The 62,823-nt window shown below is 42.6% G+C and overlaps 1 protein-coding gene across 1 annotated transcript; it reads right to left on the reverse strand.

Moving 5' to 3' along the window:
• Positions 1-32,319: 32,319 nt before the first annotated feature.
• Positions 32,320-59,937, reverse strand: LOC140718527 (uncharacterized). The gene is made up of 8 exons (XM_073032489.1): positions 59,765-59,937; positions 53,374-54,502; positions 43,389-43,523; positions 41,931-42,105; positions 40,501-40,599; positions 39,773-39,864; positions 34,137-34,274; positions 32,320-32,679 (listed from the first exon to the last, which is right to left on the reverse strand). The coding sequence occupies exons 1-8, from the start codon at positions 59,935-59,937 to the stop codon at positions 32,320-32,322; spliced, it is 2,301 nt and encodes a 766-aa protein (XP_072888590.1).
• Between the last annotated feature and the right edge of the window lie 2,886 nt (positions 59,938-62,823).

The raw sequence follows: 62,823 nt of genomic DNA on the forward strand, positions 1-62,823 counted from the left end.
TTAATTGCTTAGCTGAGTGTTGCAAAGGAGTTCCTCCAAAATTGTAGATGGTTTATTTTAAATAGAGTTAGTTAGCTTAATTGGTGTTTCAGCAACCCCTTGTTCTTTCCATGACTATGTGAACTTTCCCACCTCATAGCTATTTGGTAGTTTAATTGCCTACTGTAAATTACCCCCTGTGTGGATCGATGGGAGGAGAGGGAGTAGTTGATGTGCAAATAAGAGAGATCAGCTTACTTGGAAACAAATAGCAGAATGAAATTAATGAGGAATAGCATAAACTAAAACTCTCTTCCATCTTGTATGAAAATATAGAAAACAAAACAGATATTTTAATTTGAGTAACTAAATCAAATATAGCATTGGCAAAGTAGTCATTTAATAGAACTAGCAACTCTCTGGGAATTATTTCAACACACAAGGTAATTTCATCTATAATCTTTGGAAGAGCTTTCTAAGAATGGCAGAGGTTAATCCTCTGGTTAATTGAAACTGACATGCTCAGAGACCATAAAAGTCCTTGAGCTTTTTTTTCAATTTTCTCTGAAGGAAGCTTTTACTCAGTTTTACTTATTTTTGATTTGTTACCCAGGCGAAAAATTGGATATGTAGCTTGAGAGAGTGGCAATAGTATCATAAGAAATGGTAAAAAGGGAGACATTGAAGGGCTGACTAAGGAGATAATGGATCGATAAGCTGACTGACACTGTAGAGAATAGATTATCCACATTGCAAAGTCTCAAGGTTGTTGATGAAATGGCAATGCAACTATTCTTCCAGTAGTTGTATTCTGAGTGGATCTGTACAGAGGGTATAACATTTATTTGTGGAAAGCAGCGATACAGAAAGCCAAATGCAAAAGAACCAGAATATAGATTTTATAATGAAAAATACCAAATAGGTCACTCCTCAATAAAAGCCACAAGCACAATTCATCCACTTGAATGTGCTGAGGGGCTCCATATAGAAACATAGGAACAGACATAGTACTTTTCATCCCTCAAGTCTGTTATGACATTTGAGTAGACTATGGTCGGTCTGGGACAGAATGCTGTACCTAGCTTTGTCTCATACACTTAACAAAATTACTGTCAATTTCGGATGTAAAATTGTTGATTGATCTGGTGACATTTGTGTTTTGCAAAAAAGAATTCAAATATTTTTGTCTGTAGAAATTTATCCTGAAAGACCTGGCTCTAATTTTAAGATGTTATCCTTTACTCCAAGACCAATGGAAATAATTTTACTGTATTTATCCAAACTGTTCCTCTGACTTTCTGTAATATTTCAGTCAAGTCATCCTTTAACCTCACAGACTCCAGGCAATATGGTTCTGGTTGTATAATCTCTCCTTTTAGAACATTGAAGAAGACATATTATTCTGGAAAATCTATGCTGCAAACTCCTCTAAGGCCTTTGGTGAGGTGTCAAAAATGTCCATTGTGCGATCTAACCAGGATTTCATATAGATGTAACATAACATCTCCCCTCTTGATTTCTGGTTACCTAAGTGTAAAGGACAGCAATCTATTATCTCTGTGATCTATTGTCCATAACATTTCAATAAGCTATTTACCCAAGTCTATTTGTGGCTAAACACAAAGTACACTGCAAATGCTGTGATCAAATCAACACGTGCAAACAAGCTGGATGAACTCAGCAGGTCGGGCAGCATCCGTTGAAATGAGCAGTTGAGCTGCTGAGTTCATCCAGCTTGTTTGTATGTGTCTGTTTGTGGCTGCAGTGTGTCTAGCTTTTAGGAGAGATTCTATTCTGCCCTTTCTAAGCACAAATCCAAACATGCATATACATTGACACCCATATGCATAACTTGTTAATTTCACTTTGTAAGTTAATGCTGCTGTTCCACATTACACACAAAGTCAGCTTTCATTCTGTCACTGGCAAACTTGAAAATGGGGCTTTATGTTACATCTTCTTAGTTATGTATAAATATGATAAATAGTAGAGGCCTCAACACATATTTCTGTAGGACAGCACAAGTTACATTCACAAATCCTCTATATTCTCTGCCACACAGCCAACTTGTAACCACATGAATAGTACTGTATGGTTTTAATTCCATAGGTTCCAAAGATGAAACGTTGATGACTTCTTTCACTATTCAAATGCCTCCATAAAATAATATACATTATGCTTCCCACACCCAATTAGCTCTTCAAAGAATTTGTTCAGGTTCTTCATGCATGACCATAAGACCACAAGAGATAGGAGCAGAGTTAGGCCATTCAGCCCATCGAGTCTGCTCTATCATTCCATCATGGCTGATCCTGATCCTACTCAACCCCAGACACCTGCCTTCTTGCCATATCCTTTGATGCCCTGACCAATCAGGAAGTGATCAACTTCCACCTTAAATATAAGCACAGATTTGGCCTCCACAGCTGTCTGTGGCAGAGTATTCCACAGATTCACTACTTTCTGGCTAAAAAAATTCCTCCTTACCTCTGTCCTAAAGGGTCACCCCTCAATTTTGAGGCTGTGCCCTCTAGTTCTGGATAACCCCACTGTAGGAAACATCCTCTCCACATCTACCCTATCTAGTCCTTTCAACATTTGGTAGGTTTCAATGAGTGCCCTCTTGTATTCTTCTAAACTTTCAGTGAATACAGTGACTTAACCCTTTATGAAACTATGCTGACTTCTTGAACAGTTGAGGTGTTTACTCACTGTACTTAGTTAATTAATCCTGACAAATAATTCTACACTAGATATTTTGTGTTATTTTGATTATCCTCTGTAAATATTCATCAATGGGAGCGAAGCATGCACTGTCCAAAGGGATAGTTGCTGAATCATGAGCACTTTTAGAAGAGTATAGTTAGAATGCAATGTTCTTAACCAGCCATTTTAAAATTCTCGGACAAAACTGTTTGATTTAGGGATTTGTTACTCTGTCGAACAACTATTTGCCTCATTGGTGTTACTTTAGTTTGTTGTTATTTTAATTTGTTGAATCCCTGAATCCAGAATACTTGTCTCTTCTGTTGTCAGTAATGTTTCAAATAATTTGTAATTCCCTCACTTCCATTTACAATAGTCCTTCTGGGTGATGCAACACTTCACCTGCGAGTCTGTCAGGGTTGTATGTTATACCTGGCGCTCCCAGTGCTGCTTCCTCTACATTGGTGAGATCCATCATAAATTGGGAGACTGCTTCATCGAGCATCTCCGCTCCATCCACCAGAAGTGTAACTTCCCACTGGCCAAGTGTTTCAATTTTAATTTAAGGAGCAATATCTTATATTCTGCCTGGGTAGCCTCCAGTTTGACGGTATGAATATCAATTTCTCCTACTAGTAAAAAAACATTTTCCTCACCCCTCCCCCTTCCTCTATTCCCCACTCTGGCCTTTTACCTCTTCTCACCTACCTATCACTTCCCCTGGGTCCCCTCCTCCTTCCCTTTCTCCTATTTTCCACTCTCCTATCAGATTCCTTCTTCTCCAGCCCTTTACCTTTCCCACATACCCAGCTTCACCTGCCACCTTCTAGCTATCCCCCTTCCCCCTACCCCCACCGTTTTTTATTCTGGCATCTCCCCCCCCCCTCCTTTCCAGTCCTGAGGAAGGTTCTCAGCCCAAAATGTCAACTGTTTATTCATTTCCATAGATGCATCCTGCCCTGCTGATCTCCCCCAGCATTCTGTGTGTGTTGCTGCATCTTAAAACAGTTCCCAGTACCAAAACAGCTGTGATACAGCCACTGCATGATGTCCTGAGTGAAAGGTTAGACCGCAAGCTGGCTTGTTACTAAAACTGCTTATACTGTTCTTCAACTTCATTCATATAAGAAGATATTAAGTTAGTAAAAAGGGGGGGGGGGGGGGTGAAGTCAAGTGGAAAAGATGAAAGGGAAGAAAATAGAAAAGAACATGTCGGAAGTTGTGCCTCGAGTCATGGGAAAACTGAAATTAAAATGTAATAAATTTGATAAATATATGAATGAAACTTTAGAGCAGATAATAGTGTAGAGCAAATAATTGTTCTAGGTGCAGTTACAAAGAGTATTGGGAACAAATTGGAAGGAACTACAGTTATAAATACAATTCAGACCAGATGAAATAGTATCAACTGGGGCATTTCTGCAAGACTGTTGGATTTGGGAATTTAATATGCCAGATTATCAAGTCCATGAAACAAAAAAAAAAGAAGAGATATAGAGGTGTTCTGATGAATAATTCTTGACCAAGAACTGCCACATCACATACAATGTCATTGGTGAACTTAAAAACCTGGCATTCTACTTTATCACCTCTATGTTTCTATCAACTGCCTTACCTTCCGAATGTCTCCTACATGATTTTCCATGTCTGTAGCGTTTTTGCTCCAGTTAAGATGTTAGATCTCCATAAATAAAGTGATGGTCACTGTCCGTAATAAAGTGAGCACATTTTACTTTGCCAAAAGAAAGTGTTCAGTTAAAAACAATCTCAAATGATATTGGATCAGTTTGTGCATCTTAAAGGCAACAGAAAAGAAATCCCAGCTAATAATACATGGCAACATAAAACAAAAAAGAAAAAGCAGGAACTTGTAGAGATTTTGGCCTCTGGAAGAGAGACAAGAACCCAGAAAAGAGGGACGAAAAGTGAATATGTGAAGAGACCCACACAGGATTTCAAAACCACACAACGTTTTCACCACTATGTTACGATAAAGCCAGTTGTCAGGAGCAAAGTGATGATAAGTAAGCAGAGCACCACACACACAAATGCTGGAAGAACTCAGCAGGTCAGGCAGCATCTACGGAAATGAATAAACAGTTGATGTTTCGGCCTGAATCGTTGACTGTTTCTAAAGATGCTGCCTGACCTGCCGAGTCCCTCCAGCATTTTGTGTGGGTTGCTTTAGGTTTTCAGCATTGCAGGCTTTTCTCGTGTTTATGTTTTAAGGCATAATCTGCCCCATTGCTTTTACCTGCCATTTCCATGGGGCTCGCTGAAAATTGTACAGAAGCACTTCTATGTAAATCACAACAGTAAATCGTGCATATGTTGCCTAGCAACAGTGTACCATGAAATTGACTGATAAGCGGTACCCTTTTGCAGTTTTTCTGTGCTCTGCTGTCTTCTTTAGCACCTGCTGCCAGGTTAGGTAGGAAACTTGCTGCTCTCTGTCAGGGATGCGTACCTCAGAGAGCAGTGTGCCCTCACCAACCCAGCGCTTTTCCATCTTCCATCTCCCGTCTCAATGGTTACTGTTGACAACATTCTTTTTCTCCCCCCTAAAGATTTATTGAAATACATTTGCCATCAATTCACAAGCATCCTGAGTCAGGCAAAATATTAGTCAAGGGTCCACCATAAATACCTGGGTAGCCCTGCTTCTGGACGTTTATGCAGAAGTACAGATAGCATGCAATGTTGGAATAGATCGTTTGGTCCAACCAAGCTACGTCTATTTTCAACACGTCCATCACAGAATACAGTCCATTTGCAGTGGAGAAGAGGAAGAACTTCTTTAGCCAGAGAGTGGTCAATCTGTGGAATTTGTTACCACAGATGGCTGTAGAAGCCAAGTCATTGGGTATACGAGGGGTGATTGATAAGTTTGTGGCCTAAGGCAGAAGGAGTCAATTTTAGAAAACCTAGCACATTTATTTTCCAACATAGTCCCCTCCTACATGTACACACTTAGTCCAGCGGTGGTGGGGCATACGGGTCCCTTCTTTGTAGAAGTGGTCCACAGCATTGGATAATTGATAAGTTCGTGGCCTAAGGCAGAAGGAGATGAGTTATACAGTTCTCGTTACATGCACGTGGAGTTCAACTCTTTGAATGATTATGCAGAAAGTTTAAAATTAATAACTCATCTCTTTCTACCTTCGGCCACAAACTTATCAATCACCCAATGCTGTGGACCACTTCTGGAGGTCCAAGATGCTGACTTCTACAAAGAAGGGATCCGTATGCTCCACGACCGCTGGACTAAGAGTGTAAACGTAGGAAAAATAAATGTGCTAAGTTTTCTAAAATTGACTCCTTCTACCTTAGGTCACAAACTTATCAATCACCCCTCGTATTTAAGGCAGGGGTTGATAGATTCTTGATTAGTCTGGGTTTGAAGGGATGGGGGAGAAAGCAAGAGATTGGGGCTGAGTGGGAAAATGGATCAGCCATGATGAAATGGCAGAGCAGACTCGATGGGCCAAATGGCCTTATTCTGCTTCTACATATTTTGGTCGTATACAGCTTAATCCCATTTGCCCACCTTGCTTCCATTTCCTTTCAATTTTTCAACAGTCTAGTGCTAAAGGCTGATAGGTTTAGCCTCTGCTGCCACCACTAGGTGTGAGTACCGCAGCCTTACAAACTCCCTGCATGAAGAAGTTTCTCTCTGTTCTAAATTTCAGATTTGTATCTTGGTCCTTCTTTTCTAAACCTTCAACTTTTGGAAACAGCCTCTTTCATCTGCTCTACAGCCCAACATTGTTCAATTCCCAGGCTCCAAATATAACAATATATTTTCCAATCAGTTTTTGGCTGAGTTCTATGTGTATTCTGCATGAAATAAGCTTTACAAAAGGACACAATCTCCAGCAGTGAGCTCATCTCATCACTTGCAAAAGAGTAGGGTCAGAGAGACTGCCACAAATCAAAAGTAGACTGACATTAACACCGCAGTGAGAGGATTGAGATTGCAATACCGGGGGAGAAATAAACATTAGAGACACTAATCAGCTTGGATTAGTGACAGTTTTATTATCTAACGGAATGTTAGAAATGTAACTTCCATTAATGATGCAGTCAGTGATGATGGTGTGGGAGAGAAGAGGAGAGTGAAAGACACTTAACAGCACGATGACTGAAAGACACTCAGGAAAATAACACTGTGCACCTCGTTGCTGTGTTTTCTATTATTAGTATTCATAGGAAAATGCTACTGAAAGTCAATCTACATCATAACCTGCAAGTTTAGGATTGATAATGGAGAACTCTTTGCTATCGTTATAATGACTCATTTCAGTGTTTGTGGAGTTGTGCAAGTAGAGGTTGCTGCAAGCAGTGGTTGGTATGGTGACAGAGGAGTAATTAAATTACTAGAACAGTAATTCAAAGGCTCAGATTAATAACCCAAAGACCTGTGTTCAAATATCTCCACAGCAGCTGTCGAATTTCAATTTGGTTAAACAGCTGGAATTTAAAACAAAAACGTTTTTACTAATGATGACTAGAAAAATTACAGGATTATTTTAGAACATTAGAATTTTTTAAAAAAATTATTCATTTACAGGATGTGAGTGTTGCCAGCTAAGCCAGCATTTATTGCCCATCCCTAGTTGCCCTTGAGAAGGTGGTGATGAGCTGCCTTCTTGAACCACTGCGGTCCCTGAGGTGTAGGTACACCCACAGTGCTGCTAGGGAGAGAATTCCATGATTTTGACCCAGCAACAGCGAAGGGACAGCGATATGCTTCCAAGACAGACTGGTGAGTGACTTGGAGGTGGAAGACTTACAGGATTGTTGTAGAAACATTAATGCCCTTCAGGGGAGGAAATCTGCTATCCTTACCCAGTCTAGACTAAGTGTCAGTGTAGTTGGTCCCTAAAGTCACTTAGAAGTTTCTTAAGAAGCCACCCAGTTTGGTCATTAGGGATGGGTGGTAACCACAGGCCTTGCCACTCATGCCCAGACCTGACAAATAAATACTTAACTTAGTGGGGCTACTGCAACTTTTTTAAAAAAGTGGACCTTATATTTATATAATGTTAACATGTTTAAAATTTTATAAAAATTGTCAGAAATAAACTGAGCAACATTAATAAGTGTTCTTTAAAATATAACTTTCTTTAAAGGTCTTTTATATCACTATCACTTCTGTACAATGCAGAAAGAAGAATACTTTCACTTAATTACACTTTATTACATTTTCTGCAAATCCCAAACTGCTCTACACAACAATTGATTTTGAAATATTTCATTATTTTGGCACTTATTATTTAGGGGTTATGATTCCACCCCCTTCAATGCCAGTGGCCATCACCCACAGAACTCATTACTGCAGACCAGCAAAGTTCCCTCAACATTATCTCTGCCGCTTTGATTATTATATGAGCAATATTACAGGGACATATAAGTGGTCTACAAACTACCAAGTAACTTTTTAGGAGCATCTTCACCACCTGGCATCTTCATCAACTGCCAGGGACATTGCCCGCTAAGCATAGACAATTAAATGTGTTTTATCCAGTATCAGACGTCCTGAAGACAAATGGAAACAGAAAAAGAGAATAATTAAATGTTTGCTATGCAGCATTCAAGACCTGTGTTCAGAGCAACTCTGAACGCACAACGTCGAACCTTGAAGTGGATGGCTGCACCAGCAGGTAGCAGGTTATGTGAATCCACTCAGTAGCTACTTTATTTGACACCTTGTACTTCTTCCTCCCCTCCCCCCACCATCTTACTTTGAATTCTCCCCTCCCTTTCCAGTCCTAAAGAAGGGTCCCGGCCCGAAATGCCGACTGCTTACGCTTTTCCATAGGTGCTGCCAGGCCTGCTGAGCTCCTCCAGCATTTTGTGTGTGTGTTACTTTGGATCTCCAGCATCGGCAGAATTTCTTGTGTTCGTTATTTAATATCTCGTGTACTTAAAGTGGCCACCGAGCGTATGTTCATGGTCTTCTGCTTCTGTAGCCCATCCACTTCAAGGTTTGACGTGTTGTGCGTTCAGAGATGTTCTTCCCGGCACCACTGTTGTAACTTGTGGTTATTTACTGTCGGTTTCCTGTCAGCTTGAACCAGTCTGGTCATTCTCCTCTGACCTCTCCCATTAACGAGGTGTTTTGCCCCACAGAACTGCTGCTCTCTTTATGTTTTTATTTAGTTTTTGCGTGTTGTGTGTGAAAATCCCAGGAGATCAGTAGTTTCTGAGATACTCAAACCACCCCATCTGGCGCCAACAATCATTCCGTTGTCAAAGTCACTTAGATCACTTTTCTTCCCCATTCTGTTTGGCTGATTAGATCTCTGCATTAACAAGCAGGTGTACCTAATAAAGTGGCCATTGGGTATATATATTTCAGGGATTATTACATTGTTTTTTCTGGGCAATCTGTTGATTGAGTCCGTTCCAGCTTGCTGCTGAGCCTGCGGCAATAATAGTCACTGTGCAGTCAGATACCATCCAGAGTGAAAAAAATTTAAACGAGGAAAGAATGGAGGCCTTGTCTCCCCAAAATGGTCCATCTTTCTGAAGTAGTATCTGAAATATCTGGCACACCGATCAGCCTGACACGTGCATGCTTTCCCATTACATACGTAGCAACAACTACTGGTGAACAGCACCTCTCTGTCCGTGGAAAAACTCCAGTTCAGCACGTGGAGCTCAGAGAGCTATAGCTGCGGACTTTTGCACCCTATGTCTGTAGTCCTGCCGTATTCATGTGTCCATGGTTACTGTTACATTCCAGCTTGGAAAGGACATGAATCTCCTTGGAAGCTTTAATGTGCCTGGTCTGAAACTTGGGATGTGCCAGACTCAGCATTACATTTATTAATTTCAGACAATCAGTGTTTGAAAAACCTGCTGATGCTTATCTCCGTTTCTCTTCCCTCAGGTGTGGCCTCACCTGCTGAGCATTTGCAGCACCTCCTGTTTTAATTTCAGATAATAACTCAGTCTCATCAATTTGTTCTTTCATCTTTCATTCTGTTACTCGTCCCCTTGTCATCCCCATCTTCCTTGTATCATTACCCCAATGCCATTTACCCTCTCTTGAATTCCATCCACTCCCTCTTCTCTGCATCTTATATTTTCTATCTACATCTCCTTCCAATCCTGGTAAAATTTAATTGATCTAACATTCTAACATCATCTATTTGTCTGCAAATGCTGAACATTTCCAGTATTTCTATTGTTATTTCAGATTCTCAGACTGCAGAAATTTGCTGATGCATTTATGTTTTTGAGTGATTGTGGCTGAGTTAGACCGGACACCAGAAACTCTCGGCTCTTCTTCGAATAACACCACGGCATCTTTTGTATCCGCCTGAGCAAACATCTCTTTGAAGTAATCCGTCTGCAACGAAGTAGAATTCACTAAAGCACTGCAGTAAAGCATCCGTTTTAGCTAAACAGACGTATCTACGATTTTCAGACACAGAGGAAAGTATTAACAACAGGGCATTCTAACAGAGGAAGTTCTGTTAAGGAGACTGTGACTTGTATATATTGTTCATTGGTGGCATCGAATGCATCAGATAAGGAGGTTTAACAAAGGTCTAGAAATCTCCTGGATTAGCAGATGTGGAAAACAGGCCCGCCAGTCTATTTTGCAATTCTAGTGTACAGGTTTTACAAAAGATAAGGCTTACTGTTTCCCCCCCCAATTTATAATAGTAGCATTTCAGGAAAGCAAAACTGAATACCCTGAGCATTCTCGAAGGCCAGTGTGTTACAACGGAGATGTTTCCAAGACATGATATGAATGCACAACAAGATGGTTAGAATATGGTTAGGCCTCCCTGGCTATTTGTGGATTGGATCCAGAACCGGAGGCCACAGTTTAAGTTTAAGAATAAGGGGTAGGCCATTTAGAACAGAGTTGAGGAAAAACTTTTTCACCCAGAGAGTTGTGGATCTGTGAAATGCTCTGCCTGAGAAGGCAGTGGAGGTCAATTCTCTGGATGCTTTCAAGAAAGAGTTAGATAGAGCTCTTAAAGATAGCGGAGTCAAGGGATATGGGGAGAAGGCAGGAACGGGGTACTGATTGTGGATGATCAGCCATGATCACAGTGAATGGCGGTGCTGGCTCAAAGGGCCGAATGGCCTACTCCTGCACCTATTGTCTACAGTCTATTGATTGCTAGGAGCACAGAGGAGTATGTCTCTATGCTTCCTCTTTAGGTTGTGTAGAGGCAGGAAGCCATGACTCCATTCTGGAGATAATTTCAACTCCTTTACAAGATCTTGGTGAAAATATTGTTCCATTTAATAGGTGATGTGGAAATGCAGACGTGCTTTCGTATACAGCCCCCTGGGTGCAGGGGGTGTCTAGGCAAGGGGAGCACCTCGGGAGCAGGAGCTTGTTGTGTTCTGTCTGGGGCAGCTCACTCACCTTCGGTCCCCACTGAACCCTCTGCTCTCACCTTGGCTCCAAGTAGCCGATAGAGACTCTCAGCCCTTCTCTGAGTGATACCACACCACTTTTTGTATCCATCTCATTGAAGCGGTCCGACCTCGGCCAACAGCAGCCACACCCCAGTTACGGCACTTCAACAGGGAGTTCAGCCAGGGTGCCTCATACCCCCGTGAGTTAGGAACGTGTCTGTCCTAGTGTGCAAAGTCACCTCTGGCGGACTGGATGGACGCGATCGAAAATGAAATTCCATGCCCAGGTGGGGGATAATGGAGACTGAAGGACATGACAAGGCACCAAAGACGTCGTGGTCATCCACTGCAGCCAAGGAAGATGTCAGTTGTGACGATTACTTGTACCACTGGACCCAAATTTCTGAGGTCAACTGAGTGGAACTGCCCCAGTGGAACATCTTTTCCACTTTAAAAACTCATCCGCACAGGTTTCCTCATGCAGTTCACACCATAACAGAACGGCACACATGTAGATACATAGGGAGAGTGCAGAGGAGATTTACAAGGATGTTGCCTGGATTGGGGATCATGCCTTATGAGTGGTTGAGTGAACTCGGCCTTTCCTCCTGGGAGAGATAGAGGATGAGAGGTGACCTAATAGAGGTGTATAAGATGATGAGAGGCATTGATCATGTGGATAACCAGAGGCCTTTTCCCGGGGCTGAAAAGGCTAACATAAGGAGGCATAGTTTTAAGATCTTGGAAGTAGGTACAAGGGGGATGTCAGAGGTAGGTTTTTCACACAGAGAGTGATGGGTGTGTGCAGTGCACTGCCAGCAACAGTGGTGGAAGTGGATACAATAGGGTCTTTTAAGAGACTCTTAGATAGGTACATGGAGCTTAGAATAATAAAGGGCTATGCGGTAGGGAAATTCTAGGCAGCCTCTAGAGTAGGTTACATGGTCGGCACAACATTGTGGGCTGAATGGCCTGCAATGTGCTGTAGATTTCTTTTGCTCTGTCATTGTTGGATGCAATGGACAACCAATTACAATCGCCAGCATCTGCAGATTTCCTCGTGTTAACCAATTACAACTACTATGTTTTACATTTCCCACCACTACCTGTTAGGAGTTTGTACTTTCTCCCCGTGACTGCACGGGTTTCCTCCGGGTGCTCTGGTTTCTTCCCACAATCCAGAGACGTATCAGTTGGTAGGTTACTTGTTGATTGTAAATTGTGCTGTGGTTAGGCTAGGGTTGTATCGGGGGTGGCTGAGTGGTGCGGCTTGAAGGGTCAGAAGGGCCTGTTCTGAGTTGTATATCAATAAATAAATGTTCACTCTGATATAACTGGTGGTCTTGACTCGGTCACACAGCCGGGGGCCCTCATACCCCAGCGAGATAGGAACAACAGGTCATAGCATGCAAAGTCAGCTCCGACATGCTGGGTGGATGAGATCAACAAAGGGATTCAACAGGCAGGAAGGAGTTCTCCACTGCACACCAGGCTGCCCCTTGACATCTTCATTGAACATTGAGATGTCACTTGCGAGCAGGTTATTGTCCTCACTGCCACGTGTGACCAGGCTGCCGGTGACAATGAAACTGGGCCCGCTGTTCGTCCAGCCGTGTTGTTCAGGAGTGAAGGGATACTGTGCGTTGCTGCTGTCTGTTCTCCCCGAACAGGAGGTTGCACACGTGTGTGCATGTGCAGAGGGATATCAGGAGTGATCTGGTTGCTGTTGGAGCAAGGCAATGATGTTCATCAATTTAGCAGTTTTCCGTAAGAACAGAAATACACTCGGCGGCTACTTCATTAGATAGACCTAATGCTAGTATCTAATCAGCCAATCTTGTGGCAGGAACTCAATGCATAAAAGCAAGCCGACATGGTCAAGAGGTTCAGATGTCGTTCTGACCAAATGTGATTTAAGTGACTTTGACCATGGAGTAATTTTTGGTGCCAGACAGGGTGGTTTTCAAACACAACAATCCTGGGATTCTTGAAACTCCTGGGATTTTCAAACACAACAATCTGCTGTGATAAAGAAAACCATCCTGTGAGCAGCAGTTCTGTGGTGAATATACCTTGTTAATGAGAGAGGAGAGGTCGGAAGAGAATGGTCAGACTGGTTCAAGCTGACAGGAGGGTAACACTTCCTCAAGTAACCGCACATTCCAACAGTGGTGTGCAGAAGAACATCTCTGATTGCACAACGCTTCGAACCTTGAAGCGGATGGGCTACAGAAGCAGAAGACCATGAAAGTACACTCAGTGGCCACTTTATTACAAGAGGTACCTAATAAAGTGGCCGCTGTGTTTATACGCCCCGTTCATCATCGTCATGGGCAAAGAGCTGTTCAGATTTTTCAGAAAACTGATGGCGGAGATGTGTGCAAACTGCAGGGCTGAGTTGCTGTGTGATGCAGAGATTGCAACAGTGGTTGTGCATTCTGGATGTCAGCATCCAATGTACTGTTGTATACCCAGTCTCCCAATGGGTCACCTTCTTTACAGGTTCAAAACACTGATGTCCCCCTCATAGCGTCTGTAGTTCACCGCCCACCAAGGCCTCGCTAGTAATGCTTCCAGCTGTGCCTCACAACCTTTCGTCTCAAAGTGCTCCTCCATTTGGCCAGAGCCAACAGTTTTAATCAGTTTCAATCCATCTAGGACAATAGTTTGAGATGGGCCATCAAATACAGCTACGTGGAGTCAAAAAGGAAAGGAAACAGCTTTGTAGGCATAGAGGACACCACAATGTAGCTCAGGATCTCCAAATTCCACAAAGCGGTCAAAAGGAAACTACACCTGGTTACTTGACTGGAGGTAGACAAGTGAACGTAGTTGCATAATTGGAAGAAACATTAGCCCAGTGCTGCCTATTCCCTAAGTCCAATAGGACCCTTCATTTTGTGCATGAGATGGAAGCAGCTAGAGTAGATGAGAGAGCAACAGTCAAAGGTGAGTATGCAGGATTGTGTGACACTACCGTAATCATATCATATTGGGAACAGACTGAGACATAATGATTCTTCTGCAGGGACACGTCACTTCTTGTTCATAGTCGGTACAGTGCTTTAACTTAACCACATTTGGAGTTACTTGAGATTTTTTTCATTGCTAAGTGAGTGTGAAGCTTATTGGCTTAGGAACCAGAGAATTACTGAGAAGCAATGGAACCGAGGAGTCTGCAAAGCATTCACCCAATCTGCCTTTGGTTTCTCCAGTTTCCCCTCCGCAGTAGCAAATGAAGTGCCGGCTGGGAGACTGTCTTGCAGAATTCAGGGTGTCTCTGTTCTGTGACCTGTCCCTTGTTGCCTGTCGCTCTAGTTCTCAGCCCCCCCCCAACACCCCCTCACCCCCGACTCTCCTTCTGAGATATTTTACATTGTTCCAGTGAAGCTGAAGGCAATGTTCTGTTCTGTTGCCGAAACAGACATTTTCATTTTTTCCACAAGCTCAATTTGCTCACTCCCCGAAGACATCCGTAATGGCTTCGTCCTCTCCACAATTACTTCTCTATCTATCTTTGCGCACAAGATTAATTTCTTATATTTAGGGAGTTGCCCAAATGACCCATTGTATTTCAACAATTAACAGCCCGGGGACATGGTGATCTGAAATGGATACCCATATCTCTCAACCAAATGTCTCTCCACATGTTTTAATGACAAATAAAGAAAAAGGTCTGGAAAGATGAGATCAGGAATGAATCACTGAGCTGCCTTTTTTTCATAGACAATGATCATACAAGAGAATAGTTATAATTTGACACTCCCAATCAGAGTTCTGTAACTGGCTCTTATATAACAGTACAACATAATAATGTCTTTATACTTCTATGCATCAGTGTGTTCAATTGTTTTAATTTGAAAGGCATTTACCGGTAAGTAATACCTTTCAAAATGAGATATGATAGGTTTGACAAAATGAGTAAGAAGCTAGTGGGTGGGAGATTGCTGTTCTGGGACGGAGACAAGGTGAAAGAGCAAAAGTGCACAGCCAGAGTTTTCCTTCCACCATGAAGGACAGGGCTTTCAGTGGGGTCTGCACATCTCCTCTTGTTCCTCGTTCTTAACTTACACCTACCGGGCTCCAGATTCACTGGACCATCCTCTGTAACTTCCAATGTGATACCCCCACCACTACCAGCTATGATGTCCCCCCTCCTTTGGTCTCAGCATATGAAGATGCAGTTTCTTCTGCCAATCTCTGATCCCCTCTCCCCCTCTTATAACATCTTCCTTTGAAATCACAGGACCTGCCCTTTCCCCTCTTTCTGGCTGAATTACTTATACACTGCAATCTGTACTCCGAGGTTCAAGTTCAAAGTCAATCTATTATCAAGGTACATATATGTCACTATATACTACCTTGAAATTCATTTTTTCTTGCAGGCATTCACGGTATTCCTGATACGTCTCCTTCAATGTTCAGGAAATGAAGCCTAAATTTGTTCACCATGTTGAGAGCTTGTTTCCGTTCAGACTTGAGTTTCCAGTTCCCTGTCACCCCAACCCACTCCCACCCCTATCTGGCTTCAGATAACACTGGACTACAAAGATTTTGCTTCCTGGAGACTTTGGGGTGTGTCTTATGGATTCTGTGCTTCTGATCATGAAATTTCCCTATCACGCATCATTTTTTGAATGATGATATGGTGAGAGCAGAAGGATCACGTGACAGTCTGCTACTTCTGTCTGACCAGTGTGGCTGGTTTTTCTGCTAAAAACGAGAACTCTGTTGAGTACCCCAATCTCCCTTTAGCCATGAGACCTGTGCTGTATGACGATAGTCTTCTAGTACTAGAACCTAGAGGATGCAGACCAAGATGCCATAACACATGAACCAGGAATGGAAAATGACGCTGATTCTGATACAGATTTTGTCGAGTGAGCTTCATCTGATAACTCAGTCTGAGTTAAATGACCTGGTCAGGGATTTGGGTCTGCCAAAGGCAAAAGCAGAATTGCTGGGTTCAAGACTGCAGGGATGGAATCTGCTGACACCAGGCACAAAAGTTTCTGTGAAGGATTTTGATATTTGAGATGTTTCCCAGAATAACTTATGGCAAGATTAAGGAAGATGTTTTTGTAGGTCCACAAATCAAACGGATCATACTGAAAGGCAATTTGTAGAACTTCTAGTGGGACCGGAGAAAATTGCATGGAAAGCGTTCTAAGATGTTGCTGAAAACATTCTTGGCAACTACAGAGCACCAAACTACATGCAGCCAGTTGACAACATGCTTCGAGCATACAAAACTATGAAATGCAACATCTCACTAAAGATCCACTTTCTACATTCCCATTTAGACTCTTCCCTGCAAATCTTGGCGCTGTCAGTGACGAGCACGGTGAAAGGTTTCACCAGGACACTGCAGTCATGGAGAAACAGTATCAGGGCAAAAGGAATCCATCAATGCTGGCCAATTATTGTTGGACACTTAAGTGAGAAGCCTCAGACATTGAGTACAAATGAAAATCTTCAACAAAACTTCTTCAGCTTAGTTGAACTATTGCAAAGCATCAGCACCCTTATGCAATTAAACACATTATATTCAATAAAAGTTAATTTCCTGTTTCTCCAAATTCCTACATGATACAAGTAGTCTGAAATTATATGTGTGTTTAGCTTCAAACGGCCTTTCATGACCACAGAACACACTCTCCTTTCTCTTATTTCTGGCTTCCAGTTTTCTTCTCACCTCTTTTCATATTTCAAATTTCATTAGACTCTTAGTTATACCCCCTCCAAATATACCTCTTGGTATTCACTAGCTTTAACTACCCTTTCAGCTGGCACCACCACAACTTGTGTCACAGGATCTCTCCTGGACTCCACCCCATCACGGACCTCTGCATTTGCTGACCCCTCCACCCCTAGTTCTCTCAGATTTTAAATTCCCACTTCTAACTCTAACCAGTTGTGCTGAAAGGTCATCAACATGAAATGCTAACTGTTCCTTCCTCCACAGTTACCACATGGCTTGTTAAATATTTGCAACATTTTCTGTATTTTTTTTTAACCTCTATCTTGCTCTTAACCAAATTTGTACTGTGGAGTTTTTTTCTCAAAGCCGCATTGACTTTACAGATTTTGGTGGGCTGAGAGTTAGTTTCCTTTGTCTGTACTTTGTGTTCATTAGCAAGGAAGGTTGATTGACAAGCAAAATAAGGGGAGAGTTCCTGCATTCTGCATTGGATATGTTGGTTCGGGAATTCTATGCAGGGTAATGGATTTTGGATTTTCAGATACATACTGTAGTTACATGTAAAGTATCTATTAACTGTAAATGTTGCCTCATTTTAAATGCATTTGCAGTCACACACACAAAATGCAGGGGAAGCTCAGAAGGTCAGGCAGCCTCTATGGAGAATGATAAAGAGCTGACATTTTGGGCCAAGACCCTTCACCAGACTGCAGTCAGTCTGATTCTAACCCTAGATCGTACTCCTTTCTCTGCTTGGATTTTCAGTGTAGTTTTAGAGATTTGAGACGTTCTAGAATTCCTTTCGGCCAACCAATCCATTAAAATATTTCTGATTTCCCCAGTCCAAAGCAACAGATACAGAATGCTGGAGGAACTCAGCAGAGACAAGAGAAAATCTGCAGATGCTGGAAATCCAAGCAAAACACACAAAATGCTGGAGGAACTCAGCAGGTCAGGCAGCATCTATGGAAATGAACAAACAGTTGAAGTTTCAGGCTGAGACCCTTCTTCAGGACTGAGAGGGAAGGGGGGAAAATGCCAGAATAAAAAGATGGGGGTGAGGGCAAGGAGGACAGCGGCTGATTAAGGACAATGAAGAATGAAAGCTTTCATCTGGGGATTTAACGTCGTAATTCCGAAATGTGCAGTTTGAGAAACTGGACACCAGGTGGCGCAGTCAGCCCAGACAGCGGTCTGCGGCCGTTTCTGAACTGTAAATTGCGTAGATCTGTGGAACACACACACAATGCGGGAAGAACTCAGCAGGTCAGGCAGCATCTATGGAAACTGCTTATTCTCTTCCCTGAGAATACTTTGAGCACAAGCACAGATTTTTGACTGTATATCAGCTTAATTGCTTTTTGTATAAATAAGCATCAGTTAGATTTCATTGTGTGTGATGCTGGGCAGCACGCTTTAGGAAGGATGCAGGGCACTGAAGGGGGTGTAGATGTGATTCACTGGTAATCATCGGGAATAAAATTCTGCAGTTAGAGGGAGAGAATCAAATAGGGTGACGTGGAAATTTAGTTGTGTTCAAATTCCTGAAGAAGTTTGAAAGAGTAATTAAGCAGTAACACTTTGCAAGAGAGAAAATAATCAAAATCCAGCCCATTAAGGATGTACTTAGACCATAAAACGTCAGAGCAGAATCAGGCCTTTTGGCTATTCGAGTCTATAGTGCCATTCCATCGTTGCTGATTTAGTTTCCCTCTCAACTCCATTCTCCTGTCTTCTCCTGTAGCCTTTGACACCCGTACTAATCAAGAACCCATCAACCTCTGCTTTACATTCTTTATACCCAGTGACTTGGCCTCCACAGCCGTCCGTGGCAATGAATTCCACAGATTCACCATCCTCTGGCTGCAGAACTTCGCCTCACCTCTGTTCTAAAGGGACATCCTTCTACTCTGAGGCTGTGCTGTACAGAATAGTGCTAGACTGTCCCACTATTGGAAACATCCTCTCTAAATCTGCTCTATCTCGACCTTTCAATATTTAGTCAGTTTCAGTGAGATTCCACCACCACCCCCACCATTCATCTAAACCAGAGAGCATAGGCACAAAACCATCACATGCCCCTCACTTGTTAACCCTTTCATCCCTGGGATCATGCTCAGGAACCTCCTCTGGACCCACTCCAAAGCCAGCACATTCTTTCTTCAATGAGGGGCCCAAAACCACTCACAATACTCCAAATATCATCTGACCAATGCCTTGTAAAGCTTCAGCTTTTATATCCAAACCTCTGGAAATAAAAACTAACATTGCCACTCCCTTCCTTACCACCCACTCAACCTGCAAGTTTACCTCCAGGGAATGCTGCACTAGGACTCCCAAGAGCCTTTGCACCTCCAATTATTGAATGTGTTCCCTGTTTAAAATTAATCCACATCTTCACTCCTTCCAGCAAGGTGCACGACCATACACATCATGACACTGTAATCCACCTGCCACTTCCTTGTCCATTCTCCTAATCTGTCCAAGTCCCTCTGCAGAATCCCTACTTCCTTAACTACCTGCCCCTCCACCTGTCTTTGTATCATTTGAAAACTTGGTCATAAACCATCAGTTGCATCATCCAGATTATTAACATATAATTTGAGTGGTACTGGATCCCTGTGGAACACCACTAGTCAATGGCAGCCAACTAGAAAAAGCTCCCTTTAGCCCACTCTTTGCCTCCTGCCAGTCAACCAATCTTCTATCCATGCTACTATCTTTCCTGTAATACTGTGACTCTTATTTAGCAAATTCATGTGCAGCACCTTGTCAAGGGCCTTCTGAAAATCTAAGTAAACAAAATCTATTGACCCTCCTTTTGTCTATCCTGCCTGCAATTTCCTCAAAGAATTCTAACAGGTTTGCCAGGCAAGATGTCCCCTTAAGGAAGTCATGGTGACCTCAGCCTATTTTATCATTTGCCACCAAGTACCCTAACACCTCATCCTTATTTATGGACTCAAATATCTTCCCAAACACTGAAGGCAGGCTAATTGGCCTTTAATTTCCCATCTCTTGCTTTCCTTCCTTCCTAAAGAGCGGAGTATCATTTGCGATTATCCAGTTCTGGAACCATTCCAGAATCTAGTGACTCTTGAAAGAGCACTACTCATGCCTCCAGATGAAGGGTCTTGGGCTGAAATGTTGACTGTTTACTGGTTTCCATAGGTGCAGCCTGGCCTGCTGAGTTCCTCCGGCATTTTGTGTGTGTTGCTTTGGATTTCCAGCATCTGCAGGATTTCCCATCTTTGAGCTGCTACTCCACTGCAAAGTCTCTTTGAGGGATGCCTACCCTGAAGAAGTTCACATCTTCCCTTTGACACCACCCTCTCTCACTGTTCCTCTCCGACTCTTCGACCGTGTGCTCACCCAAAGCACCACACACAGAAGTGCTGGGGGAGCTCAGCAGGTATGGAAATGAATAAACAGTCGGCACTTCGGGCCGAGACCCTCCACCAGCACTGAAATGGAAGGAGGAAGGTGTCAGAGGGGAAGGAGGCGAGCTGGAAGGCAATGGGTGAAGCCAGGTGGGTGGGAAAGTTAAGGGGCTGGAGAGGAAGGAATCGGATAGGAGAAAGGGAAGGAGGAGGGGACCCGGGGGAAGTGATAGGCAGGTGAGAAGAGATAAAAGATCAGAGTGGGGACTAGAAAAGGGGAAGGGGAGGGATTTTTTTTAACCAGAAGAGGAAATCAATATTTATGCCATCAGGTTGGAGGGTTCCTGGACAGAATGTACAGTTTTGCTCCTCCACCCCGAGGGTGGCGTCATCTTGACGCAAGAGGGGTCCATGGACCAAGATGTCGGGAACAGGGGATGGGAATGTGAATTAAAACGTTTGGCGACCAGGAAGTTCTGCTTTTGGTGGATGGAGCGGAGGTGCTTGACAAAGTGGTTTAGCAATAGAGAGAGAGAAAGAGAGAACACAAAGACAAGGAAGTTGTGCTGAACCATTAATAAACGTTGTGTTAGATCTCGTCTTGATGTTGTATCATAGTTTGTCACACTACAAGAAGGATATTAAGGTTAGGTGTGTTAGATTTACTACATGGTTTTAGGCACATAATGCTTCAACTACATGGAAGGAATTGGTGGGGGGTGGTCTCCTTGCAATGCTAAATGTTCAAAGGGAATGCAACAGCGGATTCAACATCATGCAAGGTTTTGAGGGTAAATAAAGAGAAAATATTTTAATAGCAAAAAGATTAGTAACTACTGATTTAAGCTAACTGTCAAAACAAGGAGAGTGGGTGGATGATGATAAGAAATTATTTAACTATGGGTGGTTATAATCTGGAATACATTGTCTGAAATAATAGTGGATACAATTTAAGTATAATTTTTGAAAGGGAATTGAATAGAAATGCCTGAGAAGAGAAAATCTGCAGGGCTAAGGGGCAGCTTTTTTAAAAGAGCTGTTACAGATATGTTAAGCCAAATTATTTCTTTTTCGTCTGTGACTTCTGTCAAGTAGAAATTCACCCCGGACTGTATGTTTTAATTGTCAATATTGTAACATTTATCTACTTTATTCAGATTCTAAAATGTAGCCTAATTGAAGGAAGGAGTCTAAATTTCACATTGCACAAACTAGTGAGATTTAAACAGAATTCTGCCTCCATGATACTTGAGTCAGACATTTCAGCGAAGTAAAGGTAAAGGAGAGGGGGATGTTTAAAATATTCTTTATCAGCACAGTTATATTTACAAACACTTTGTAATTGAATCTGATATTGACAGTATATCCTTACTTCAGAATTCACTTGGATATCGTTTGATGCTCCGGTACTGATCCCGCAGGGAATGCCACTGTCTTCAGACCTTCCTTGTGCTGTGTACAATGAGCAGGGAAAGAACCTGAATCCATTATACAGCACAGAAGCAGCCTTTTGGCTTACAGATTCAGCACTAAGCACAAAGGACCCATATACGCTCGCTCACCCCACAGTCCCATCAGCTACCACCCCTAAACACCAGGAGCAACTTACAGTGGCCAATGAACCTTCCAACCCAATGTCTTTGCAATGTAGGAGACAAACCCACACGTTCACACAGAGAATGTGCAATTTCTACACAGCCAATACCAAAGGTCAGGAGTGAACCTACATGACCAGGACTGTGGACCAACAACCCTATCAGCCGTCTTACTCTCCAATGCTATCCCATGACACTACTGTGCCACTTCTGATTTTGTTATTTTATAAAGTCTCCAGTGAGCACAAATGCGGCATGAGATAAGAGAGTTAACTTTCTATCTCTAGAAAGTATATACCATAACAAATTAATGCTCTTATTACAGGATAGTTGAATTAGATGATTGCTCTGCAGTCTCAGTGTAGCTGTAATTATCTTCCAAAAACTGACACCAGAATAATATGGTGTTGCACATTCTCTGTGTGAATGTGTGGGTTTCTTTGGATGCCCCAGTTTCCTCCTACATTGCAAAGCCATTGGGTTGGAGGGTTCATTGGCCACTGTAAATTGTTATTGTCACATGTACCGAGATGCGGATCGTCTTGGATACTGTTCATACAGATCAAGTGAATTGAGCCGGAATAAGGTAAAGCAAGAGCATTGCAGAATGAAGTGTAAAAGCTGCTGGAAAGTGATACAGTGGGAGATCATAATGAGGTAGACCGTGAGGCCAAGAGTCTGATAACAATGAGGCAAAAGCTGACCTTGAGCCTGATGAGATGTGGTTTCAGGCTTTTGTATCTTCTGCCCGAAGGGAGAGGGAAGAGGAGAGAATATCTGGGATGGGCGGGGGTCTTTGATTATGCTGGCTGCTTCACTGAGACAGTGAGAGGTATAGACAGAGTCCATAGAGGTGAGCTGCTGAGCTGTATCCACAACCCTCTGCAGTTTCATGTACTCATGTTGCAATACCAAGTCGTTATGCACCAGACAGAATGCTTTCAGATAAGAATTGGTTTGAGTTGACAGGTCAGGCTGGAGGAATTCTTGGCTGTGACACCAACATGGCTGGACCAGGACAGGCCACTAGTGATATTCACAGCTAGGAAGTTGAAGCTCCCAACCTCCATGCCATTGACATGGACGGGAGAAGAACTGCAGCACTGTCCTCCTTTTCTGAGGTCAATGACCAGCTCTTTCGTTGGCACTGAGGGAAAAGGTTGTTGCCAAGACAGAGAGGTTCTCTGTCTCCTTCCTGTACTCCAACTCATCGTTACTTGAGATGCGGCCTGTTAGAGGTATCGTTTGCAAACTTGCAGATGGACTTCGAGCAGGATCTGGCCACACACTCGTGAGTGCTCGGCCAGCGTCTCGAACAATTTTACTGAAGCACAAATTGAAAGCTCCATTAAAGGTGCAGCTGTTTCTCTAATACCTGACCCTGAAATCTATTTAGTATTGTGAAATGATGTTGGTTCTCATTTGCATATTCACTTCAGCTATTGCAGTCAGGAAGCAAGAAACTGTTCAATTTTGAGATAAGCAAAATTAATTCTGAGAGTTTCCAATTTCTCATTTATTTTCTCATTCAGTACATAAAATGGGCAAAATTAGTCATCATTCCCAGGTGCAAACAAGAAAAAAAACTAAATGTTGTTTTAATTTCTCTGCTTTCTTCTTAGCAAAGGACTGGCAGAAGGATGTGAAAGTGAAATGCTGGTTTCAGGAATGAATTGAGCGTGGTGGTTTTGTTCCTCTAACAGCTTCTTATTGTTATGAAAATGACAAGCTGCTTCAGCAGTGAGATTAGAAAACAGGCTATTTGCATGGATAATTAATTCTGTTCTGATGTGTGCCTCTTCAGAGAGCATGATGCATCAAGATAAATTTTAATTTGGAAAATTATATAAAATTGCTCTGGCATCATGATTGCGGCAATTATTGTCCAGAGAATGAATCCAACTCAGATTAGCTCAGAACAAACAAGTATCTGTGTATTTACCAACACTTAGTTATTATTAACTCTTCATATAACTGGTAACCACAACAAATGCCCCCTCATTTCAGTGTTTGATCTTAAATGGATAGATACTTGCGATGGCAGCCAATGTCCAGATGAGTAGAAAGCCTAGTGCAGCTCATTAACAATTTTCAAGTCAGGCTCTTGGAAAGGATTCTCACCTGGACTCTCACCCGTAGATTCTCACTTGTACCTTCTCACTTGCATTGTACGTTCTTACCTGTAGGTTCTTACCTGTAGACTCTCACCTAAACATTCTCACCTGTAGACGCTCTGTATCCAATGAGGATCTTTCTGATTCCATTAAGAGTTTCTGTGATTTTTTTTTGCATATTGCCAAGACTTTCCCTGTAATTGGATCACCAAATAGGGACTCCACTTGGTAATAATTATGATCAAGAATCATAGTTGCAACCTTTCACATGCTGCACACAGGCTGAAGGTATGTAGTACAGGCTTTTGGTGACGTCAGCCGTTGTGTCATGCTGAACTGGGCCATATAAGTGCACTTAACTCATTATAAGAATCATGCTCTGGAAAACCAGGTCAATGCAAAAGGAATAATTTTAGGACACAGTGCTACTATCTTTCACCCCCTAATCCCTTCTCCAAACCTGTTGCTTAAAAGAGTTTTCAGTTACATATTGACTTGTTTGGGGATTGAATTGGGAGAGAGCTCAATCCTCAACAAACAAAAAATAAAGAACAAAATGGAATTCTTGGTAGTTAACCTTTCGTGTTAGTTCCAAAAGGTTTGTATGTCCTTGTTGCAGAGAGCTGCAGGGGCTCTGTACACTACATCGAGGCTGAGCTAGATAAATTCCCCATCGGTAAGGGAATGAAGGGTTATGGGGAAAGGGAATGTAGTAGCACTTTATTGAAAGGGCATGCACAGCCTCCTCCTGCTCCTATTTCTTACAGACTTAAAGGCTGTTCAGTAACCTGCACTCTTTCCTTCGTGTGATGTGCGTTGGTTACAAAACACTTGCCGCCGGCCGTTTTTCAAAAGAAAATTGTTGTCACAGTGCATGCTTGCAGGACTGGACCCCAGTGCGGAGGAACGGCTGACTCTCTCTGTCACTGATGCAGCCCCGGGCTGGAGGACGGCAGGATCCCCAGGAAGAGACGGAAACAAAAGTTTACATAAGAACATAAGAGATAGGAACAGGAGTAGGCCAATTGGCCCCTCAAGCCTGCTCTGCCATTGAACAAGATCATGGCTGATCCAATCTTAACTCTAGTTTTCACCGACTCCCACAAGGCAACAGTGCCAACCAACAGGGCACCATGCCGCCCATTTTATTTTATTATTCATCCCACCCAAACCCATGTGATCACCCGGGGAAAAAAACCGAGTTGCCAATTGAGGAGAAAAAATCTGGAAAATTCCTCTCCGACCCATCCAGGCTATCGAAAACTGGTCCAGGAGATCACATGGCTGATCTAAACCTAGCCTCGTGTCCACTTACCTGCTCGCTCACCGTATCCCCTAATGTCATTTTTATCCAGGAAAATGTCTATCTCTGTTTTGAATTTATTGAGTGTAGTAGCTTCCACAGCTCTCTGGGGCAGTAAATTCCACAGCCCCACTACCCTCTGAGTGAAGAAATTTCCCCGCATCTCAGTCCTGGAACGGCATCCCCTTATTTTATTATGCCCCCTAGTCCTAGTTTCACCCGTCATTGGGAACATTCTCCCCGCATCCACCCGATCAAGCCCCTTCACAATCTTATATGTTTCAATAAGATCGCCTCTCATTCTTCGGAACTCCAATGAGTAGAGTCCCAATCTACTCAACCTCTCATCATACATCAACCCACCCATCCCCGGAATTAACCTAGTGAACCTTCTCTGCACTGCCTCGAGAGCCAGTATGTCCTTTCTTAAATATGGACACCAGAACTGCACGTAGTACTCCAGGTGTGGTCTCACCAATACCCGGTACAACTGCAGTAAGACCTCCCTGTTCTTATACTCCATCCCCCTAGCAATAAAAGCCAGCATTCCATTGGCCTTCTTGACCACCTGCTGCACTTGCATACTAACTTTTTGTGTTTCCTGCACCAGGACCCCCAGATCCCTTTGCACAGAAGCACTTTCCAGTTTCTCTCCATTTAGCTAATAACTTGCTCTATTATTTTTCCTGCCAAAGTGCAAGACCTCACACTTGTCAGTATTATATTTCATCTGCCAAATGTCTGCCCAATCACTCAGCCTATCTATGTCCCCCTGCAGGGTTTCAATGTCCTCCGCACTCATTACACTCCCTCCCATCTTTGTGTCATCAGCAAACTTCGATACGTTGCACTTAGTCCCTTTCTCCAAATCATTAATATAGATTGTAAAGAGTTGGGGTCCCAACACCGACCCCTGCGGAACACCACTAGTCACCAACTGCCAGTCTGAGAATAAACCATTTATCCCAACTCTCTGTTTTCTGTTAGAAAGCCAATCCTCCACCCATGCCAGAATATTATTCCCAATCCCATGATTTTTTACTTTAAGTAATAATCTTTGGTGTGGCACCTTGTCACCTTGGCCTTTTGGAAGTCCAAATACACCACATCCACTGGTTCCCCTTTATCTACCCTATATGTTATGTCCTCAAAGAACTCCAACAAATTTGTCAAACATACTTCCCGTTTGTAAAGCCATGCTGACTTTGTCCTATTAAGCTATGTTTATCCAAATGCCCTGTTACTGTTTTCTTAATTATCGATTCCAACATTTTGCCAACCACAGATGTTAGGCTAACTGGCCTATAATTCCCAGCCTTCTGTCTATTGCCCTTTTTAAATAAAGGAGTTACATTAGCATTTTTCCAATCTGCCGGGACCATTGCCGAGTCCAGCGAGTTTTGAAAAATTATCACTAATGCATCCACAATCCCGACCGCCACTTCCCTTAAGACCTTAGGATGCAAGCCATCCGGTCCAGGGGATTTATCCACCTTCAGTCCCATTAATTTATCAAGTACCATTTCCTTGGTGATTTGAATCGTAGTTAGCTTCTCTTCCCCTAGAGCCCCCTGTTTATCCAGTGTTGGGATATTTTGAGTGTCCTCTACTGTAAAAACTGATACAAAATATTTGTTCAGCGTTTCCGCCATCTCCATGTCCCCTACCATTAATTTCCCGGTCTTATCTTCTAGGGCACCAACATTTACTTTAGCCACCCTTTTTCTTTTTATGTAACTATAAAAACTCTTACTATCTGCTTTTATGTTTTTCGCCAATTTACTTTCATAATCTATCTTTCTCTTCTTAATCAATCTTTTTGTTATTTGCTGCTGATCTTTAAAAGCTTTTCAATCTTCAATCTTCCCACTAGATTTAGCTACCTTATATAACCTTCTTTTTAGTCGTATACTTTGCTTTATTTCTTTACTTAGCCACGGATAACTACTTTTTCTTTTACACCCTTTTTTCTTCAGTGGAATATATTTTTCTTGATAGTTGTAAAATAACTCCTTAAATATACACCACTGATCAAGTACCGATCTATCCTTTAATCTATTTTCCCAATCCATCTTAAGCAATTCCGCTCTCATACCATCATAGTCTCCTTTATTTAAGCTCAGTACGCTTGTTTGAGATCCAACCCTCTCATCCTCTAATTGAATATGGAATTCGACCATGTTATGGTCACTCATTCCAAGGGGATCCTTTACTAGGACATTTTTTATTAGTCCTGTCTCATTAAACAGGACCAGATCTAAGACTGCTTGCCCCCTTGTCGGCTCAGTAACGTATTGTTCAAGGAACCCATCCCGAATACACTCAATAAACTCTTCTTCAAGGCTGCCGTGTCCGACTTGATTAGTCCAGTCAATATGAAAGTTAAAATCCCCCATAATTATAGACATAGGAATACCCATAAAGCATCGGAGGCAAAGCTAGGTGACGCCATGAGGCAGCCCTCTGCTCCCAGAGCACAGTGAGAGTCCCCTTTAAATAGTCATAGAATGCAGGAAACACGTGCCAGTCACAATCAACCCGACAAGACCAAACAGAAAGCACCAGGGCTCTAACAGGTGCTGAAGAAACCCAGAAGTCCAAAGCTCCACAGCAAACCGCAGAGGCCCGAAGGGCTCATGACAATTGTAGGTGATTGTTTTGTCCACATTATTGGAAATTTTACAGAAACAGTTCATTGGGGGTTCTTGACTAGAGGAACAGGAAGCTGGTGATAATGCAAAACAGATTTAATTATATTACAATAATTTATTGTTTCTAAGTGTTTAATGTGTTTGTAATTCTTGTTTATAAAGATTATTTAAATCAGTTGTGATAGTTTGTAGATAAATTATTAAACTTAGTTACCGGCTTTGCTTTCGGTGAAGGTCTGTCATGGCGATCCATAGGCCTGAGGTCTAGTAACAGCTGAGAACTTACCAGGCAACTCCAAGCACAGAGGGAGTGGGATCAGCATTCCGCACCCAGCCCAGGTGAATGTAAGCAAGCTGTGAGCCAGATTTAGGAAGATCCAGCCCACAATTAATCTGTTTCGGCTTTGAACTAAGTTGGTTCCTTTGCTATTCTAAAGGGAGTTTAAGAGTTGAACACATATTGGCCAAACAACTAGGGCAGATTTCTTTTGCCCAAAAAGACAATTGTAAATGGAATCAGGTAATATGACAAGCTGACAATTTCCTGGTCACCAGACTGAGTGAATTAATGAACTAGTTTCTTAATCCACCCCTTCTTTTCACACTTTTCAGATGGCTGTACAGATGAAGGTATCGCCCTGAAATGTCAGCTGTTCTTTTCCCTCCACAGATGCTGCCTGACCCACTGATTTGTTACTGCAGTTTCCATCATCTACATCTGGCAAGGCATCACTTCGTTTCTCTAAATTTAATTTCCTCAGTAAGTAAACTGCATATCCAGCTTTTTAGTCAGACTCTGCACTGTTAATCCAGTTTTGTCATCTCCACAAAGTTGCCTTCCCAATTTTCTGTGTAACACTGAGGGCATTCCTTCACCACTTGGTAGATTTTACTTTCTATTATTGTACAAGTCTGTCTACTACCTTTCAGAAGTCACTGTCCATCTCACAATAACACAGATTTGCATTCAGAATGCTCCTTTTATTTTGTCTATAGAAATTCAACATATTTGAAGAAAGTCTGTGAAATAAAGGCGAATTAACAATTACGGTATACCATTTTTGGTAATTAATAAAATTGTACATTGTGAGCATTTCACAGTTATTAAAGAGAAAACGCATACATAAACACAGGGTTCGTAGGACATGAAGTTTTAGTTTTGAAAATGAAGCTTCAGTAATTGTTTTACACCATATGTAGACTTAAATATCTCTAAATAATGAGCCCATGAAAGACGAAAGACGCTGAATACAGAACAAAGAAATAAATAATTCAGCTTCACAAAATATGCAGGTTCATATCAAAGGACTGTATAATTAGCTGTTGACTTGCAAAGAGAATTATTTTTATAGTTTATTTTGTAATCAAAAGCATCTATTCAACTACAAAGGATTTAAACGCAAAGCTCAGCCAGATTCAGAGGTGTGAAAAGTTTAGGGCAACCATGGGCATATCAGTCATTCCCCATTCTGGAGTAATAAAAGTGTTGTACTATCGACACACCCCATATTGTTAAAGATGGAATAATGTCTTTCCCTCCAAAGACAGAAAATTTGAATTCCTGTAAATACCTCTGAACAGACTCAGGGTAAACCTGAAACTTATCAGTCTGGGTTAACTATTGTAAAGATATTTATTGAGATACAAAAGGCCCTCTGGCCCTTCAAACTGCACCCCAATTTAACCCTAGCCTAATCACAGGGCAATATGCAATAGCCTATTAACCTACCAATCAGTATGTCCTGGAAATCCACACAAATGTACAAATTCCTTACAGGCAGCGTTGGGAATTGAACCCCGGGTCGCCTGTACTGTAAACCACTGTGCTAACCATTAGACTACCGTGTTCACTGGTAAGCTAACCAACCACAGGTCTTTTAGTTTATATAAAATTAAACCATATATCTAGTCATTTAATGTCAGTTTTACAGAAGATTTCTCCCGAACCAATAATTTTATAAAATTAGGAAGTGCTCTCTGAGACTGGCTTACACCTGTCAGTTCTGTTCATCCTAGTGGTCAGAGATTGGTAGAGGGTGGAAATGTGGTGATCAGCACTGCCACCTGCTGGCCAGGATGCACCTGCTATGGTGTGTTCGCCTTTTCATCCAACACTTAACATGAACAGTGAAGGACAGACCAAATGTGCTGTTTTAAAAGAGATGCATGAACTGACAGACACAGGTGTTCACTTGCACTGAGATTGAGGGTTGAAAGGAAACATTTTTAAAGTTTCTAGGAAAAACTGTGTTATAGATAGAAGAATCAAAGTGTAGGGGAGCCACTGTAAATGGAGAAGTTCACATTTATTGTCACAAGGTGTAAGTGGCTTGAAAGTTTGCTTTTTTGCAGAAGCAGCACTGTATGTTACAAGACAAGGACAAGCATGAATTGACCTAAACTCAAATTATACAGAATTTAAGAGTGCAAGTAAACAAACATAACAGAACTAGGACAGCAGTGAGAGAGAGAACAAAAAACAGAAATATTGCCTGAAGTAGCACTGACATTTTTCAGGTGGGAGAAAAGTATTGTGCACAGAGGAGACAAATTTGGCAAAAAAAAATCAGAGAGGAGATGAGACTATATTTTGCAGAGGGATATGGTCTGTTGCCAGAAAGACTAACCTTGAAAAGTTAATTTGGAGAGGTACTGGATGAGAAATCTTTTAGGAGAGAGACCTGGGGAGTGTGGTTAATTTGATTTTTTTTCCAATGAATTGGACCAAAAGAAAAATGGGCTGAATGGCTTTCTGATGCTTGTCAGTTGGGAATGTTTCTCATTGAATTTCACATAGGAAAAACTTTGTTCTGAAAATCTTGTTTATTGGCCATGGTTTGAGACTGTAGTAAAGGGCAGATCTAATCCAGGATTTTTTAAACATAGAACATAGAACAGTGCAGCTCAGGAACAGGCCCTTCAGCCCACAATGTTGTGCTGAACCAGCTAAAAAGTAAGTTTTATAAAACCCAAAAACTAATTCTACCTACCTACACAATGTCCATGTCCCTCCATCTTCCTCATATCCATGTGCCTGTCTAATCTATTTGCCTCTGCCACCATACCAGGCATTCGCCAAATATTCTCTAAATAAAAAAACTTAACCCATACATTCCCTTCAAAGCTACACCCTCTCAACTTCAATGCATGCCCTCTGGTATTAGACATTCCTACCCTGGCAAAAAGCTACTCCCTGTCCACTCTATGCTTCTCTTAATTTTATAAACCTCTATCAGATCTCCCCTCAGCCTCTGCTGAACCCTGAAAATTTCAAGGTGGAAAGGCTTCAAACCCAGATATACATTGTTAAACCATGTTATTAAGTGTCTGTCCTATTACTATCTTATGGAAAGGGGTAAATGCCCACAAATTTCTTCTGCTCTTATGCCAAAGAGGAAGTCACACTTTAGGGGAAAGACCCGTTGTCATTTGCACCAAGTTTTCCTGACTCTGCAGTTGAATTTACAAGAAGCCGTTCAAGACTCCCTTAAATGATTGGACACAGACTCTGTGTGGAATCACTGAAACTGCTCAGCACAGCCGGGGAAGAGGCTGTGTTTCACTTGTGTTGGGAGTTATGCGCAATAAGAAATGGGGAACAGGTGAATAGTGACTCTCTGCAAGGGCTGGAACCTCAAATGATTGGCAAGGCTAAGGTTGCAGTATCATCACACCTGAGGCTAAAACCATTTGTGACATAATAATAAAGAGCCCAGTGTGCTTCAATAGATTGGGTTGTTCAATAGCTTACTCCAATCCAGCCTGCTATCAAATCTCTTCCTCCATTCACAGACAGACCTACAATCATTGTTAGAACTTGATAATATCTTCTTATATCTGACTAAATTTGTTCTTTCTGAAACGGGTGAGCTGCCCAATTACATTTTGATGATTTGTATTCATATGTATTCGAGGTAAGATAGTAAAGTCCAGGAACTGAGTGGATCACAAGTATTAGCAAAGTGTTCTAATGATAGAGAGTCTGTGTTAGCGTAGTCAAATGTGAAACAGTATGTGCAAACCTAGAATTTACATTACTGGGCTGTTTAACTGAGGCGTCATGAGTTTAACTCTTACTGTGGCAACTTGTAAGATTGAATTGAATAACCCTGAAATATAGGCATGAATCTGATAGATTGTTTCAACAGCTAAACAGATTTACAAATATTCCTCACAAAAAGAACCTTAGCGAGTTTGTAACACCTGCCTTATACTATAGAGATCACTAAGGGGATAGCACAAACCAGGTTTTATTGATTAGGGAACATGTCATCCATTCTTCCTGTTGAATTTTTCCATTGAGATCAGTGATATAATTGGAAACTGATTAGTAATACTTACTGTACTATTTCCTAAAGTTCAGTTTATCCCAGCAGGATTCCAAATGTCCTTGCTATACTACGGCTCACCAATTTCTCTAGAGCTCAAGAACAATTCTTTTCAAAAATTGACAGCGAAATCTAAAGACACCGCAGAATAATTTCCTGCTCTGGTTTCCCTCATTAACTTAAGTTCACAAATCCAGGGAGAAGTTCTGATTTCTCTGTGTGCTGATTATCGTCGGCAGTCTGTGCAGGACCATGCCTGCCGGTGGCAGGATGTGATTCCACCAGTGGCCTGCCTTTGAGGTAGAATTCTTGCTCCTGGTCTGTCTGTCCACCATGCAGTGCGAATGCCTTCTCAGAGTTAGGACTGCAAGTCTGTGAATGCTCGCTGGATTTTAGTGACAACAAAGCTAGTTGGCTGTCAGCTTTCTGCAAGCAGTCACTCTTGGCTCCTGAGTGCCCATTGGCACTGATCTCCATAATGGAGAGAGGTGTGGTCCTGTTGCTTGGGGTCTGTGCTAAGGAGCTTGTTCCAGACTGTAAGCAAAAGTACAATTAAAGTGTGAGTTACCCGTTGTCATCCTGTGCTGCCACCATTTTGTAACTTTGCTCATGCTCAGAGCTGTAAATCGTTAGACACGGAAGTGGAAGCATTGATGGATTTATCAAAGATTCCTTTAATTTACTTTTCCTACTGACTGGACTGTTAAAAACAAAGTCAGAAAAAATGTATTCTAACTGACTTGTCCAACAAACACAAGATTCTGAAATTGTGTAAATCTAGAAATCCCCTCAAATTCTGGGTTCCTTTTTCCCATATCATTAAATCTTGTGTGGTCAGTTTCTCTCAGGTCATAAATCCTAATCGGAAAACATTACTAAAGTAACTAGGGATTTTGTCCAATTTGTCATTTACTCATTGTGTAATTATTTACAAATGAAACAAAAAGAGGCCACTCACATTAGGCATTAGTGATACAAAGTTTTTCAATTATAGTGGCTCCAAGAATGAGCAGGTTTTGTGGGGACGTGATTTTTTTTTTACACCTACAATTGGTGCTGGATCCTTCACCAAAACCTCTCGAGCACCAGCTGCCCCAAATTCCTTGTTTGGCTTCTTGAGAAGTAAAATCCTTAGGAAAGTCAACATTCAATCTTTCACAAGCTCAGTTAAACTGCCCAGCCTCTCCACTTTTGGCAAAACTAATTTACAGGGGTTCTGTCTCAAATGTTGGAATAACAGTGAACTAGAAATAAAACATATCAGGGATCTATTTCTGTGGAATCTGCCATTTACAGTCCAAAGTATGACAAATTCATTTGCAGGAACCCTAAACTCCATAATTTCCAGTCAGCCTGCAAAGGCTCTAATTTGGGCCAGGACTGCCACCTGCTGGAAGTACCCGGTATTGTATACAGAGAAACTCTCACAGATGACAAGTCTTAAAATGAACTGACTTCTGGAGTGCTTGTGATGTCTTCTGTCCTGGCAATATGGTGGAAGAGAGAAAAAAAGGCAAAGCTTAGACTCAAATAATGGAAATTTTTCATTGGGATTTAAAAGTATGATAGGAGGTGACTCTGAAGTATTTAAAGTTCAGCCATAATCATAATGCATAGCGGGTCAGGCTCCAACGGCCACAATGACTATTTTCTGTGCTCCCATTTCTTATGTTCTTAACAAGTGTTGGACCCATTGAACAGATCACTCAGCATCTGTGAAAAAAAAGAACAAACTGACATTTCAAAATGTTTCATCAGGATGCCCATGTCTGAGGTGGCAACTTCTCTGCCCAGAGGCTCACAGACTTGATGAATTTTGGCAATTTTTACAGCTTTAATTTTGTTTTTTTCTTCTAATACTGTAATTGTCTGATTATATAAATGAAATGAGTAATGTTTCTTTTCTTTGCAGATGATAAACATTGAAATCTTCCCACATAGAGCACCAGTTTGCTTTTGCAGATGTCTGGCCTGGTCGGATCTTCTCTCACCTGTAATACTGATGACAAACTTTCTCCGTTCTCATTTTTCCTTTTGATGCGCGGATTTCTGTGACAGACTAGGCTGTCGTTCTGAACACTGTAGTTCTTGTTCCCAATCAGCCAGTATGTTTTCATTTTCCCTTTTCCCTGACAGAGGAACAGACATGACCATATTCAAGAGAAACTGCCAGTCCATACCACAGATCTTAGCAACATCCCACCTCTCCCCCATCATAAACTGACTTGTGTGTCTATTGGCTCAGAGACCACCAAGTTATCAGCATTTGCTGCCTTGAAACTGAGATAAACTGTTGATTTATACAAAGATTCAAACTACATTTATTATCAAAGTACGTACACAGAAAACAACTCTGAGATTCGCCCTCCTGCAGACAGCCACAAAACAAAGAAACACTGCGGAACCCACTCAGGGAAACATCAGACACCCAGCGCGCAAAATAGAAAGAACAAATTGCGCAAACATCAAAAAGCAAGTGACCAACACCTAGAGTATCAAACATCAAACCAGGAGTCCAAGCAACACGTACAACACGCTGGAGGAACTCAGCAGGTCGGGCAGCATCCGTGGAAATGAGCAGTCAACGTCTCGGCCCGAAACATTGACTGCTCATTTCAACGGATGCTGCCCGACCTGCTGAGTTCCTCCAGCTTGTTTGTACGTGTTGATTTGACCACAGCATCTGCAGTGTACTTAGTGTTTATGAAACCAGGAGTCCAGTAGTATTCGGTTTAGTTCAATGCATAATTTGATTGTCAATAATCTTCTTCAAGTTTAGTGTTTGGCAACCTTTCCAATGTAGTCACAGTAATTCAGTGAATTTGCAACTGTTTTATACATTTAGTACCTGAAGAAGAAGTGAGTTTTTAGATGGTACGATAAAATGAATGATTACTTGAAGTTTTGGAAGCTAAGGAAACAATTTAATGCAGGTGGACTGTTTATCCATCAGGTAGATATTACAAAATAACATTATTTGAAAATAAAATGACTTAAGATATTTCAGCTTGTATCTTAACATTGTGCGTACAAAATTAAATGTTTTGTGATATTAAATGTTTACCTTAATATATTTTAAGCACTGAATATGCTGTTCTTTACATATACTCATGTTTTGTGATCTTATTAGTCAGGAGAGTAATATAGTGTGCCCTTTTTCAGGCATGAAGTCTTCCAACTTGGAGTCTCAGCTTATAAATAGTTTGGTTGCAAGCTTGTACAGTATATAAAGTGCTTTCTCCTTGTCGCAATGCATTAATGGTCCGAGATTTCACGGCACTGGAGATGGGTGGATCGGAGGTCGGTGTCCTGACAGGAGATCGGTGTGTCATGGGAGTTGGAAGATATACAGCTGTGTGCCCAGAGACCTGAGATCTTTAGGCACAGAGCTTGGAGAAAGGTTCACCAGACTTTTAATGTCGTAAGCCCGTGAGTTGTTTGTTATGTCTCCCCTCTCGCTGTGAAATGGGGACACCTCTTTCTCCCTTATTAGGGGGGGAGAGAGAGAGAGAGCCTGTGTTATGTCAGATACCAGGTGAACGAGTAGTCTTTGGGGTTCTGCAAGTCTGTGTCTTTGCTGTTGCTTTGCTGCACGCTTTAGTGCTCGGTGGTGGCTGCCGATGCTTTTTTTTTACTGGTGGGGGAGGGGGATTGTTGCTTGCTGCCACTTGTGTGTGGGAGGGAGGGGAGCTGAGGGGGGCTTTGGGGTTCTAACGTTTAACTGTCATTCATTCTTTGGGGGTGCTCTGTTTTCATGGATGGTTCTGAAGAAAAAGCATTTCAGGATGTATATTGTATACATTTCTCTGACATTAAATGTACCTTTGAAACCTTTGAAGTAATTACACATAAGTAACAAGAATTGTTATTTTCACCAGGAGTGTTGAAGGATACTGTTGACAGCTGTGTGGGAAGTTTGGTTTGAGTTTGGAGCATCTCAAGTGACTTTGTAATGTTCTTCACCAACACTGCCCAAGGTCCTTGTGTGTACTGACAAGAGTGCTTTGCACAGCAAGCCACAATGGCAAAGAAAGTGGCATTGACCAGTTGTTGAATGGCACACGTACACGTAAATTTACCAGCATCACCGCTGAGTAGGAGTGAGACAATATTACAGCGTTGACTCTACTTCAAAGGCTAGGTTACATATAACCGAGCTTCAGAACCGTATCGCCTGAATATCAAGCAAAAGGACATATTCTTTTTTTAAAAATTCTATTTTAGTAGAAAGAATGAAGATGTGGACTATTAAAAATGTGGGGAGAGAATTCAGAAAGATTCCAAGGAAAAGTATGCTAGCTCTAAAGGAGGTTCACAAAAATGATCCTGGGAATTATGCTTTGATAGCTCTGTGCCCATCCTTAATGGAGCTCAAAAGGATGTTGGGGAAATCTCATGGAAACTTATTGAATACTGAAAGGCCTAGATAGAGGGGACATGGTGTGACAAGAGGTTTAGGTGAGGATGGTAATGACCCAAGACTAGAACTGAGACTGAGATGAGAACAGGGTTCTGCTGAAGGGTGCCGGCTGGAAACATCGACTGCACTTTTTTCCACAGATGCTGTCCGGCCTGCTGAGTTCCTGCAGCATTTTTGCGTGTTTTGCTTTGGATTTCCAGCATCTGCAGATTGTTTGTGAGAACGGAGTTCTTGACTTGATGCCAGACGAGAGCCTAACGAGACAGAAACCCTAAATGCAATTGCAGACTGAAGTTCTTGATTGAGCACCGAACCCGATTTCAACTGCTATTTAGATCTCCAAATGTTGGCACCAAAGCATGACCACCAATGAGCAGAACAGAACCGCGCCAACTGTCCAAACTCTGGAGAATCGGGTCGTCTAAACCCCAGAGGCTGGTGTGGTTGGGTGCAAGTAACCCATGGAGAGTATGTTTCATTAGTAGGGGAGACTATGATCGGTGTCAGCGGACATCCTTTTGGAACTGAGATGAGGAGGAATTTCTTTGGCCATGAGGGATATGGATGTAACCAGGTGAAAGTTGAATATAATTTTTTTTATTTTTAAAACGCACTTGCATATTCACCCTGGTAATGCTGAACTCGTTGCCTGTGCCTTTAAGAGAAAACGGTGATGTCATTATGCACGTGTGGAGTAGAAAGAAGAGTTGCAAGGATCAAGAATGGATGTGGAATGCTCGTCGTTTGGTGAAGAAAGATTTTCGTGAGTAAAGTATCAGCGCTGCATAACGTGGTTGTGCGAAGTTCCTTATCGGTCTAGTGGATTACTCTTTTTAGTAACTTAGACTCCAGGCAATATATTGTAAAAGTTTATTTTAGTCTTTGTTTTATGACTGAATATGAATGCAGTGGAATAATGGGAACGTGTTAATCTCTGTTTACGTAGCGTGAGTAATGAGAACTCTTTTCAGGGTCTAGCCAATATCTGTTTGGAAGTTAAGTACGTGTGTGCCAAAGAGAGTACATCGCTTGGTTAAGATGAGATGTATTCATTCATATTTTTGATGTTGTGTATAAGGTACAAGGTGTGTGGGATTCTAATGTTGTTTGTATTTTTTTTAGAATTACTACCACCTTGTTGGTATTGTATATTTGGTTTTGTTTCATACTGCTTACGTAACAAGGGTGTGGACCAAAATTAAACTGAGATTGGAACAGCAGGAGCTGGCTGTTCTTTAAATTCATTTTGTCGTTTTATTTTGATACCTCCTTTCTGCATTAAAACCGATAAAGGAATTAAAAACCCGAAAGCGTATTTGTTGTCCTGCATGTGTATTTTTCCCCAGGCTAGAAAATAGAGGCCAGGTTATTGGGTGCATTTAAGGCAGAAACTTTAAGACGGTTGTTCTTGATCGGTGAGGGGGTTAAGGGATATGGGGAGAAGGGGGAGAGATAAAAAAGATCAACTATGAGTGAATGGCAGTGCTAAATGACTTTATTCTGGCCCCTGTATTTTATACTCTATCACTGGTTGAGAAAGGATGCAAAATGGACACGGAACAAGGATTAACAAAGTGTATTCGATGAATACAAGAGAAGATTAGCGAGCAAAGATTTCCTCGTTCATTCCAATACCACACAAGTTGAAGTTGGATTGTAGAGTGTTTAAGTGCAGTAATAGTCATTCGACAGACGATGAGCAAGACAGACATTACCGTCACTTCTTGCACTCTGTCAACGAACAAGAACAATTATGCAGAAGCAAGGAAGGAAGCGCTTTCATTCTGACCGTTCCTCCGTTTTCACTCCGATTTCTGGCCAAAATCTTTTCTTCCAGTGTGTTTCGTCCGGCCAGGTTTGCCCTCTGTGAGAATTCTGCATTGTGCCTGTTTTCTCAGCCAGTTTGATCATGCTTTGTTGCTGGATGCTAAGAATACCCCAGCATGAGGCTCAAGGACAGCATCTATGCTGCTGTTATCCGACTATTGAGTGGTTCCCTAATATACGATAGACTCTTGACCCCACGATCTATCATCCCCTCATGATCTTGCACTGTACTATGTACCCGTACGGCACTTTCCTTACATTTGTTATGATTTTATCTTGTCCTACCCCGGTACTTCCGTTGGTCGGGATTGAACATGGATGTTGTGTCTACGCTGTTGGTGCAGCGCCGCCAGTCAATACGCGAGCCCGGGGAGTACAATACGGAGAGCAAGCTGGTGCCCATGTAGCAAGCTCCCCCTCTCCACGCAGCCGATGGATCCAAAGGAACGGCGGAGACCGGTACAGTTTGGCACCAGGAGCGTCGCTGGAGTTGCCAGTCAGCGTTGAACTCAACGTAGGACTGCCTTAGGGACTCCAGCCCAGGATTTTACCTCAGGGTTTGCTCCCAAAACCTTCCCCATGAGTGGGTCCAGCTGCGACGCAGCAGAGGTTTGAGATCAGCATTTCCTTCTAGAGTGGCTTCCGACCAAACCTGACAAACCCCATTTGCCCAGAGTGTCTGGTTTTAAGGCACCTGTAACCTGCCTCCGGTCAGTTCCTCAGACTCAATAGATGGTTGTCAGTGGCACGCCACAGGGAGCCTATCCCCCCTACCCCTCGCTCCCCCCATCTGGCTATGACAACCTTAAGGAATCGTTCTACTAATGAGTTGACCTGCATGAACAGTATGTAAGGCAAGCTTGTCACTGTACCTCAGAAAATGTGACATTAATAAACCAAGGCCAGTTCTGGGGCAGTTACAGTGAGATGTGGCCCCACTAGTTTGTGTGTGCATATCAATTGCCCTATTTCCAGGCATATAAATGTCCATTCATAGGCTATAAATGATAGTAAAGTAATGAGATTTTGTTGCACTCAAACTTCAATGTTGAGGTAAAACTCAACTTCCAATTGGCTTACAATATTTCCTGATCTATCACTTAACCACTGAGTATCAGAATATTCATATCTATGTCTTTTTAACCATTTACAGATGGCTCGAGTCTGACTTCCCTCTTTAATGAGAGTTGTGTAAAAACCCTGCTGCCCTGTTGCAAGGTGATGGTCTACCCTTTGAAATTTGATGTTTGAAATGCGCTTGCTCTCTCAGATAAATGAAATCCCACTAAAATAGCATGACGGATACAGGAGCAGTCCGAGCGAATGCTGCGACAAAACAGCAGATCGTTCTCCACCTGAAGCTGAGCTGTCTGGTTTTACCTTGAGCTCGGTATCCCCTCGTAGTTCAATCTCATAGTCGTCGTCCTTCATCAGGGCAGAGAACGTATCCGAACTTATGTGAATCTTCTGAGCTGTAGAAGAGGAGAACCGCGTGGGATGAGAAGGCGCAGTGTGAATTGTCATGTCCACTTAGTGCAGGCTGCATTTTATGGGATGAATGAAGTCAGGGTTCAGTGATGTGCTGGTTTGAATGGTGATGGGCTTCAATTGCAGATGGGGATTGTGATTTAGGTGGAGGTAGATGGGAAAGGGTAGGGATGTGGTGGGACAGAGCTATCTGTGACCATTCTCCACACCTGGTCTTTGAAATTGATGGGAGGCTTGACAAAAATAAAGATAAACTGCTTCTGCTGGAAATCAAGTTGGAACCAAATCACCATTATGGATAACACGTATTATTATGGAAGAGAAGAAGGACATTTAGACCAACTAGTGGAGAAATATTGGTCCTATTTTCCTTCTATTGTACCCATGGCCCTGAGAATTATTTTCTCTCATTTGTCATTCAAGACCCTTTGAAAATCCCTGATAGATTCTCTTTCCACCATTTTACGATTTGTACCAAGTCACATAACGAAGTTTTTTTCACACATCGCCCAGGAATTTTAAATCATCGCCCCTGATCCTTCAAACATCCATGAGATCAAGACCCTTCCCCAGAAGGATCAAAATACAATAATATCATAAAAGTGATGGTTGTGACTTACGTAGGCTTGTGGATTCCATGCGAGATGCTGTATTTACTGTATCTCCAAAAAGACAGTAACGGGGCATCTTGTATCCCACAACTCCGGCCACACAGGGACCTGCAGCATACAGTGATACTCACATCTCAATAGTCAATCTATTTGCTTATTATATAGTCACAGATTATGAGAAATGTTACACAAGCAATCTTCAAAAAGAAGCAGATGCTAGATCCATTACAAACCTACAGATCTCCACAGCTCTCTCAGAGTTACTTCCTTACAACCACTTGAAAGTCTGCGGACGCTGGAAACCCAAAGCAATGCACACAAAGCACTGGAGGAACTCAGCAGGTCAGACAGCAGCTATGGAAATGTCACCCTGCCTCCTGTGAGGAGTCCTTTCTTCCAGTTCCTCTGGTTTTGCTCAATCTGCTTCAATATGCTCTTTGCGATAAACCATACAGTCTTATTCCCTCAGTCTTTCCCCACAGCTCTGTAAAATGTTTTCTCTTGTGATTAACCAACTTCCTTTGGAAAACTCTGAACTTTGTTTTCTTTATCCTACAGACTAAGGAGACGGGGTGGAGATACGTCTCTACCAAAGGAGGTGTAAGGCACTCCTCTCCGCTGGCCTGCAGGTCACCCTCAGACAAGGTGCAGCATCTGCTTAGCCCCCTGATCAGGGTCACATGAAGCCCTGGGAACAGCTGGTGCATATCCCAAGTCCTGGTTATGTGACCACTGATGCCAGGCAGACGCTCTCAGTAGAGTACTGAAAATGGCTGAGATCACACATCTTGTAAGGACACTGCCCATATGAAGGCAATGGAAGATCACTTCTGTATAACAATTGGCCAAGGGCAATCATGATCATGGAAAGACCATGATTGCCCATATCATACAACACAGCACATAACAAAAAAAAATCCTATAGACAGTGAGCTCCAGATCATAGCATTCTATCTGTAAAAAAATGTTCATTCTCACATCTCCCTGTGTTTTTTTTTTGCTATTCATTATAATTTGTCTTCTTGACTATTGATTCACAGTGGCTTCAGTGTGTACCACCCACAATTCACTGCAGTTACCCGTCCAGGCTACCTTGGGCAAATAGTCTCTCATCCTGTTGAAGATATCCCTCCTTCAATGAAGTTCTACTATAAACTGTTCTTTGTATCTTCATTAACAGCTGAAAACTAATGCTGGTTAACGTTTTCCCAAAATGTTCCCATCTGTATGCAGAAATCAAGTAAACACAAAATTGACGTGCTGGCCAATGGGTCCCCAGGGTAAAGATGTAGACAGTCTTGACAACTGGCTTCTCGACTATCAAATTTAACCACTCCAATATTTGGAATGACAGAATAGGATCTAAGATATAACCAGTAGAGAAATGATTGGATAGAGTCAAAGGCACCTTTCAGAGGCTTATTATCAGATTCACAGACCTGTATGAATGCCAGCTCGCAGTTGCAGTCTTTTCGTTGGCATGTGAGGAATCGGAACCTGTCGCACAGCTGCCACTAGATCCAAGGCCATCTTTGCAATCTCATCAGCGTGCTTCATCCCTTTTCGCTCAGGAAGGCCGCTAACTACCATGTAAGCATCTCCGATGGTTTCCACCTTGAGCACGAAGGAAATAAATGTTTGTTTGAAAATGAATCGCTAGCTTTAATGCTGCTAAGTATAATATAGGTGGAATTACAGAAAGCAGGCATGAGGAGCAAAAAAACGTATTGTTTGCCTGAAATTCACCTTACAAGTAAACAATATACACTCAGCGGCCACTCATTTCAGCCACGATGAAATGGCGGAGCAGACTCGGTAGGCCACATGGCCCAATCCTGTTCCTATAGCTTATGGTCTTTATTACACTGTAGGTACACCTTGGAACCCGGTAAGGTTTTCTGCTGCTGCAGCCCATCCAGTTCAGGGTTTGATGTGCACACACCACGGATGTAACCCATGGTTATCTGAGCTACTGTCGCCTTCCTGCCAGCTGAACCAGTCTGGCCATCGTCCTCCGGCCTCTCCCAAGACATTTTCACCCACAGAACCGCTGCTCACTGGGTGCTTTTTGTTTTTGTTTCTTCACGCCATTCTCTGTAAACTCTAGAGACTGCTGTGCGTGAAAATCCCAGCTGATCAGCAGTTTCTGAGATACTCAAACCACCCTGTCTGGCACCAACAACCATTCCACAGTCAAAGTCACTTAGATCACATTTCTTCCTCATTCTGATGTTTGGTCTGAACAACGTCTGGACCATGCCTGTCTGCTTTTATGCATTGAGTTGCTGCCACATGATTGACTGATTAGATACTTGCATTAGCGAGCAGGTGTATTGGTGTACCTAATAAAGTGGCCACTGAGTGTGTATATTATATTCATTCAACCCAAGGCGTTAGCTGTGGCTGAGTGAGATATCTATTTGAGGCTGAAGGTTATTAACAAAGTTTCCACTCAAAGGACCTGAAAATATAGTCCAGGCTGCCATTGAGGGACTGTCAGAGGTGCTGACTTGTGGGCAAGACAGTGTACTGCCTTTCAACAAAAGGTACCAATGCATTAGTGCAGGGAAGAGCAAAGAGAACATGCTGGACGATCTCTAGTGTAGCAATAGCTGGTGGAAGATCTTGAGAGAAGATCCAAAGCTTGCACAGATAGGTGTAATTTCCTTAATATTGGGTATTTGGCCAGCCCACATCTTAATTCCCTCCCTGGACTGGTTCCTGTACTAACACGAAGTTGGGAGCAGTTTATAATTAAATCTAGGAATGCAGATATTCCAGATGTCTCAAGACTGCCCTTGAAATAAAACTATCTATAATAAACCTCTGATTATTGTTTGCCTTCTATTGGCGTTCCTGATTTTTATATTCATTAACAACTCCTGCGGACTTTGTACCTTGTAGACGTCGTAGGACTCAATCCTTGTATCAAAGCACATGTACAGGTTGTTCAACATCTGTACTACCTGCAGAGGCGTACACGAAGCAGCAATGGTGGTGAATCCTACAATGTCCGAGAAATAAATTGTAACCTGCCAATAATTCAAAAACATAGACAATGTTTAAAGAATTTAAACTCTGAGGTTTATAGCCTAAACACCAGTAATACAACTCCATATGTTAACACCATTAGGATTCCCTATGATGTAGAAAGTATACAGGATTAGTTTCTTACATTGTGCAACACATTGGCTAAAGTCTTACTTTTAAAATCTTTTAAACCAACAACCTTAAGTTGCATGGTGTAATACCAGCATTCTGACCTCTAATATGGAACGTGTATTGGTGCCAGGCGTTTGGATGATATGGCCTGCCCAAAGAAGCTGACAGAATATGACCCTAGCCTGGGAACAGAGGCCTGACAGCAACACTGACCTTATTAGTTACCCTGTCGATGGAGATGGAGGTGTTTGCAGAGGCGGTATGGGTAGTAAAGGTAGTTTCCAGATTATATAGGATTTCTTTCCTCAGAACTACCAGTAAACTGATTACTCCTTTAGTCAGAAAAGTCCATTTTCTATGGCTACTGATGTATCACACTTGCCATAATTTCTTCACTTCATTGACTCTATCGCTGCCCATAATTAAACTAATAGAATGCATATTGTATCCAGTCATTAATAAATACCATGAAATATTTTATTATTACTATCTTGAAAAGTGCTTTCAAAATGCATGAGAGAATAGATGGATACAATCAGATTTCTGCAAATAAGGCCATTTCTAACCCAGGGAGCCTTTATAATTCTAGTACCTTCTGTAAGTGATATATGACTACAAAGTATAGAGGAGGTCAGAGATTGCTGCTGCTTAAGAGAGCAGGAGCACTATATCACATTTGAGGTCTTAAACCTCTATCACTCTTTCTTGCACTTGGCTGAGATTGAGAAAGGTCACGCACAGGCTGCTTCCTACTTTTGTTCTTGAATGTACCACAAGGTGAAGACTGCGTCCATTGTACCTCTTCGTGGACGGAATCTGCAATAGTAGATTTTCTTTGAACTCTTTGTTCACAGGGAGGAGGTGGCTGAGGAAGATGCTCATGGCAGACCGCAGGGAGATCTCTCAGTAATTATTACTAATGGGTTTGGCCTCTTGAAGATGGTCATGATTACAGCATCTCGTGAATAAAGGAATTGGAAGGCTCTCCTCCATTATGTCATGTCTAAGCTTGGAGAAAATTAGAAGCCGGACATTTGATGCATCCTTTAATTTTGAACAAGTCTGGCGACCCTTTATTCAATATTTTCACATGACTTAATTTATTTTTCTTTATTTTCTTTGGGGAAAATCCTTATCTGTGAAGGTTCGGAGATGACTGGAAGGATGTTTTTTTCTCTCTTTTTTGTTTCAGTTTAGTTAGTGGGTTTTTTCCCTTTATCAATAAAATTTCCAATCTTTTTTTATGATTGCTATGAGGAGTTGTAGTATTTTTTTTACCATTATATATAACAGTGTAATATTTTACCTATTTGATTTTGACATTATATACTTTCTGTTTTTATTATTGCTGTTTATATGTCTTTTATATTATCTGTTTGATAAACTCCTCCTCTGATTTGTATATTCTTTATTTGAAAATCAATAAAAAGATTGAAAAATGAAATGAAATGGAAGTCATTAATTAACATCATTAGTACTTCTGTGATTTTTAGTACTGAAGCAGGGGTATTGAAAGCTCCAGAGGACTGTTTCTCAGCTATTGGATAGCCTTTTTAGCCCCTTCCCAAACTAGGTAGCGTCAAGATTGTTGTCTTGCATCTGAGGGAGTGTCTAGACTTGGTAACATAATAGACAAGTCTTAAGTGAAGAAGTCTTTATCTCCCTAATGAGTGTACCTCCATTATAATCTAACATAAGCTGCACTGCAGTTATACCTGAGTGAAGAGGAATGCCACAATGGGACTGCAATAACTTCTTTTGACTATAAGAAACAGAAACTGGGATGGACCATGCATCCTGCAGGCCTTCTCTACAATTCATGTCTGAATCTTTTACTTTGTTGCAACTTGTCTATGCAAACACTATTTTCCTTGTTTTCCTTAAAACAATCTCCAGTCAGTATTGTCTCAAGTATTTTCTGTAGGAAAAAGCTTGGGATCTAAGGATGAGTAAAATTAGTATCGGAGACTGAAGTTCCAATTCCAAGAAACTGTGTGCCTGCTACTTGTTAAAGCATTATCTTGTGTATTATTACAAAAACACTGAGTGAACACCTGGGATACCATGCCAAACATGAGATACTCTATGACCCTCCTGAGTCCGTTCATGTCCCACCTGTACATCACAAAAACTGTGTTCATAGCATTTTATAGATAACAAAATGTAAAGTCTCACAAAACGAGACACAGCTACACACAAACCATACATGAAGATAACCTCATAATCTGGCATTACACATCCTTCGGTTCTGCAGAACTTCACCACTTCATTATCAATAAAACAATTTCAGATGACTTAAGTCTGCAAGAAGTTCCTTTTAACTACAAGTCTTGCTTTTTTTTCTGTTGTTCTACATCAAGGTAACTGCTTATTTGCCATTCTGTACTCAACTTATTTCTATTTTATGGTAATTGTTAATTAACTAATTATTTGTAATTATTTTGCAAGAATGGTGCCTTATGAGTTGCTTTCAGATGCAAATAAACACGCTTGCTTGGGTACACCTGACAGCAATTTACTGCCCTGAAAAGAAGACTGGGCCTGTAATTGGGAACAGCTCCCCTGTTCACACTGTATAAAGCAGACATCCTTCAAAAATAAACTTGTTTGAGACAGTAATCCAGAATCCAGATTCTAATTGATCACATGCATTATGTTGTTCCCGGCAGTCTTAGTGAATTTTTTTTTTAAATATTTGATTTTAAAGAAAATCAGAAATGTCAAATGCTTTTAGAAATTCAGTAAAGATTATTAATGCTAGGCCCAACTGTAATCTGAGTAAATGTTACTTTGACTGAGATTTTTGGACATTTTCTAGATGTTACTAACTCACAACAGGTCAAGACACTCGCATTCAATCTATACCACTATAACCAGGGTTCCCAACTATTTTTATGCCATAGACCCCTACAATTAACTGAAGATGCGTGGACCTCAGGTTGGGAACCCCTGCACTATAAGAAGTCAGAATGAATTCTGAAACATGACCTCTGTAGGTTGTGTCCAGATTTTGGAGGTGAAGTCTTTAAGATATTTAGATGCCAGTGCCGGGTACATTTCCACCTGAGGTGACAGGGTGGTGTAGCTGCTGGCACTACACATAACTGTGCCAGAGATCAGGCTTCAATTCCTGCTCCTGTCTGTAAGGAGTTTGTACCTTCTCACTCCAGTTTCCTGCTGGTTTCCAAACATGCACAGCCATGGGCACGGTATGTTGGCACTGGAAATATGGTGACATTTGCAGGCTGCCCCCAGCACATCCTTGGACAGTATTAGTCCTTGGATTGATGCATTTCACGATATGTTTTGATGTTTTGGTCTACATGTGACAGATAAAGCTAATCTTCAATTACTCAACAACTGGCTTAGCCAATTGCCAAAATGCAACTAATCAATCTGGCTATAGTTGTCGGATGGTAAACATCCAGAACTCTCAGGGAGAAAATTTGCACTTTTTTCTTACTAAACACAGTTTGGAATTCATAGATACAGAACTGCTTTATCTGGCTGATGTGGTTTATTCACCCAGTGATTCTCCGAGTCCGGAGGTTGTTATCTCCTTGGACGCAGAGAAGGCGTTTGATAGAGTGGAGTGGGTTTACTTGTTCAATGTTTTGGAGAAATTTGGATTTGGCAGAATATTTGTAGCCTGGGTTAAGCTATTATATCGCTTGCCTTTAGCATGTATACAGACGAATTATTTTCGATCTGACTATTTTCCATCAACACGTAGCACTCGCCAAGGCTGCCCATTTTCCCCTCTTCTGTTTGCAATTGCAATTGAGCCTCTTTCTATTGCACATAAGTCAACTACATTATTTCAGGGCGTTAGGAGAAGGGACATGGAACACCGTGTATCCCTATATGCTGATGACCTCTTACTTTATGTTAGCGACCCTGTAGGTAGCAGACCTGCTATTGTGTCATTATTAGGTCAATTTGGAGCCTTCTCTGTCTATAAACTGAACCTTCAAAGAAGCAAATGCTTTCCCTTTAATAACTTGGCCCTACAGATCCGACAGGAATCTTTGCCTTTTCCTTTATCTCAAGATGGTTTTGTATACCTAGGAATACACGTGACTCACTCTTTTACGTCTCTGTTTGAAGCTAACTACAGGCCTCAAGTTAGCCAAATGAAGGCTGATTTTGAGAGATGGCGCAGTTTACCCCTTACTATAGCTGGGAGAATTCAATCAGTGAAAATGACTAGACTTCCCAGATTTCTTTACTTGTTCTAGTGCTTGCCAGTTTTCTTACCCAAGTTATTTTTCAAATCAGTCGACCAAGCTATAACCTCCTTTATTTGGGAAAATAAGGTCCCAAAAAGGTCGTGATGTAGGTGGAATGGGCCTTCCTAGTTTTATTCATTATTACTGGGCATCGAACATTCAAAAGGTATTATTTTGGCTCCACCAGCCAGATACAAACTGGTGCCTGCTTGAGACAAGGTCTTGCCACTCCTCGTCTCTCCCAGCTTCCTTGCCATTGAAATCCTCTCAATTCACATCTAACCCGGTCGTGCTCTCCACCCTCAAAATTTTTAATCAATTTCACTGCCACTGTAAGTTCACATCAGCTTCAGTTTTGGATCCCATTCATAGCAACAATCTATTTCTTCCCTCCACACTCGATTCAGTTTTTAGACAATAGGGCTTGAATGGTCTTATGCGCATTAAGGATTTGGACACTGATAATATATTTGTTAGTTTTGATAACCTGTGCAGTAAATATGGCCTTCCACATAATCTTTTTTTTAAATACCTGCAGATTCACCACTTTGTCAAGGAAGAATTTCCCTCTTTTCCTGATCTACCACCTGCTATGTTGTGGAAAAAACTCACTCTTAGCTTTAATGATAAAGGGCTGACCTCTGTTCTGTACTCTCAGCTGATGTCTTTGGAAGTTCAAGATCTAAACAAGACTAGGTGTGAGGATGACCTTGGTATGGATCTGGCTGAGGAATATTGGGCAAAAGCATTGAATAGGGTTCATTACTCATCATCATGTGATAGACTGGGGCTCATGCAATTTAAAGTTTTACACAGGGTACATTTAAGTAAAGCCAGGCTTGCTGACATATATCCTGGGACAGACGCTGGCTGTGACAGGTGTGCCTTCTCTCCGGCTGGTTTAGTGCATGCATTTTGGTCTTGCCCTCGGCTTGATGGCTACTGGGCACTGGTTTTTAAAATTATCAGTGAGGTTTTGGGGGTGACACTGAGACCTTGCCCGCTTATAGCTGTATTTGGTGTGGCGGATGATGCTTTGGGTTTAAATGCAAACCAGTTGGATATCATTGCATTTACACCGCTTTTGGCCTGTAGGAGAATCTTGTTGGTCTGGAAATCTGCCACTCTCCCATCTGCTGGTGCTTGGTTAGAGGACGTAATGTTTTTTCTGAAATTAGAAAAGATTAAATTCACTCTGAGAGGGTCTGTGAAAAAGTTCTATTTGAAATAGGGACCTTTCTTGTCATATTTTGGGAGTCTTAAGGAATTACCCACTAGTTGAGGGCATCTGTACTTGGGAAGTTGCCTCTCTTTCAAAACGCATATGGTTTACCTCACAGGGTGGCAGATGAATTGTATTATGAGTGTATTCTGGATCATCTGACATGTTGTGGCTATGTGTAAGCCTTCATCTTGAAGTAGTGTGGCGGTATGGCTGTGAAATGTCCGCACTTGTATTTGTGAAGTGTCGTATTGTAAATACATTAGCTGCCATGGTACGTTCAGGGAGGGAGGGTGAGGGGAGGTTTGTTTAGGGGTAAGATATAAAAGCAAAATGGAGGAAAATGTAATCCATTATGTATTCTGGATTGTGTCATTCCTTCAATAAAAATATATTAGAAATACAGAACTGCTTTATCAGCAAATAGATGATTATTTCTGGAGGGGAACATGGCTATTTCCAAGGAAAAGTAGTGACAATCCACAAACTCAACTAAGTGCTGCTATCATGGTTGACCTTTGAATAGATGAGGTGACCTCTGTGATAGTCACCAAGAATGTAGATCTCTTTTTTTTTCCAGGGAAAGCCTGCTGTTAGTTACTAATGCTACAACCATGTCTACGTAGCACTGCAGGTTTCTTTCCCTGCAAACGGAAAAATTGCTACACCTGCCCCCACACTTCTTCCCTCACCACCATCCCAGGCCCCAGACAGTCCTTTCAGGTGAGGCACCACTTCACCTGCGAGTCAACTGGGGTGATATACTGTATCCAGTGCTCCTGATGTGGCCATTTATACATTGGGGAGACCCGCCGCAGACTGGGAGACCGTTTCGCCGAACACCGGTGCTCAGTCCTCCAGCAGTGGCGGGATCTCCCTGTGGCCACACACTTCAATTCCACAGACCACTCCCACTCCGACATGTCTGTCCATGGCCTCCTCTACCGTCAAGATGAGGCCACACACAGGTCGATGGAGCAATACCTTATCTCCCGCCTAGGTAGCCTCCTACCTGCCGGCATGAACATCTAACTCACAGACCTCCGTTAATACCCCTGCCCCCCCTTACCACCATCCCCATCTATTTCTCTCTCTTTCCCCCCTCACTATAATCTCCCCCCCGCCCTACCTTTCTTTCTCTTTTATTTCCCATAACTCTCCCCTTCTCCTAGCCCATTTCCCTCCAGCCTATCATTTCCCAGCTCTCTACTTCATCCCAACCCCCACTTCTTATCCCCCCTCGACTATCCCATCACTCCTGATGAAGGGTTTCAGCCTGAAAAGTCGTCACTACCTCCTCCCATAGATGCTGTCTGGCCTGCTGAGTTCTGCCAACATTTTGTGTTTTTATTTTTGCTTGGTTTTTACCTATGACGCCATGTTTTTTGGGAGCCACTCAGCACTGGGAGCAGGATCGCCATCTAGTGGAACAGCAGAAGGAGGCAAGGACGGGAACTCAGATCTGCCAGGTCTGCAGCAAACTGGCTGCTTTCCACCCGGACCTGACTTCAGATTTGGTCATGTTTAAAGCCAAGCCTGAGCCCAGTAATAATGGTCCCCACCACTCCACAATCGACAATCAGAGCTGTGGGCAACCAAGGAGTTAAACGTTCGTTCCCTCTCTCCCTCACCCCACCCCATGGGGCATTACATTTCTTAATTTCAAAGGATATTAATTAAAAATTTAGAAGTGCACAATATTGAACATTCATCAACGTTTCCAGCAAGTCAACATTCCTCTAATTAACATTAAGGTTATCAACTCCCATGATATACAACCTTTTAGCAAAGAATTCCTGGATTTTTACACAGATTACAGCAAATGAGTGCAATGGCACAAAGGGCCATTTTGCCTCTGCAGCAGCTGCACCCAACTTCAGCATGTCCTCAGTGCCTTGGAGGGGCCAATTTGCAGCGCTGGATTGTGGACAACTTCTTGCTTTGGTAGACCTGTCAATTTCATCCCACCCTCCATTTCAGCCCCGCTCACCTTCCCCCTGCCCCTTCCTCCTTCACACCCCAGAATAGAGGGACAGCAATTTAGAATGGAGTTAAGAAGGAATTTCTTTAGCCAGAGGGTGGTTGAAGCTGTGTAATACGTCACCACAGGTAGCTGTGGAGGCCACATTATTGACTATACTAAAGGCAGAGATTGATAGATTCTAGGTTAGTCAGGGCGTGAAGGGATATGGGGAGAAGGCTGGAGTAAGGGGAAATATGAGGCCAACAGGCAGGAACTTGGAAGCATAAATTGGAAACAGATGTTCACAGGGAAATGTATGGAAGAAATGTGGCAAATGTTCAGGAGATATTTGCATGGGGTTCTGAGTAGGTACGTTCCAATGAGACATGGAAAGGATGGTAGGGTACAAGATCCGTGGTGTACAAAGTCTGTTGTAAATCTAGTCAAGAAGAAAAGAAGAGCTTATGAAAGGCTCAAAAAAAGCTAGGTAAAAATAGAGATCTAGAAGATTATAAGGCTAGCAGGAAGGAGCTTAAGAATGAAATTAGGAAAGCCAGAAGGGGCCATGAGAAGGCCTTGGCGGACAGGATTAAGGAAACCCCCAAGGCATTCTACAAGTATGTGAAGAGCAAGAGGATAAGACGTGAAAGAATAGGATCAATCAAGGGTGACAGTGGAAAAGTGTGTATGGAACTGGAGGAGATAGCAGAGGTACTTAATGAATACTTTGCTTCAGTATTCACTATGGAAAAGGATCCTGGTGATTGTCGGGATGACATGCAGTGGACTGAAAAGCTTGAAAATGTAGATATTAAGAAAGAAATGTGCTGGAGCTTTTGGAAAGCATCAAGTTGGATAAGTCACTGGGACCAGATGGGATGTACCCCAGGCTACTGTGGGAGGCGAGGGAGGAGATTGCTGAGCCTCTGGCAATGATCTTTGCATCATCAATGAGGACAGGAGAGGTTCCGGAGGATTGGAGGGTTGCGTATGTTGTTCCCTTAATCAAGAAAGGGAGTAGGGATAGCCCAGGAAATTATAGGCCAGTGAGTCTTACTTCAGTGGTTGGTAAGTTGGTGGAGAAGATCCCGAGAGGCAGGATTTATGAACATTTGGAGAGGCATAATATGATTAGGAATAATCGGCATGGCTTTGTCAAGGGCAGGTCATGCCTTACGAGCCTGATTGAATTTTTTGAGGCTATGACTAAACCCATTGATGAAGGTAGGGCAGTAGATGTAGTGTATGTGGATTTTAGCAAGGCATTTGATAAGGTACTCCATGCAAGGCTTATTGTAGATGGGTCATATTCTGCATGGAGGTCGGTCACCAGTGGAGTGCTGCAGGGTTCTGTTCTGGGACCCCTACTCTTTGTGATTTTAAAAAAAATAAATGATCTGGATGAGGAAGTGGAGGGATGGATTAGTAAATTTGCTGGTGACACAAAGGTTGGAGGTGTTGTGGATAGTGTGGAGGGCTGTCAGAGGTTACAACAGGACATTGATAGGATGCAAAACTGGGCTGAGAAGTGTCAGATGGAGTTCAACCCAGATAAGTGTGAGGTGGTTCATTTTGGTAGGTCAAATATGATGGCAGAATATAGTATTAATAGTAAGACTCTTTGCAGTGTAGAGGATCAGAGGGATGTTGGGGTCCGAGTCCATAGGACACTCAAAGCTGTTACGCAGGTTGACTCTGTTGTTAAGAAGGCATACGGTGCATTGGCCTTCATCAATCGTGGGATTGAGTTTAAGAGCCGAGAGGTAATGTTGCAGCTATATAGGACCCTGGTCAAACCCGACTTGGAGTACTGTGCTCAGTTCTGGTCGCATCACTACAGGAAGGATGTGGAAACTATAGAAAGGACGCAGAGGAGATTTACAAGGATGTTGCCTGGACTGGGGAGCATGCCTTATGAGAATAGGTTGAGTGAACTCGGCCTTTTCTCCTTGGAGCGACGGAAGATGAGAGGTGACCTGATAGAGGTGTACAAGATAATGAGAAGCATTGATCGTGTGGATAGTCAGAGGCCAATAAACCTGGGTCATCCGCAGATGTGCCCGACCTGCTGAATAATTTGTTTCACCATTCTCTGGACTGATACCCGAATTAGCATTCTGCCTTATCGCGGGTAATATCGAGTTTCCCTTCCAGTTTGAAGGGAGGTTCTGTTTGATCAGATCTTCCTCCCTGTGAGGAAGCGTGCGAATAATCGACTGAAAGCTGACCGCAGGTTCCCGTCGGGGCGTCTGCACTAACTGATCTTTTCCGCGGAGAATCACCCAGAGCACTGGCGCCCGTGCTACCTGCTCATAGCTCTCCGCTTCCACGTGTTTGTGCTTCCGCAGCTGTTTCGCCACCGATTTGGGTAACATCTGGTGGAGAAGGTCCTCGGCCAGGCGACGCTGCCGGTTCAAGTCCTCGGTGCGCTCCCTCAGGCTGCGCGCATAGTTCTGGATCCATTCCGTCATCTGCTGAAAGGACACGAACACTATCGGGTAAATGAGACAGGCTGTGACCAACAGGGTGATTCGAAAGCTCAGGGCAGACAGAATATCTCTGGACTTTCTTCTCATTGAGTAATTGGCCATGTGAAACAGGCATTCCTGAACAACGTTGACCTGATGAATTGCGCCGGTTATCACATCGCTGTCAGCAGTCTGCAACACAAGGTAATTGGGATTGAAGAGGCAAACTCCTTCGTACTGAGTAAAATACAGCGAGAGGTTCATATTCTTGGTGCAACACTCCTGCATGGTTTCTGAAATAAACAGGCCGTGGTTCAGAGTGGTTGCCACTTCGTACCATTTAATCTGAGGATCATCTCGCTGAATAAACTGCGGCCTCTGGAACAAGAACAAGGCTTGTTTCGCTCGAAGGGTCAGTCTGAAGGATAGTACGTCTGCCCAGTCCTGGTTAGACCTGGCCCGGCGCATCTCGCTCTTTGGGTCGCCCAGGATACCCAACAGATGGTCGATAATGGATGAGAGTAAGTTACTTCCCTCACCTCCACCAGTCGTCCAATTTGCGCGGAGACTTTGTGTGATTTCATCTACAAACTGATGACAAGTGTACTCTCCGCCTGAACAAGCGTGCTGGTTGCTCTGCCTACCTAGTTCCAGTTCTGTGCAGACACCATCGATCAGCTTCCGCACTTGAGCCGTGTGGGTGATACTGACGTTGGTGGCCGATGAATTGCTCTGATCCCACCTGACCGAGCCGCGTTCATTTTGGAGGCGGTTGATGAATTGGGTGAAAAATGTACTTCTACAGGAGACCAGGGCCTCTAGCGCATTTTCCGTCTTTCTCCAGGCCTCCAGGCTGCTGTTCAGGTCGAGGGAGATGGATCCTATCAGAGCGGCTAACGAGAGGAGGCAGGCGGCTCCGATCCGGCGAACTGTGCGACTTCCTCCACCAGTCGGAGGAGCTGCACACCTGAAATACAATGAACAGGGCCACCGATTACTGGCAACGCACTGAAGGCGCTGAAACCTGGAGCGGAAAAAAAACCAATCTGCGTCCCTTTATTAGTTGTGACTTTGTGCGGACCTCTCACAGTTGGAGCTGCGCCCAGTCACAAATGGACCACATTCGGTATTCTTTGAACAGCGCGCCACTACTGTAAAGAGAAATATCTGCAGATGCTGGAAACAAATGTAACTTGTTCACACACACACACACACACACACACACACACACACACACACACACACACACACACACACACACACACACACACACACACACACACACACACACACACAACGTCGGCTCTTTATTCCTCTCCGTAGATGCAGCCTGCCTGACCTGCTGAGTTCCTCCAGTATTTTGTTCGTGTTACTCTGGATTTCCAGCATCTGCAGAATATTTTGTGTTTATGAGCTCTAAATAGTTTAAAAAATTTTAAATCTTTAAAGTGTTGGAAATCAGGGGCAGTGATACGATTTCAAAGGGACTAAAGGGCCGGTTCCACAGTCGATCCTATTGGAATCGGGTCAAAATATATCACCATTCACAGGACTTATTTACCCGTGCACATCTTTCGTCTGAACTCCAACCATGAGCCCGCGCCCCTTTAACACTCCGCACCCTTGTTTCCGTGTGTGTCCGCCGGATGCGATCATGTCACTGTCGCCAGTGCAAGTGGAGTGCCAAGCGGCGTCAGTAGACCTTTTCAACTCGTCAAGTCGCTTCTTATTGTCATTTCGACCATAACTGCTGGTACAGTACACAGTAAAAACGAGACAATGTTTTTCAGGACCATGGTGCTATATGAAACAATGCAAAAACTACACTGAACTACCTAAACCAACACAAAAACTGCACTGAACTACCTAAACCAACACAAAAACTACACTGAACTACCTAAACCAACACAAAAACTACACTGGACTACAGACCTGCTCAGGACTGCATAACGTGCACAAAACAGTAGGCATTACAATACAAGACAATAGGCACAGTAGAGGGCAGTAAGTTGGTGTCAGTCCAGGCTCTGGGTATTGAGGAGTCTGAGGCTTGGGCTGTTACATTTTTTTGGTAATGAGCAAGGCACGAAGGTAGTAGACAAAGCTTATATGGCAATATGTTCAACTATTAAATTTAGAAGGAGTAACGTACCCGTTTTTAAATAAAGACGCAAACCTCAATTGAAGTCATTTGAAAAGACAAACCACCCCTCATCTTAGAGCAGTATACAAATGCAATGACGGTAGTTACAAGTACTCTTTACCACGATCCACACTTTTCTTTACGAAAGGTGGGGGGGGGGGGCAGGAGGAAGGAAATTATAGACCGGATCAATAGTTGGGGGGATGTCGGAGTCCATAGCTGAGGATGAGGTTTCCGGGTACTTGGAGGCACGTGATAAAATAGACCAAAGTCAGCATGGTTTCCATAGGGGAAATCTCGCCCGACAAGTCTGTTGGGATTCTTCGTAGGGACGTGTAAGGTAGAAGGAATAAAGGCGTAGACTATTTTCTAAACGGGGAGAATATTCAAAAATCAGAAGTACAAAGGGACCTCGTGCGAGATTCCTCGAAAGTTAACTTGCGGGTTGAGTCGGTGGTAAGTGCGATGTTAGCATTTGTTTCGAGATAACCAGAATATGAAAGCAAGGATTTAATGCTGAGGCTTTGTAAGGCAATTGGCCAGGCTGCATTTGGAGTATTGTGAGCAGTTGTGGGCCCTTTATTTAAGAAAAGATATGGAGAGGGTCCAGAGGAGGTCCCGGAGAATGATTCCGGCTATGAAAGGTTTAACCTATGAAGAGTGTTTGATGGCTCTGGACCTGTACTCGCTGGAGTTTAGAAGAATGGGGGGAACGGGAGGATCTAATTGAAAACCATCGACTATCGAAAGGGCGAGGTAGAGTAGATGTGGAGAGGAAGTTTCCTATAGTGGTGAGTCTAGGTCCAGAGTGCACAGCTTCAGAATAGAGGGACGTCCACTTAGAACAAAAATGAGGAGGAATTTCTTTAGCCAGAAGGTGGTGAATCTGTGGAATTCACTGCCACAAACGGCTGAGGAGGTCAAGTCACTGGGTATAATTGAAGTGGGGAGTAATGGGTTCTTGACTGGTCAGGGCATCAAAGGTTACGCACGAAGGCAGGAGAATGGGTTGAACGGATTAATAAATTATCAATGACGGAATAGCGGAGCAGACTCGACGGACCGAATGGCCTAATGCTGCTCCTGTGTTTTATTGTGTTATGATCTAAGGTCTAGCTGAAGCAGCGATTCAGTTCTATCTCGATGCCTGTGTACTGTAGTCTTAATCTTGGAGGAAACAGATGGGCCGAATGGCCTACTTCTGCTCCTTTGTCTTGTGATCTTGTGAAATGCAGATTAGGTGATCACTTGGTGCACCTGCGTCCAGTTCTCAAGGATGACACCGAGCCCCCTGTTGCCCGTCACTCTAATTCTCCACTCCGCTCCCACTCCGACCCACACAGCTGTGGTCTCCTGCACTCTGAAGTGAGGCTCAGTGTAAGCGTGTCTTCAACTGCATCTTTCATTTGGGCACGTTGCCGCTTCTGGCAGTATCAAATCTCAGGTAACTCGCATCCTCTCTGTCTATCGGCATCAGGTTTTGTCGGGTCCGCGCCCGTTCATCCATCTGTAATATTTCCTGTGTTTTTATCATAGACCTGCTCAGCAGTTTCTACAGCTCCGCACTTGGTAGTTGTACATTTCCTGGGTTTTCTTTCGTATTTTCTCTAATTTCCCTGAGAGTTTTAAGATTCTGTGTCATGTTATCTATCTCTACTTGCCCTCATTAATCCAGCAACCAAATCACCCCATCAGCAGCTTACACCCCCAACCCAGCACAACTCTGACTTCAACCTATCGGAGATATTTCCCCTCTTCTAGCCATCCCTCTCCTATCCTCTTTGCAACTTAAAACCAACCCGTTTTCTCCCATTCCTGGTTCTGAGGAAGAGTCTGCGACCTGAAACAGCAACTCAGCCTCTCTTTTCACGGGTGCTGAGCTGATCTGCTGAGAGTTTCCAACAATTTACACATACATTTTTTTCAGACTTTCCACTTCTCTTCTTGAGTAGAGCGATTCCATCCATGGAAGAGAAATCCAGTTAATGGAGAGCTTTAACAGATAATTTGGAAGGCAAATTATGTTCTGCCTTTATTGAAAGGGAGATGGAGTGTAGGCGTATGGAAATCTTGCTTTGATTGCTGAAGTTGGTAGGTGTACCTAATAAATCGTGTGCTTGGTACAGAAGCCCGAAGACACACACTGGGCGATTCAGGAACAGCTTCTTCCCCTCTGCCATCCGATTCCTAAATGGACATTGAACTCTTGGACACTACCTCACTTTTTTAATATACAGTATTTCTGTCTTTGCACGTTTTTTTATAATCTATTCGATATGCGTAATTGATTTGTTTATTTATTATTATTTTATTTATTTTTTTCTCTCTGCTAGGTTATGTATTGCATTGAACTGTTGCTGCTAAGTTAACAAATTTCACGTCACATGCCAGTGATAATAAACCTGATTCTGATTCTGAAGAATGCATCCTAAATGTATCGGACGACCCTTAGATTAGGCGGAGGGGGTAGTCATAGAATTGAAAGCTCGACCATTACATTTAAGATGCGTGGACCTATTCTCATCAATGTTTAAAGAAATGCGGGGTGATTTTATTGTAAAAAGGTTCCGAGAGAGTATTGAAGCTGTTTCCTCTGGGAACAAAGGAGTGGTGGGGGGGGGGGGGGGAACCTCACTAGAAGTGGTCAGCCATTTAGAAATGTCCTTGCTCAATGGTTACGAATCCGGAAAATCTTTGACTGGGTAACGTAGATGTTGCAAAGAGAAGAACCGTGCTTTTGGACATTAAATGAGGCGGAGGTTATGAGACTAGAGTTCACGTACGGGATCGCGCTGAATGGCGGAGCGGGCTTCAGGAATTCAGACTGGTGCTGCCTGGCCTGCTGTGTTCTACCAGCATCTTGTGTGTGTTGTTTGAATTTCCAGCATCTGCAGATTTCCTCGTGGTTGGTTTTTGTTTCTTGTGTTAGTGGCTCGCATTTCCAACACCTGCAGGTTTTCTCTTGCTTGTGGCTCTATTATTCTGCTTCTCTGGGTTTGTTCCTCCTCCCGCCCCCGCCCCCGCCGCTGAATTTTTGCCTCGTTTGTCGACCTGGGACGGGGATGTGAAACTGTCACCTCCCCACCACCATTACACTATTACACGATTTCACGCGGTTATTAGCTGCTGTGCCTCCCTTCCTGGCTGTCCACACGTGTCTGCGACCGAAGCTCTTTAAACCAATACAGCTATATTTCTCTGTAAAAACGCCAGTTTGGGGTAAAAACCAAGGCCTCTGTGGGAGCGGAGACCCGCCGTGCGCATTTATTTCGGTTCTCCTACGTTTAATTTCCGGGGAAAGTGGAGATAACACATTCGTTTGTTTCACAACTGCGGGAATAGAATTGAACGATAAATGATAATTTTGTTTATTTTTCCAATTCTGGGAAAAATAATGAACTGCCCTCCCATAGACGGTTTATGGCGCTCGGATCTGCTTTTCTATCGTGGCAGGATAATTCTCTGAGAAATATTAAAGTCGAATCGGTCGTGGCTCTTGTCTACCGTCTCTCTTGCCGCTTTCCTTTTTTGATTTTCGATTCTTTATTACTTCTAACCATTATTGCCACCTTTCGTTTCACACTCGTTAAACCTCGATATTTTAAATTGCGCAATTTGGTATCCTGTTGTTATTTTAGTCGAACGGAATATTTGCACAAGAAACGACGAAACACATTGTAGTGGCCAATATCACTGCCCGTCTTTTAACTGTCAGATTCGGCGCCGATTCCGACCGTATTTCGGGAGCCGGGATCACCCCCGATATGCTCCTAGTGCGGAATTCGTTCCCGATGCTTCCATGCAAAGCCAATTTCGATATATAGGCCAGATTCACGGTGGAATAATCCCTGTAAAATTTGTAATGGTTTCTGTTGCGCAGTTCAAACCTCTGATTTTGCAGTTTGGTTAGGAATCAAAACAGCCCTAAAATACTGCCCAAAGGTTGAAGCAAGAACTAAGTGATGCTGAAAGTATTCAGCTGATCAAATAGTATAGAGCAGAGAAACCAGTGTTCATATATCTAGTCACCAGTACCACTGATTTGATAGACAATCGACTCCAGTACCCGCCTGGCGCCCAGTTTACCTGATGGTGTCACATAGTGAGCCTGATGCCGAATCCTCACACGTCGGCTCTCCCTGTCCTTGCCCGCGTTTTAATTTTCGGTCGTGAATTGTGCTCAACTTTCGTTTGGCCCAGGAGGAGGGTTGCGCTCCTGAGGAGAAACCGCCCTTTTTCACCCCGCCGGCTGCAGACATCAGCAAAAGCTCGGGGTGGGAGGACTAAACTGCGGGCTTCATCTGAGCGCGAAATACGCCTCAAGTCGCCCGGTTCCCGCCGAGGTCTGCCATTTCCCTCAAGAAAGTGCGAAAATGTTGGAATAAGGTCGAGTACAGATATCCTGATTTGGAGACCGTGTGGAGAGGCGTCCAGACGTAAAGGGGGGGGGGGGGGGTGATCCGGGGAAGAGGATGTGTCCACGAAAGGGAGGTACGATTCTGCAGCCTCTGCTACTGACAGTTCCCACATCCCGCCCTCCACACTTCCCCACCCCCAAGCACAGCTTCTCAATATTTACTCAGGTCACCGAACCCTCTCTCACTCTCTTCCCTACCATCTCCAGCCTCCACCGCAGATTCAGAGTCCTTTATGAGATGCAGACCAATCTTTGGCTGTTTAAGCCAGTTTGGTGTATTATATATATATATATATTACTGCGGTGGCAAGACTTTTATCATTTCTGTAAATTATGCCAGGTCCCATATCCAGCTCCCTCTTACACGGGATTATTTTAATTCATTCATAGGAAGATGGCATTGCTATTGACGCCAAATTAAAACATTTGTGATGGTGATCAGCCTTCTTTACGCCCAGCAGTGTGATGCTGCTTCTCACAAACTGCCTCTGGATGGGTAATTCCAGGGTTTAGCACCGCTGACGGTGAATGAATCGTGATCCACTTCCAATTCGGGAAGGTGTGAGACTCGGAGTGAGTACTGGAAGCGGATGGCGCACGCCTGCCTCTGCTGTCTTTGTCATTCCAGGGAGAATGTACGGGTTTGTAAGGTATTTATGGATGCGGCTTTGGGATCTTGAAGAAGAAATGCACTGCAGAGAGAGTGCTGTACAATAGTGGTGGAGTAATTGAATGCTTGGGCTGCTGGATGAGACTTCAATCAGATCAACTGTTTCGTTCTGAGTATGTCCATGTTTAATTCCATGCATGCTAATCTCACCTCATTTCATTTGGAATCATTTTTATTTCTTGTTTTATTAGCTATCTAAACATAGCAAGCTGTCTCACAGTATAAATGCAGCCATGGATTAGTTTTAGACCAACAACTTTTCTCTCTCGTTTCACATCCTCTGTTTTAAGTCTGTGAGAAGGCACAGCCTCAGAACAGAAGGAAGTCCTTTCAAAAGAGACGAGAAACTTCTTTAGCCAGAGAGCGGTGGATCTGTGGAATTCATTGCCACAGACGTCTGTGGAAGTCATTGGGTATATTCAAAACGAAGTTTTATAGATTCTTGATTAGTAATGGTGTTACAGGAGAATGAGGGAAAATAAATTAGCTGTTATTAAATGGCAGATAGACTCCATGGTCCAAATAGCTTAATCCTTTTTCTAGGTCTTATGGTCTGACAGTCTTCAATGTCCTAGTTTACATTGATGGTCTCTCATTTTGTTTTTGTATTTGTGAACGTCATAATTTATGTAAGAAGTGAAGCAGTAACAAAGGGCTATGGCCTGCCTGAAAATGGCCCATGATCTTTTCCTCAGGCAAATAAATTTTCCTTATTGACAATGGTCCTTGGCTTGCTAAATCTTAGTAATTGCTTGCCTTTGCACTGATTTTACCAAGATATAGCAAATTAGATAGATAGATAGATAGATACTTTATTCATCCCCATGGGGAAATTCAACATTTTTTCCAATGTCCCATACACTTGTTGTAGCAAAACTAATTACATACAATACTTAACTCAGTAAAAATATGATATGCATCTAAATCACTCTCTCCAAAAGCATTAATAATAGCTTTTAAAAAGTTCTTAAGTAGTTTATTTAAATACATTAAATACAATCAACCCCGGCACTTTAACATATCTTACTCCTGGCGGTTGAATTGTAAAGCCTAATGGCATTGGGGAGTATTGACCTCTTCATCCTGTCTGAGGAGCATTGCATCGATAGCAGCCTGTCGCTGAAACTGCTTCTCTGTCTCTGGATGGTGCTATGTAGAGGATGTTCAGGGTTTTCCATAATTGACCGTAGCCTACTCAGCGCCCTTCGCTCAGCTACCGATGTTATACTCTCCAGTACTTTGCCCACGACAGAGCCCGCCTTCCTTACCAGCTTATTAAGACATGAGGCGTCCCTCTTCTTAATGCTGCCTCCCCAACACGCCACCACAAAGAAGAGGGCGCTCTCCACAACTGACCTATAGAACATCTTCAGCATCTCACTGCAGACATTGAATGATGCCAACCTTCTAAGGAAGTACAGTCGACTCTGTGCCTTCCTGCACAAGGCATCTGTGTGGATTTTGTGCTACAGATTAATGAGAATGGAAGCTGGTAATTGTTCAAGCAAGGGAGCCAAGCACCTCAGGTCTGAGTGAACAGGACAATCAACTGGCCATCTCCTCAATCAGTCAAATTCATGGATTGATAAATATTTAGCTGAGAGAATGACATTGACACTGTAGGGTAACGTAATTGGTGGAAATGCACATAATTCACAATCACCGACATTGAGTTGGGGTTTCATCTTAGGCTGTCTGACACAATGCGGGAATTACTTAAAGGACTGTTAGTGTGCTTTTGTGTTCAGGTTTTGGATTTCAATTAAATGTGTTGCAGTTTTTATTAAACATAAAATGACTCACAGTGTTTTATTTGTGAAAATCTACAACACCAAATCAGGTGCAGAAGAGGAAGAAAAATAAAGAGGAGAAAAATTTGTTTGTGGGATAAAACAATTTACTACAGAAAACAAATTTCAGATATTTGGAAATATCCAACAATTAAAACATGAAATCCCAGCTACCATTCATTAAAATTTGCTCCCATATTTATTAGAGAAATTAAATCCTAGTATATTATTGAATTATTTTTTGACAGCATGTCAGAACCTATTTTAC

Source organism: Hemitrygon akajei, chromosome 29 (assembly GCF_048418815.1).
Source record: "Hemitrygon akajei chromosome 29, sHemAka1.3, whole genome shotgun sequence".
NCBI lineage: Eukaryota > Metazoa > Chordata > Chondrichthyes > Myliobatiformes > Dasyatidae > Hemitrygon > Hemitrygon akajei.

What these genes read in the sequence shown, in the direction of transcription:
- LOC140718527 (XM_073032489.1), bottom strand. Translation starts at nt 59,937, where the DNA reads ATGTCTGCAGCCGGCGGGGTGAAAAAGGGCGGTTTCTCCTCAGGAGCG. An exon ending in AAGCGGAGAGCTATGAGCAG is followed by an intron (nt 43,524 to 53,373) that starts GTAGCACGGGCG and finishes AATTATTGGCAG; the next exon opens with GTTACAATTTATTTCTCGGA. An exon ending in AGTCCTACGACGTCTACAAG is followed by an intron (nt 42,106 to 43,388) that starts GTACAAAGTCCG and finishes TTCGTGCTCAAG; the next exon opens with GTGGAAACCATCGGAGATGC.